The 72,089-nt window shown below is 44.5% G+C and overlaps 1 protein-coding gene and 1 long non-coding RNA gene across 2 annotated transcripts in view; both read right to left on the bottom strand.

Annotated features, from left to right (window-relative positions):
* Positions 1-20,099: 20,099 nt before the first annotated feature.
* On the bottom strand, positions 20,100-50,105 carry LOC109285942 (uncharacterized). Its single transcript, XM_059724071.1, has 3 exons — positions 50,012-50,105; positions 28,415-28,555; positions 20,100-20,804 (listed from the first exon to the last, which is right to left on the bottom strand). The coding sequence occupies exons 1-3, from the start codon at positions 50,054-50,056 to the stop codon at positions 20,100-20,102; spliced, it is 891 nt and encodes a 296-aa protein (XP_059580054.1). The 5' UTR covers positions 50,057-50,105.
* Positions 50,106-69,560: 19,455 nt separating this feature from the next.
* The window catches only part of LOC132249315 (uncharacterized), a 15,947-nt gene continuing 13,418 nt past the window's right edge, over positions 69,561-72,089 (bottom strand). Inside the window, exon 3 of the long non-coding RNA XR_009460728.1 lies at positions 69,561-72,089. This exon is cut by the window's right edge and continues 3,058 nt beyond it. This is a non-coding gene — a long non-coding RNA (uncharacterized LOC132249315).

Here is a 72,089-nt window from a genome sequence, read left to right as displayed (position 1 = left end):
ACAGGGCTTTGGGTGCAAGGGTGAAGGGGACAGGGGCTCTTTCATCCTTCTGATCAGGAGCAGGTGCATCCTGCAGATCAATGCCTGGCTGAGCAGGTGATGTCACCAGCAGGGCTTTGGCTTCTTTGACCATGGGATGAAGTTCCAAGAAGAAGGATTAATAGGAAGAGATGGGATCCACTTGATGAAGAGAGGGAAAAGCATCTTCACAGACAGGATCAGTAAACTAGTGAGGAGGGCTTTAAACAAAGCTCACAGGAGGATGGAGACCAAAGCCCTGAGGTAAGTGGGGAAGTGGGTGACCTAGAGGAAGAGCAAGCAGGAGGAGGAGGGGGAAAGAGGAGAGGTGTTCTTGTTCTTCCTGAAAAATCAGGGCAATCAACTAGTTTCTTCAGGTGCCTTTACATGAATGCACGAAGCCTGGGAAACAAGCAGGAAGAATTAGATGTCCACAGAACTATGACATGATTGGAATAACAGAGACTTGATGGGATAGCTCACATGACTGGAGCACTGTCATGGGTGGGTGCAAACCATTCAGGAAGGACAGGCAGGGGAGAAGAGGAGGAGATGCACTTTATGTAAAAGAGCCATATAATTGCTCAGAGCTCCAGTATGAAACTGAAGGTAGGTCTGCGGAAAGTCTCTGGGTTAGGGTCAGAGGAGAGAGCAACAAGGGTGATGTTGTGGTGGGGGTCTACTATAGACCCCTAGACCAGGAGGAAGTGGTGGATGAGGTTTTCTTCAAACAGCTAGTGGAAGTTTCCTGATCACAGGCCCTGGTTCTCACCCTGACATCTGCAGGGGGGCAATACAGCGGTGCGTAGGCAATCCAGCACATTTTTCGAGAGTGCTGGGGACAACTTCCTAGTGCAAGTGCACAGCAACCAACTAGAGGCCACACTCTTCTTGACCTGCTGCTCACAAACAGGGAAGAATTGGTGGGGAATGTAGTAGTGGATGGCAAGTTGGGCAGCAGTGACCACGAGATGATTGAGTTCAAGATCCTTAGGAAAAGAAGGGTGGAAAGCAGCAGAGTAAGGCCCCTAGACTTCAGAAAAGCAGACTTTGACTCACTCAGGGAACTCATGGGCAGAATCCCGTGGGAAGCCAATCTAAGGGAGAGAGGAGTCCAGGAGAGCTGGCTGTACTTTAAAGAAGCCTTACTGAGTGTGTGGGAACAAACCACCCTGGTGTGCAGGAAGACTAGCAAGTATGGCAGAAGACCACCTTGGCTTAGGAGGGAACTCTTCAGTTAACTAAATCACAAAAAGAAAGCTTATAAGAAGTGGAAACTTGGACAAACAACTAAGAGGAGTATAAGAATATTGCTCAGGCATGCAGGGATGAAGTCAGGAAGGCCAAAGTGCAACTGGAGTTGCAGCTAGCAAAAGATGTGAAGGGTAACAAGAAGGGTATCTACAAGTATATTAGTAACAAAAAGAAGATCAGGGAAAGTGTGGGTCCTTTACCAAATGGGGGAGGCAACCTAATGACAGAGGATGCAGAAAAGGCTGGAGTGCTCAATGCCTTTTTTGCCTCAGTCTTCACAGGTAAGGTCAATTCCAAGGCTACTGCACCATGCAGCACTGTTTGGGGAGGAGGTGAGCAGCCAACAGTGGTGAAAGAACAGGCTAGGGACTATTTAGAAAAGCTGGGCATATACAAGTCAATGGAACCAGATGGGATGCACCCAAGGGTGCTGAGGGAGTTGGCTGATGTGATTGCAGAGCCACTAGCAATCATCTTTGAAAACTCATGGTGATCAGGAGAGGTCCTGGATGATTGAAAGAGTGCAAACATAGTGACTATATTTAAGAAAGGGAAGAACGAGGATCCAGGGAACTACAGGCCAGTCAGCCTCACCTCAGTCCCCAGAAAAATCATAGAGCAGATTCTCAAGGAATCCATTTCTAAGCACTTGGGAGAGAAGGTGATTAGGACAGCCAGCATGGATTCACCCAGGGCAAGTCATGCCTGACCAACCTGATTGCCTTCTATGATCAGATGACTATCTCTGTGGATGTGGGGAGACCAGTGGATATAGTGTGCCTTGATTTTACCAAGGCTTTTGAAACTGTCTCCAAAAACATTCTTGCATATGCTAACAGCACACAGGGCTGAATTGGTAGGTATGTTGTCAGTATGTCAAAGGAAGTGATTATTCCCTTCTATTCAGCACTGGGGAGGCCACATCTGGAGTACTGTGTTCAGTTTTGGGCCCCCCACTACAGAAAGGATGTGGACAAATTGGTGAGAGTCCAGCAGAGAGCAATGAAAATGGTGAGGGGGCAGGGGCCCATGACTTCTGAAAAGAGGCTGAGGGAACTGGACTCATTTAGTGTAAAGAAGAGAAGACTGAAGGGGGATTTAATAGCAGCCTTCAACTACCTCAATGGAGGTTTGAAAGAGGATGGAGCTAGACTGTTCTCAGTGGTGGCAAATGACAGAACAAGGAGCAATGGTCTCATGTTGCAGCAAGGAAAGTTTAGGTTAGTTATTAGGAAGAATTTTCTCACTAAGAGGCTAGTAAAACATTGGAACAGGTTACCTAGAGAAGTGGTGGACTCTCCATCCTTGGAGGTTTTGAAGACTCGGCTAGGCAAAGCCTTGGCTGGGATGGTCTTGCTTTGAACAGGGGGTTGGACTAGGTGACTTCCACTAACCCTAATCCTAACCCTAACCCCCTTCCAACCCTAATGTTCTATGATTCTAAAACCAGATCCTCAAAGGGCTTGGTTATACCATGCACTTGTATGTTCCAGGGGGTAAGTATGTCCTACCCACCTGAATCCACTCATGTGGTTCTGAGTCAGAAGCTTGTTGGTAGGGCTGCTGCTGGCTCTCGCCAGTGTCTGCTCTGGTCTCTGGTGGTTCTGACTGTAGTTGCTGGGGATGAGTTTGGAGAAGTCCAAATACACACCCACTGACATGCTCCAAAGCCAGAAGTTCACCATGCGTGCGTATCCCTGTGCTCCCTGAAATAAGCAGTTTCCAGTGTACCCAAGCAAAAAGTACTTGAATATTGCTTGCAATTTGCTTAGGTGCCTAAATACTTGTAACTTTCCCTGATCTTCCTTTTGTCTGAGTCTAAGTAATTTACCCATGGTCACATAAGAAAGGTGTAGTGAAAGAGAAGACTGAATCGGGGTCTCCAAACTCTGAGGTTAATTGCTAACCATGGACCATACATTCTACACTAGTATAATTTTTCAATTTCCCCCATCCTCCCTGCCAGCCCGAAGAAGGAAAGAATGCTAAGGAATGGACTGTACCTAACTTGAGGAGGTGGCTTGCCAATTTCACAGGCAGATCATGGAGCTGGCCACCATTTTCTTGGGCTTATCATGGTGTGCCCTCCCCCCCCATGCTTCTGACTGAGGGTCCCCAATGGCTCTGCCCCTTGTCACTGATTGGCTGGGAGGGCTATCCATTATTCTTCCCTGCCCTTCACCACTGATTGGTAGAGAGGGGCAGAGCTGCACAACAGGCAGCCCTAGGAGCAAATTAGCAGCAAGGGGTAGGGGTGGCAGCCATCTTGCCTAGTCACCTTCATGCTGGCTCCCTTTTGTGCTGGGCTGGGTGGTCGGGAGGACTGCGGGTTTCCCGGGGGGGGGGAGGGGGGCAGCATTTTATTTTTAGTAAGGTTTTTTTGGTTTTGGTTTTTTTCTGTGGATTTGGGATTTCCACAAAATCATGATTTGAATAGGTTCTAGTCATAACCCAATATAAGCAGGGGGAATTTGCATCAGATAAAAAGGGTCTGTATACTCCTCTTATTATGACTTCCTGACTAATCTGTGTTAAAAGAAGGATATTTTGTGATAGACTGCTTTCTCGCTAATCTTATTTTAAGGAGTGTAACATAATGGGGATGTATTTTGGTCTATTCGCATATTTTTCTTAAAACCAGACAAAAAGGAAATCTGTTGTTTGTTTTTCATTTTATAGTTAGCACTTTGTCTGTCAGCTTGACACGGGAACAGACATGGTACAGCTCATTCATTTTTACACAAATACCATTTTTAAAGGATCACAAAACAATGATTCTCCAATTATGAAGCACAACTTGATTGGCTGACTTATAATATATGGCTAAAATGGTTTTGAATAATTATGTATAGACAATAGTTTCTGCATGCCTGCTTTGGAAGACTTACTCATAGGATTGGAGGCATCATCTAGATCATCCCCCAAAATACACAGCAATTAATGTTATTAATTTTTTATGATTGTTATTACACCTTTGAAAACTCCAAGCTATTTAGGCTAGCCAAGAATGATGAACTGGAGCAGGAGTAAAACAGAATTTGCCTGCCTGCAAGGCATTAGAGGACACTACTGGTCACAGAAAAATAATGTTAGTTTTGATTATTTATATGCTGTATCTCTGAAGCAGGCTAGCAGAATAGCACACATTTCTGAAGAGAGTGAAATTTGCTAGTTTTATCAGTTGATTGTTAGCAAAGCCGAAGGGTGTTGTGAGATGTTACTTTTCCCATCTGTTATATGCTCTTAAGATGGAAATGTCCGTGCTTTAAGGTAGGAAAAAAGAAGTGAAGTGCCCCGTGAGTGTCTCCAAAGTTGTACCTCTTTGGGCAAGGATAATCTCCATCTGCTGTTAGGTAGCTCATGTTGCAATGACATCAGTCTGCTCCATGGTTCCAATACCAGAAATTTGCAGTCTTCCAGTATCCCAGGATGCACCACTACCAGTTACCCCTCTTCCCCAAATGTGGATGATCTGTCATCCAGAACACTATTGCTCTGGACTGACAGAAAGCTGGGGAGAGCCAGGCAGCCTTGGGAGAGTGGGGAGTTGGGAGTGGAGCAGGAAGAGGGCTGGTGAGTTGGGCGCTGCCAGGGAGCCATGGTGGGGAGGGGCAGCAGGTGAGCAGGGAGCCGCTGGAGAGCCAGGCTTGGTGACAAACTTGGCAGCTCCTGCCCATAACTCTGGTTGCCAGTCCTCTAGGAGCAAGTCAGAGCTATATGCATGTTAGAAAGGGTATTAAACTTTCATGTGTGACTGCTCACAGCATGTGCTAACTTTAATGCTGCCCAATATTCCTTAGAGTTAGCACGTGCAAAGTGTAACATGTAATAACACCCCAAGAGTTAGACTTGTAATATGCTGAACACTTTTGTCTTGGATCCATCAGACCATTCAAGCACACTCAAGTAAATGAACAGCTTTACTGAAATCAAGGAGGCTATTCAAGTACTTAGTTAAGCGCATGCTTAAGTGCTTTGATGAAACAGCCACAATATTCAGCACATTATAAGACTGAGTCCTGCAACATAACTGCCACACTCTCCTATCATTCCACTCAAACTCTCAGCCTGATCTGCAAAATGCAACAAAAGAAAATAGGCATAAATTCATACACATTGGTAAGGTCAAGGGGAATTCTGCAATGTCACACCATTCATTAAAAAGCAACCCTGACATTTGAAAAATGAATAAAGTTCAGTGATTATATTTTTTGCTGTTTTATCTGTGAGATCTCTTGAGTTGGTTTTTTTGTGAGCTTGAAATGTCAAAAACATTAGGCAGGTTTCCCAATAACCAAGAGCAAAAAATTAACCTGTGAAGTTCACAGTTCGCTGTTTATTGCTTCCATGTGTGCAGTCTTTCACAGAAGCAGGGAAGTTTCTTTGGTTTTGATTTGAATGATGTCTGCTTAGACTTCTCATACTTAAACCCCATACTTAAACATAGATTTAAAAAAATTAAGAAGTGTGTGTGTGTAAAAGAGGGGGAAAGACTGTAAAAGGGGAAGGATTTGAATAGTTGCAAGAGCATGGAGTGTGAAATATACTCCTCTGTAATATTTCATTAAGACAAATAGATGAACTGTTGCTGAAAATGAGTCACTTCAGTATGTACATTCATCACAGCGTATGATTTATAGCTTACCAGGGCAATGCACTTTTTAAAATGCAGTTCTGTAAACTTTTTAATGTCATCCTTTATACAGACTTGCATTCTTCCCCAGAGAGCCATGTCTCTCCCACAGTCACTCCTCTAGAACATGGTGGGATTTGCTTATCTCCTTCAGGGCCACAGTATGATGCTTAGCAGTAGGGTTGTGTGAAGCTTCAGGTGGTAATTCAATTTGGAGGAGATTTGGCCTGAGTCGGTGGTCAAATTTCTGAATCCAAATCAAATCAGGGGACCAATTAAAAGGTCCAAATCAATTCAAAGCTCTCTGAAACTTCAGAAAAGATTCGGAGACCTTTGATTCAGGCAGTCCCTGGTGGCTGCAGCAGGGATCTACAGCCGACTTTGAGCTGGTAAGTATTAGGGGCAGGGGGAGAGGGGGCTGGGGGAGGGGATCATGGGGGGATCCCTGCCAGTCCCAACCCCTGCCTGCTCTCCCAGCCCCTCCACAGGTGCCCCGCCCACTCCAGGTCCCAGCATTTAAAAAAAAAGCCCCAGTGCTCACCAGGTGCTGCCAGCAATCTCTGCTGCCCCTCACTGACCTACGCTGCTGGGGAGGGGGCTCTGCATGATCCCCCTGACCCCCCCTCACTCCCCCAGTCCCCCCATGGGTGTCCTGCCCGAGCCAGCTCTGGCCCTTTAAGAAAAAAACCCCGAGAAAAGCCCTAGGACTCACCACTCCTGCAGTGGCCTCAGGGCTTTGGGGGGCTTCTGCAGAGCCTCCCACGTGGTGTAGGGCAGTGGGGATCTGCCCCCCACTGACAGGAACTGGTGAGTCTGGAAGTTTTTTTGTTGTTGTTTTTGCTTAAAGGGCCAGAGCCGCAGCAGGTAGGGCAGCCATGGAGCAGGGGTGGACTGTGGCAGCAGGGGAGAGTCAAGGGGTTATGCAAAGCCCCCCCATGCAGCATGGGGCAGTGCAGGGGCAGCAGGGATTGCCCCCCTACCCAGCAGAACCCGCTAAGCTGGGGGTTTTTTTTAACAAGTGCCAGGAGCTGGGGTGGGAGGGACAGCCATTGCTGGGCTGGGGAGGATGGGTCTGCCTGATTCGGAGTTTTGGAGATTCGGGAGGAGACGAATCTCTGAAACAGATTCAGCAGAATCGATTCAGGACAGTAATTCGAATCACCGAATCGAATTTCTGTCCCCCGAATCAGCCGAATCCAAAGTGAATACTAGCCGCTTCGCACAGGCCTACTTAGCAGTAAACTGTTGTTGACTCAGCCTGCAGCCATATCTATGTGAGTAGATCCTTATGCCCACATCAAGCTCTGCTGAAGTCTATATTTTGTGCAGGTGCATGGGTCTACCTGTACAGTTTCAATTAAAAGATCAGGCTATAATTCCTGGAGTAGTAGAAAGTGTCTGTCCTAATCATAGAGCCTGATCCAAAGCTCACTGAAGTTAGTGGGAGCCTTTGCATTCAGTCTCCTAGGATTTGGATTAGAGAATTAAAGGCCTCAATCCTGAAGTGAATTTTCTGGGGACTACATGGAACCGATGGCTTCAGTAGGGCTACTCACACTCATGCTTGATACTAGCATTAGTTTCTTATGTAGCAGATGGAGTTTTTTATTTTCAGATGTAATAGAAAGAGATGCCATGGATACAAACAAAACATCAGATTCAAATACCCACAAACATGTGATAAACTTTGTTCTGGGTCCAAGCTTTGTAGCTTGCTCAGGCCCACCTACAGCAAAAATAGATGGTAGTACTTAATATCTGAGATGGGGGAAATGAGTCATGTTAACTGCCTCCGTTGTAGGTGAAATGTTTGAAGGATTAATCAAAAATTTCTGAATAAGTTTTATTTTTATAACCTGACCTCCTGTGAAGTTTTGTGCATTGTGTAAAAGTAAAAAATAATTCATTTCAGTGTGTCAGGAGACTGCATGAAGGAAATTTCACTACTGCTATGTAATGTTTGGTAGTTAGACTGATGAGTTCCACACAATAGATCTATGAATATTGCAAACTGAGGGCTCTTTCCCACTTTCATTTGGTGGGTAGAATCTCTTCAGGTGCCAAAACAGCTGAGAATAAGTTGGGGAAGAGATAATTATCTAAGTCTAGCTATCAATACTGGGGCCCTGATCTGGCTAGTACTCACATACAGGCACACTCCATATCCACGTATTTCTCAGTTCAGGATCAGAGTCTATCGTGTCCAGTCGTGTACCTAGGGGTGCCAGCTCCAGGCATCAATTTAGAAGGTGCACAAGAATGGTAGCCACTAACCAATGTCACAGCTGCCACTGCCATACATGATGCAGAAATTGATTGTTACACCTCTAGCCATTTACTCATATTTTTGATCATCACATGAGAGATTCTTCACTTCCTTTCCTAATCTGTATGTAGTGTTTTTGAGAACTTTTAAACAGTTGCTATGATTTACCACACAAGCAACTGCATTTCATAAATGAATAACATCATTAAATTGCTCCTAAATTGGTGTAAATTCTGGAGATAGAATTGAACTAATGTATGACAGTGTGAGCATCTAATCCATAGTTTATAAGGTGTATTCTTGTAATATCAGATGGAAAGGGAAAGTGTCTATCCTAATCATAGAGCCTGAATGGAGATATATAACCATTCATTATCATTCTGTTGCTATGCTCCCAGTTGATTACAGCTTATTTATATGAATCTAAAAACACTTTAGAGAGTGTGAACTGTTTTCTGTTTCTCAAAAAGCAGTGTCACAGCTGGAGCAAACTAAAAAACTCACATCACATGTTGTTATGTTGGCCTATGAATTTTGCCTAAATTGATGGCTACTTTCATTTTGTTCTAGCTTTATAATATCCATACATCTTACAAGTGCATCAAATATATATTTTTTACTGTGAAAGCTAATCATCTCAGCAGTTATCCAAAACTAGCAATTAGGTATTTGACTTAAATGACATGGCATGTGATGACCTGATAAGCCTCTTGCACAGACTTCAGAAGGGCAGTGCACTGAGGACTATTACTACTAATGTTTTTCTGTTTATATGCCATTTAACATTTCTTGAGATATCACACATCTAAAATACACCCCCTGTGAGACTCACTAGCTCTTAGCTTTTACTTGTTTCTTGACAAGGAAAAAATAGAGCAGTTTTACTACTGCAAAGAAGGAAGAGAGACCACAACAGGTCAGAATGTTTCTGATGCTATGGATTCCTTTTTGAAATTTCTGGGCTTATCTTTTGAGCCACGTGTAGATATTTAGATGCTTAATTGTGCTGATATTGCACAGCACCTTTGTGACACCCTGGATGAGAATCGGTGATCTAAAGTGTACAGATAAATTTAGGCATATGTATTGAATTAAAAAATGTTTATGCCATAGGGTACCAAATTTACATTTCTAATAGATGCAAACTTCCAGCAGGTGCCCTCTCTTTAAAACTAAACGAAAATAGTCATTGCAAGACATGGTCTAGTGAAAACATGGATCTGAGTTTCCCGAAACTGTAGTGAAATTAATATCCAAATCCAAGCTCTGTCCCTCCCAAGCTCTAATTCCAAATGTTTAGGTCAGGCCCATCTCTGATTTTCAGTGATCCTGAATAAACAAACCACGTCTGGTCAATTACATACCTAAGTATATGTTCAATTTTAAGCTCATACTTAAGTCTATTTTTAGAGTATGTTTAGAGCTTTGCTGAATAGGGATCAATATGAACTAGCTAATAATTTCAAATTAGGCTTAGTAAGGCAAAAGGGGAAAGAAGAGAAGAGCAACCTTGTCCTTTCTGGTTGCTCCATTCCTCCTTGTTTTTGTCTCTTTCTTTTAGCTATAATAAGCTATAAAAATCCTATTTACTGTTCCCAAGCATCCATCTGAACCAGCTATAAGTTCCTAGTGAGTTTTTGGTAATATAATGGTGGCTGGTTGACACAACATCAGAGGATACTAGAAATTGAAGAATATTGTCCATGAATTTCTGTGCCAGTTTAGGGCCATCTAAAATGTATTTAGAAAGAAGCTGGATTTGTCATTATTTTATTTGCAGGTCACCTTGTTAAATAGTAGCTCCTTCATTCTAAAATCAGAAATATGTCTGAAAGGGACCTCAAGAGATTATCTAGTCCAACCCTGTGCGTTGAGGCAAGATCAATTATCAGTGCTTTGAAAGTACTGTGAGTTAAAGTCTAGATTTCAGAGACAAGTAAAATGCAAAGAAAGTAAATTAATTAAACCATTGTGGCTTCAAAAGCTCTTTAGTCTATAATGTAGTGGTTTGCGAAGATCTGCATAACACACATAAAATAAGTTCCTAACTGACTATCAGGCTATAGCCCTAGAAAAGCCCACATCATTAACAAACTGAAAGAACTTGGCTAGTTTATCTATATTAATTGACTATCCAGATAAAATACCAGCTCTAGTGTGAAAATGCAGCAGAAGACTAGGAATCTATCTATGTTTTATTTTTAAAAAGATTTGGAATGCAAATAAATCTTGCATTTATTCATGGAAAAAGATCTAAATCTTGAGTTTCATGCCATATCCATGACTGACAAAATTTAGGACAAGGAATTCCAGGTAAAATTTCCCCTTTATTTATCAGTGCAGATTTTTATTTCTTGCACAAATTAGCTCTGCTCAGAAATAATGGAAAGTAGGGACTCATCCCGAGACACCCAGCCCTGGTATAAGTTGTGATTGCGAAGGAGCAACTTTCATGCCACTGGCATGTCATCCTTGAGAAACTTTATGCACATATAAAATTGGGAGTAGCAGAGCTCCACTCCACCAAGCTCTCTTCCCTCCCTGTACCAAATGTTTCTGCCCTCAAATGAACTCTGACACGTTCTCTTAGTCCAATTACATCAGGGAGGTGAGTGGGTTAGCTGACAGAGAAGGTGACATGCTTCTGTAAGCTACCTGTTATCTGAAAGTATGCTTGTACAAAGAGAATTCTCCATTGGCCATGTACAGTCAGCTCCACCCTTTGAGCTTCCTGTTTGAAGCAGAATTGGACTAGTTCGGCCTTAAGAACTTCTGCCCATAAGTTGTACACGTGTTCTGCTCTGCTGCTTGGATTTTGCTTTAGTTTTTACTCCTGACCTTTTATTGCTTATATATATGGAAAGAGGTTTTTCTTTTTCGTCACTGTATGATAAATTGTAAATTGTACATTTTCTTGCATTAGATGTGAGGTGGGAGGCAATTTTGCTGTCTACATGCCGGTGCATAATTTGACACAGTTAAAGCACTAACTATTCCTTGCCATTAGTGGTAAGGTATGCTATCAGTATGACATAGAATGAAAATGTGAGTGTGCATATTATACAAGCTGAAAACAAAAGGTTAGTGTGGGCCTGATATAGAAATGGAGGGAATATTTAATAGGCCTGATTTATTAATTATATTCTGGCCCTAAGGCCAGTGTCTTCTGCCAATTTAGAGCCATTCTAGTGCAAGAAGACACTTTTTTAGCAAACATCCAAGATGGGAACCCTTGTACAGCTTCTGTTGGCAGCTTTGTAAGAAGGAAGCATAGTCTTAAGCAGCAGGCACAGCCTGGACTGCCCCAGAACTGCATCAGTCCTCTGCATTTTTGTCACCCATTGACCATTTTCATCCACCAGCCTGAGGCAGTCCCAGCGGGGTTCTAAATTCTACACATGCATCTGGATAATGGAAACCACCACCAAAGTGTGATACCTAATATTCCTGTCCCACAGTGTGTACAGATTATGATTCCGTTCAATTACATTGCTCCTGATATCATACCCTTTTTGTTCTGGAAAGCATGTGTAAAATGACTAAAGTAAACCCAGGTGACCTTTTTTCAGCAAATGGGGGAAAAGAATCACTAAAAATGCAGTTTTGGGGGTGTGAAACTATTTGTGAATTTGGGGAAAATTCACCTAATAGGTTTGCTTGAAAAAATGTGGAAAAACATGTCTAAGGGTACATAGTTTCATAGTAGGTAGGGTCGGAAGGGTCCTGAGCAGATCATCAAGTCCGACCCCCTGCCATGGCAGGAAAGAGTACTGGGGTCAAATGACCCCGTCAAGGTGTTCATCCAGCCTCCTTTTAAAGACCCCCAGGGTAGGAGCCAGCACCACTTCTCTTGGAAGTTGGCTCCAGTACGCACCATGTAATTTGCCCTTTCATGTACTGCAACTGCATGTCTGGTTGCATGAGTGGGATTTCCCAATGTTTTAAAAATCTTTTCGGTGCATTAAAGTAAAATTGCTTGGACATAGTTTAGTTTGGTTCGCCTCAAATTAAAGTGCTGCCGATGTCTATGGGTTCATCGTGTGCAAACACGAAAGCACTCAGATGTGTAATTACCCTCTTTTTCCACCAGGTGACACTGCACTATTTTTATATTTCAGGCCTTTGTCCACTAGATGCCACATCACATTGCTGGTGCTATTATTACTTTTATTTTTTTGACCCCTCCTCATCCCGCTGTCCTGCACTGCTGCCAGGCTTCCCTGCTCCCACAGCTATGTGCAGACAGGGCATGGGTTGGGGGTCCCCGGTGGGGTGGGAGGGGAAACTCATCCCGCTGTCCTGCACCACTACCTGGCTCCCCTGCTCCCACAGCTGTGTGTTAGCAGGGCACAGTGTAGGGGTGCTCAGTCCACCCACTCCCACCCCAATCTGCCATGCTGTTGCTGCTCAACTTGGGCATTCCCTGAGGTTCAAACTTCTCTGCTGTTTCACATGAGGATACAAAAGACAGAAGGCAGATCATTCATTCTCTTTTATAGAATTAACCTTTTAATGTTTTATTCACCTGTTTTTCATTAGTAAACACATGAGTAACACAGTTACATTTGTAGAAATCCAAGCGTTCACAAAATAGCACGTGCAAATAACTAACATTTCTTTAAAGCCACATATTGTTCTACATTGATATTTACATAATAGCTTAGTCCTGACTAGCATGGAATAGTTATAAGATTTTAACTTCAGCAACAAAGACTTATTTTTGTAATTGAAAATTTAAAATGTATGGTGGTCAAGTGCTAAATGTTTAGGATCTTTGATAGTCAGTTTTTTTACTTCTGAGAGTCACCTATATTTTTATAAAGTGTTGCGTTGTATTTTTCTGTTTGTTTGTGGTTTTGTTTTTGTGGGATTTGTGTTTTTGCATTTGTTTCATACGTTGTGATCAAGCACTAGTTGGTTTTTTCAACAGCACCTTCACATTGCAAGTATTTCGCCTTGCATTTTTTTTATTTGTGTCTTTGGGTTTGTGTTTTTTGTGTTTCTGTGTCTGCGTTTTGTGTGTTTGTTTTCTGGATTTCTTTGTTTGTGTTTGTGTGTTTGCATGATTTGTTTGCTTGTGTTTGCGTTCTTGTATGCTTTGTGAATGCTTATTTATAGCAATAGTTGCTTGGTCAGAATGTAGGAAAAGGTGCTGTACATTGACTTGTGGCAACGCACGTTGCTTGTGGCATGCACCCAAGGAAGGAAGGAAAGAGGGCACTCCCCACTCCCCCTGCCTCAGGTGCTGACACTCAGCAGGCAGTAGGAAAGAGGGCAGTTGCCCACCACCTGGATCGCTGACACTCACTACCCTGAGCGCTGACCATAGCAGGCAGTAGGAAAGACAACAGTCGCCCACCACCCTCATCAAAATGTATAAAATGAGAGTTTTCACTTTTCATTTCAGAAAGGCATTTTTCATTTACAAAATCGACCTCACCTTAAAAAAAAAAAAAAATGGAACTTTTTTTTTTTTTTTTGCTCAAAGAAAAAGTTTCAGGTTGACCCAAAATAAAGTTTTTCAGTTTACTAAACTGTAAACCCCCTTATCTGCCTAGCTGCAAACTCCAGTGGAAGGGACAAGCCAGCCAGCAGAGAATATCGGTATTTACTGATCAGGCCTTTTCAGTTAAGAAATCCCTGTGCAATGCTGTATTTCAGGATACAGTCTGCTAATCTCCTGCTTTCAGGCTGCAAATATGTAACCAATAAATTATACAACAGAAGTCAGAGGAATTTCATTCTGTGGGCAAAATTGGAAACAAAATGACTACAACTGCTTTCCTCTTACTGGGTAATAAATGAACTGGTGGTTTATTTTATTTTCAGCTAATATGACTGCTTTCATTATTGAGTACATCTTGAAATAATCATTTTCCAGAACCTCTCTAGTAATAGCTAGTAGATGATTCATTTTCAGTGTAAGTCACTAATTTTTGTCCTGTTAAGACATATGGTTAGATAATTCACATATAACGCTGAATTCTTCTTCATATAACAATGAAGGCCATGTCAACTAAGAATGACAAGAGAATGTTTAAAATGTATTCCATTTTACATTATTATGTCTAAGTGAAATTTTTCCTGAGTTGACATTAGACTATCCAAAGGTATGAATTTCATCTCTTTACAGCTAAAAAAATTAAATTGATCAAATGATTATATCAACAGGTGATAACTGAACATCCGTTTTTATACTGAACTGAAGCAAACATGAGATTATAAGACATTAAAAATCATATAATCCAAAACACTACATATGCACTTTATATTCTTTAAAAAATATTAATAATAAAAATTAAAGTACAAAAATCAGCATTTGGAAGTCAGGAAAAGGTATATCAAGACTGGAAGTTCACTCCAAATTCTTCAACCTTTTGTTTAGCTTTGCTGTGTGGTCTCTCTGTACACTGTCATAAGTTTTACTTTGATTATTTTGTCTATTATTTATGATACGATATGTCATGTAGCCATATATATATATATATATATATATATATATATATATATATATAGCATAGTACATAATGTTACTGCAAAGACATCAATAGCAGAAGATACTGGGGTATTAAAGCTGAAAGTATGTTGTGTTATTAGAATAGAACTGTTCACTTACAGGTAGTTAATTTACTATTCTTCAAAGCAAGATATGATAACAATATTCCAAGACAGATTGCTTACAAAAGAAAGAAAAAATGGGAGAGAGAAATCTTTACAATTGTAATTCCCTTTGCTATTAAGCAATCAAATGTTTTTATGTCTATTTGGTTTATTTCATTTGCATAAATACATTTCATAGTGTGAAACATGGCAATGGCAAATATCTTGATATGGGTCTGTTAGGAAGTGCCTTGGATGTCTTCTGTTCTTATTTAAATTGCCTGAAGTATAAACCACTGAAATGTTCTTTGTTTCACTGGTTTGATGGGGTTTTTTTTTTTCATGAGTATCCATTTTGAAGGTTTTGTTCCTTCTTTTAAAGTTTTTTTTTTTTTTTTATACTTATCCTCTTCTGAGCCGTCTCCTTTGACTGGATAGTTTTTATCAATTTATGCTGATGGCGCACAACATTATTTTAGCCTGTGACATCTTTGATCAGGAAGCGTCTTCTTTTGTAGTTATCTAAGTCAGGCCCCACAAAGAACATGTTCACAGTTCAAACTAGAAGCACTGTTCCTGAAGGAAGAATGAGTTATTAAATGGAGCATCATTGAGTAAATTGATATGAATGTCTGCCATCCATTCACGCTCTGAGGGGAAAAAGAAAGAATCTAGGTGATTATTTCTGAGCATGAACTTGCTTTACAATCACAGATGCAGTTCAAACAATTTCTAAAATTACTGTCATCATGGTATACTGCAGCTTTTACTCTGCTTTTGGTCTTAGATGAAATTCATAATTTCATTTATTTTTCACCCAGAAGTCAAGCTGCAAAAGATATAAATATTAAAATATTCCAATTAACCTAATCTGTACAAAAAAGTTTGATCATCTTTCACCCAACTCTTAAAAAATGCTCTCCCATTCTGGAAAAATGGATTTTTAAAATTGTTCTTCTCTCCTTGATTGTATAGTACCTTAGTAATGCCCCATCATATTTGGCTGAGTTAAGCTTTGATTGTTGTCCAGCTCATTCGCTTTGAACTGCCAACACAGGTTTTTTGTCTTTTTGAGCATTTAGTCTCTGTTCTGCTGATGCCAGAGTTCAGGTTACTTTGCCCCACATTGTAAAATCATTTTCTTCAGATGCTGTAAGTCATTGATTCTTGTGGACACTTAAGGTCAAAAGTGTTTCTTTCTTTCTAACAATATAGTCTTCTTGCCTGTCTATTGTAAATCATATTGAAACACACTCAATAAAAATGTGATATTCACTTATTTCTTAGTGACTATAGGGTGTCTTTCACTAAAGAAGTGGTGTTTGATTAAATAACATATTATGCCTGGAAATCCAAAGCCTTGGTGCTATATAGAGTGAGGGTGTTAAATATTGCCCATGGAGGGGATCTGCCCTGCTGGGGTCATTTTGGCCCTCAGGGGGTGTGTCTATATGAGGCGCTTTACTGCAAAGTAGCGTAGTTTACTGAGCAGGAAGCATGTGCATCTACACATGCACCTGCTTACTGCACAGTAAACCTCGCCAATCGTAAATTTGCTACCTGCAAATGCAAACAGCAAATTTTCTTGTGATTAGCAATGGCACAGTAGCGCTTGTGTAGATGCAAAACTGCTCCCAGTCAGCCAGCCACCAAGGAGTGGGAGATTGCTCCCTGCCTCTGGGAACTGCCTGCTGCCAGGGTGGTCTCCACCACCAGAGCCTGGGTGGGGACTATGTCCCCCTGCCCCAGAAGCAGGAAGCTCCAAGCCTCCCACTCCAAGATTGCGATCCAGGAGTTGGGGTGGGGACATCCTTATCTCCTAGCCCCCACTTCACCATTGCAACCAGGGAGTGGGGGGATGGGAGACCGTTATCTTCCAGCAAGCGCCAGATACATGGTTGCAGAGCCAGTGCTGTGAGATTATCTCCCAGCACCAGCTACATGGTCATGGGACCAGCACTGAGAGACCCTTGTCTCCCAGTGCTAGCTCCGCGATCCTGGGGCCAGCAGTGGGAGACCCAAGCCTGCTCCCTGCCCAGCTCCACATCCATGGAGATGAGTGCATAACAAGTTCCCCAGACTGCTCCCCGCCCAGCTGCATGCTTACAGAGCTGAGTGGGAAACAGGGTCCCCAGCCTTCACCCCATGTTCACAGAGTGGGGGCTGGAAATGGTCCCAGTATGGGACAGGTCCCAGCCCTGTGTCCCAATTGGGTGATTGAGGCATGAGGCTTTGATAGGTTCCAAACTCCTGCCTGATCTGCTGGTGGGGCAGTTAGCAGTGAGCTGGGACCTGCCCCTCCCCTGCAGCTCTTTCCAAGTCCCCTGCCCCTCTTCAGGCAGCCAGGGCCAGGAGCTCCTTGCTGCTGGGGCAGGGGGACACTGTCTCTGGGCAGTAGGCAGCCCCTCGGCGGCAGGGGGCAGTGTCTCCTGACCTGGTGCTCACTGCCAGCCCCTGAGCTAGCATCCAAGGGAAGCCTAGAGCTCCCCTTGGTGATGGCAGGGGCCCTTGCAAGGCCCTAGGAAATGGGAACAGTTTGCTGCCATTAGCAGAAAATCTCCCCCATCCCTGCATGTGTAGACACATGCCTGGGAGCCTTTACTCATGAGTAGTTTACTCGCAAGTAAACTGATCCTGGATTAAATCTGTATGTAGACATGCCCAGGGATTCTTATGGCCTGGGCTACCCAACTTTGCAGGCCAGATATAGCCCACAAGGGCTCGTTGCCACTGCCACTGCAGCCATCTGGCAGCTGTGTTTAATCCTGGCAGCTGCTAGAGCTGCTGTTTCACTGGCACCAGATCCCAAGGAGTTAACGGCTTGCCTCCCTTGCTCTCTCCTCCTCCCCACCACTACCCCTTGCACTGAAATCGGGTTTTTAGTCACCCTGTATGACAAAGATCAACAGAGTGTGTGTGTGTGTGTGGGGGGGGGGGGGGGGGGGGGGGGAGAAAGGGAAGGGAAATGGCAAGCATGCCATGCTGAAGCAGTGACGCCGGCAGCTGCAGGGATTAATGGCACAGCTTGAGAATTGTCCAGCCTGTGGGAAGCCTCACAGTTTGCATCTAGCCCTTTGGATCACTCATGGTTTGTATTTGGCTCATGGGGACAAACAAATTTGACAGTCTTGCTATGGAGACTTACACCTAGGCTTAACTTCCCACATTGGAAATAAGCCTACTGAATTTAAGAGCCTGATTAAGTGCATATGATCTGTGCATGAATAAACTTCCACAGATGTACTGCCAGAAAACCATTAGGTATGATATCTGCTTATTCTACAAGGGTTTGCATATGCTGCAGAATTTAGGTTGAAGCTTCCCCACGAGAAGCCTAGTTGTGAGTAAACGACATTTCTTTTAATCTTTTACATGCCACTTTTCATATCAGGGTAGTTGTTTGTTTTCTGGGAAGTCTGAGGAAGGAGTAAATAGGGGATTTTAATTTTTTTTGTATGGTTGGTGTTTTTGAAAATGTTTTTCAGCTCATCAAAAATCCAAGATAAATTGACCTGCACACTCCAGATTTTGTTTGGTGGCCTTGCTGGGGAAGACACTTGTTTTCTTTTATATGTATATATTTGTGATAAGAAAAGGTTGATTAATGAACTAATTGCAAAGATAAACTATAAAGAGTTTTGGCTGAGTCATACATTGCCTACAGTACTGTCAAACTTCATTCCTACAGGCCAGATCTGGCCCATGGAGCCATGTCATGTGGCCTAATAGACAGGTAGAGCACGTCTACACATGCAAGCATGTGCACTTGCAGCAGCTCAAATAGAAGCGGTGCAAATTTGAGCTGGGGCTTTTTGCTCCACTTCATTGTGGAGCAAATCGTGCCACTTGGCGCCAAATAACCCTGCCTGGCTCCTCCCAGATCTACAGCCAGGGGGAGCTACAGCCTGGGGCCAGCACCTGTGCCGTCCCCAGCAGTATAAAAAGCTGCCCTGTCCTGGCCGCATCAGTACAAAATGCTGCCCTGGGAAGTAGCTTCAGGGCTAATCACTCTCAGGAGCTTCTGGGGCCCAGCCAATTGGTACCTGGAAACACTACCCCTTGTGCCAGCTGGACTGCTGCAGCAGCCCGGAGAGTTCCCTGCACGCTACCCACTGCAGCAGTCTGGCAGTGGGGGCTGCTGCCTGGCTGTAACCTGCTGTGCACCTGCCAGACCCGGATGAGGCATCTGCCCCTCTGGGCCAGCTGCTGGTGCGCTGTGGCTGCAGAGTTGGCCTTTGTGCAGCACTACTGCCATGTGTGCCCCCTGCCCAGCCATCTGAGCAGCTATTGCCTGGAAGATGTTCTGGGTGTGGTGGCCTGCTTTGAACTGTCAAAGCATGTCCTCCTGGCCCCAATTGGCCAGGAGGTCAGCCACAGCCAGCTGGGTCCACGGTGCTAGCTCTGAGCAGTCAGGGTCCTGTCACTGGCCTCCCTAGCAGGAATTCTGGTGTTCCCTATTGGAGAATTGAAAAATCCTTGCTAAAAAAGATCCCAAAGTCACACTGTAAAATACCTGCAAACCCATGTTCCTCCACAATTAAAACAAAAGACCACGAGAAAGAGAGAGAGTGACACAGAGAGACAGCAATCAGTTGGGAAATGTTTTATTGATATATCTACACTGTTAAAGCAATTGGGAATACTACTAGTGTCTCTATCATAATAATAAAGTGAACTCTAAATATGTCTCATGAATACATAAATATATATTTTGCTGCCTCCCACAGGGGTATGACCCCCCCAACAGGGGCTACGCCTCCCCTGAAGGACTATGCCCCCCCCAACAGGGGCTACAGCCCCCCACAAGGGATACAGCCACCCCACAGAGGCACAGGGCCCAACAGGGGCTACAGCCCCACCATAGGGTCTATGGCTCCCCAACAGGGGCTACAGTCCCCCATGGGGCTACAGCTGCCCCTAAGGGGATATAGCCCCCCAAGAGGAGCTATGACCCCCCCTACAGGGGCTACCCACCCATGCAGGGCCGACATGCCCCACCCCACCCCTGCTTGCTCCCCCAGCTCCCTGAATTGCTGCCCTGCCTGGCCCCATCCCCCACTGGCTCCTGCAGCCCCCCCAATGGTTGCCCACCCAGCCCCAGCCCCAACTTGTACCCCCAGGGGGGCTCAGGGTGATGGGCCTGGGTGGGGAAGGGATTGGGGGGATGGGGGAGATGGGGCCAGGCAGGGAAGGGATCGAGGGTCTCAGGGGGATGGGACCAGGTGGGGAAGGGATTGGGGGGCTGAGGGAGTGGGCAGGGCTGAGTAGGTCCCCCCTGGTGGGTCCCCCCCATGGTCCCCTCCCCCCTCCTCCAGCCCCCCTAACTTTTTACTTACTGGCAGTGGAGCCTGGGTCCAGCTCCTTGCTGCTGGCACGCTGCCAGGCGGTGTACTTCAGCGCTAGAGCAAAGGTTAACTGTACAGATGCTCTGGCAGCCAGGGGTTTAATTTTGCCCCTGTGCTGAAAACTTGAACATTTTCCCATTCCTGCATGTGCCTCGTGCAGCATCTCAAAGGGGTTTGAGATACTGCAAGAGGCAGGTATGGGGTCATCTGGACACACCCGTAGAGTGGTGGGGAATTCAGGGGTGGAGAAAGCAAGTAGAAGTCCATCAACTAAATCCATGGCACAGGGCCCCAGTGAGCATGTGTATTTTAGGGGGGGTGGGTAAACAACATCTTCCTTAACACCCACCACTGCCACATTCACATCCAGTCCATGAGAAGCCCTGCAGTCTGGATTCAGTGCTGGGAGAGGGGAAACATCTCTGGCCTTCATCAAAAGGATCTGGAGGCACAGGTGAGGGAGCTCCGGGAGGAGGTTAGCAGGCTGAGGGGTATCAGGGAGGCGGAGGATGAAATTGATGGCTATTTCCTTTCCATGCAGGACCAGGCACCTAAGGAAGAAGCAGCCCGGGGAGCGCCCTCCACAGCAGAGTGGCAGACAGTCGCATCCAGGACCGGAGCTGTTCGCAGCAAACAGGTACCAGTTCCTCCAGTCCAACTGGAGAACAGGTACGAGGCCCTGGCGACCCTGCAGGAGATGGAAGGGGAGGAGGAAACACTTGGGCAGGAAGAAACACCACATTCTTCACACTCCAAACAGATCAAGAGATCCAAGTGGACCCAGAGGAGGAGGCGACGAGTGCTCATCATAGGCGACTGTATCCTGAGAGGTACGGAAGGGCCCATCTGTCGCCAGGACCCCTCAACACGAGAGGTATACTGCCTGCCCGGAGCAAAGATTCGGGATGTGAAGGAGGTAATCCAGGCCAGGATCAAGCCCACCGATTACTACCCCATGGTCCTAGTCCATGTGGGTACTAATGATGCGGCCAGGAGAACCCCTGATCACCTGTTGGCAGACTACACTGCTCTGGGCTGCGTGCTGAGGGAGTTTGGTGCACAGGTGGTTTTCTCTTCCATCCTACCAGTGAACAGACGCGGAAGACGGCATGAGAACTGCATCTGAGAGACCAACTGGCGGCTTCGGCAGTGGTGTCTCGAGGCAGGCTTCGGCTTCCTGGACAATGACCCGCACATCATGATGAGGGACATGCTCAGTTGGGATGGGCTTCAGCTGTCCCTCAAAGGTAAGCATGTGTTTTCTTCTAGGTTGTCGGATCTCCTCCGGCGGGCTTTAAACTAGGCTCGCCGGGGGGAGGGGAAGATGAGGGCGGGGGAAGCTGTGGACCACCAAACCATGTGGCACCCACAAGGACAGCCCAGCCTAAAGAAGAACACTGGGAACCTGCAAGACGCGGGGTGGCCAGCACTAAGGCACAGGTAAGAAACGAGAAGGTAAGAAATAAGGGGCCCCTTGGGACTTGGAGCGGGGGGGCAGCAAAGGCACCTGTCGCAGGGCTCAAGTGCCTATATACTAATGCTAGGAGCATGGGAAACAAGCAGGATGAACTAGCGCTCCTGCTTGCACAAAACACCTATGACTTAGTAGAGCTAACGGAAACCTGGTGGGATTCGTCCCACGACTGGGTAGTACATATTGAGGGTTATAGATTGTACAGAAAGGACAGGGTGGGGAAAAAAGGGGGAGGGGTTGCACTCTATGTCAATGAGCAATATACGTCAACCCTCATCAAGATGGAATCCAAGGATGAGGAAGTAGAAGGATTGTGGGTTAGGCTACATGAGGGGCAAGGAGAAAGGGATTTGGTGGTAGGGGTCTGCTACAGACCCCCACATCAAGGGGAAGAAATAGATGCAGGGCTCCTGAGGCAGCTCTCAGAGACCATAAAAGCTAAAGAGGCGGTAGTCATGGGGGACCTAAACTACCCAGACATCTGCTGGGAGACACAGACGGCAAAGTCCCACCGCTCACGCAGGTTTCTAACCTGTGTACAGGACCTCCACCTGACACAGGAGGTACACGGTCCCACTAGGGGGAATGCCATACTGGATCTGGTATTGGCAATGGGGGATGACATGGTAGGGGACCTCCAGATTGGTAGCCATCTGGGGGACAGTGATCACCTAATAATAGAATTCACCGTAAGACGTCGAGTGGGTAAGGTAACTAGTAGGGTGAAAGTACTAGACTTTAGGAAAACTGATTTAAATGAACTCAGGCGATTAGTCAAGGACGCACTGCAGAGTAGGAGTTTTGAAATGATGGGAGCCCAAGAAGGGTGGCTGTGCCTTAAGGAAACGATCCTTCGGGCACATAGCGAGACAATCCCCATGCGGGGTAAAAGAGGGAAAGGGGCCAGGAGGCTTCCCTGGCTGACCGCAGAAATCCAGGGCAGCCTAAGGGCCAAAGGGGGAGCACACAAAAAGTGGAAACAAGGTGAGATCACCAAAGATGAATATACCTCCTCTGCTCGTGCTTGTAGGGAGGCAGTTAGACAGGCCAAAGCTACCACGGAGCTGAGGATGGCATCCCAAGTAAAGGACAACAAGAAATTGTTTTTTAGATATATAGGGAGTAAAAGGAAGGCCCAGGGAGGAATAGGACCCCTGCTAAATGGGCAGAAACAATTGGTGACGGACAGGGGGGACAAGGCTGAACTCCTCAATGAGTTCTTTGCCTCAGTGTTCCTAAGTAGGGGCAGGACAAGTCTCTCACTGGGGTTGTAGAGAGGCAGCAGCAAGGTGCCAGACTGCCATGCGTAGACCCTGAGATGGTGCAGAGTCACTTGGAAGAACTGGATGCCTTTAAGTCGGCAGGCCCGGATGAGCTCCATCCGAGGGTGCTGAAGGCACTGGCCGACATCATTGCAGAGCCACTGGCGGGAATATTCGAACGCTCGTGATGCACGGGCCAAGTCCCAGAGGACTGGAAAAGGGCCAATGTGGTCCCCATTTTCAAGAAGGGGAGGAAACAGGACCCAGGCAACTATAGGCCAGTCAGTCTCACCTCCATCCTTGGCAAAGTCTTTGAAAAAATTATCAAGGCTCACATATGTGAGAGCCCGGCAGGACAAATTATGCTGAGGGGAAACCAGCACAGGTTCGTGGCAGGCAGAACGTGCCTGACCAATCTAGTCTCTTTTTATGACCAGGTTACGAAATGCCTGGACACAGGAGGAGGGGTGGATGTCGTATACTTAGACTTCAGGAAGGCCTTAGATATGGTATCCCACCCCATACTGGTGAACAAGTTAAGAGGCTGTGACTTGGATGACTACCCAGTCCGGTGGGTGGCGAATTGGCTGGAGGGTCGCACCCAGAGAGTCGTGGTGGATGGGTCGGCTTCGACCTGGAAGGGTGTGGGCAGTGGGGTCCCACAGGACTTGGTCCTCAGACTGATACTCTTTAATGTCTTCATCAGCGACTTGGACAAGGGAGAGAAATGTACTCTGTCCAAGTTTGCAGATGACACAAAGCTATGGGGAGAAGTGGACACGCCGGAGGGCAGGGAACAGCTGCAAGCAGATGTGGACAGGTTGGACAAGTGGGCAGAAAACAACAGAACGCTGTTCAACAAGGAGAAATGCAAAGTGCTGCACCTAGGGAGGAAAAATGTCCAGTACACCTACAGCCTAGGGAATGACCTGCTGGGCGGCACAGAGGTGGAAAGGGATCTTGGAGTCCTCGTGGACTCTAAGATGAACATGAGTCGGCAGTGTGACGAAGCCATCAGAAAAGCCAATGGCACTTTATCGTGCATCAGCAGATGCATGACGAATAGGTCCAAGGAGGTGATACTTCCCCTCTATCGGGCACTGGTCAGACTGCAGTTGGAGTACTGCGTGCAATTCTGGGCGCCACAATTCAAAAGGGATGCGGATAACCTGGAGAGGGTCCAGAGAAGGGCCACTCGTATGGTTAAGGGCCTGCAGACCAAGCCCTAAGAGGAGAGACTAGAGAACCTGGACCTTTTCAGCCTCTGCTAGAGAAGGTTGAGAGGCGACCTTGTGGCTGCCTATAAGTTCATCATGGGGGCACAGAAGGGAATTGGTGAGTATTTATTCACCAAGGCACCCCCGGGGGTTACAAGAAATAATGGCCACAAGCTAGCAGAGAGCAGATTTAGATTGGACATTAGGAGGAACTTCTTCACAGTTCGAGTGGCCAAGGTCTGGAACGGGCTCCCAAGGGAGGTGGTGCTCTCCCCTACCCTGGGGGTCTTCAAGAGGAGGTTAGATAACCATCTAGCTGAGGTCATCTAGACCCAGCACTCTTTCCTGCCTATGCAGGGGATCGGACTTGATGATCTATTGAGGTCCCTTCCGACCCTAACATCTATGAATCTATGAAAGCCGGAAACAAATTAAGTCAGTGGTCATGTGCTTAAATCCCATTAATGTCCCCTCAAGTGAGGGAAGAGGCACAGCCCCAAGAAAACAACTGATTTTGTGACAGTACAAATGAGATCCAAGCATGGTTCCACTGCTCTATGGAGTCCAAGAAGTCTAGCAAACATGACCCGGAATGCCTGTAAGTATAAAGGTGACAAGGGAACAGAACTAGGCCTTGCTATTGTGGAGCACACCTGTGTGTGCCTCCTGAGCTGAGCTTCCATCTCTTGGTCAGATTAGTGACATTTCAAACAATATTAGGACATGGTTGATGAGAAGGTCATGAGAATTGTTTCTAGCCATGGATTGGGTGAACAAACAGGAATATATAGGTATGATGAAAATGAAGAGTTTCTGGAAGAACTAAAACCAGGGCTGCAACTTGATGCACTCTAAATGGATGTGGACAAGGGTTCTTACTGAAGAACGGGTAAATATTAGGGGACCCAGTGAACTGTATCTACCAGGCAGCCATATTTGTGCCTCTGAGGATTCACCAACTGATACCTGGCAGAACAAGGTACTAGAGTGGAGTATTGCCTGACCCACTGGGCCAGGTACAGACGAGCATAGTTGGGAGGTATGTTGTGCCACAGGCATGTCTGCAGCACCACATACTGCACGTTCAGTTGTTCTCTGCACTGCAAGGGAGCACCACAGAGTTTTTTTGACCCCTGACTATCTAGGGGTCAAAAAACCCATGGGGGAAAAAAAGCAGTGTGGCAAATGCAGGGGCAGTGGGAGCAGCTCAAACCTGGAGCTACACTGCAGCTGCCAGCCAGGCTCCATGCAGCAGAATCACTGCTGCTGCAGCCCCAGGACCCCAGGTAGGCTGCTGGGGTCAGACCAGTGCTGGCCACAGCCTCCCCTACTGCCCCTGGGCCAACTTGCTACATGCCAGAGCGCACATAGCATAGTTGTTCCCTGGGGACAAATACTTGTCCCACAAGACCCAAATGTCCACGTCATGTGTGGATGTAACTCCAGAGTCCTTACCTTGCAGAGGAAGTACAAGGATCCATATTTTATTATCAGGGTAGAACATGAGAGTAAGGAAGTTCTTGGGTTTTGGGGGGGAGGGGGGGACTTAAGGGCGGGGGGGCAGTTGGCAACTGTTAATCCTTCTGGAACATGGTGTATGCATGAGAGGTCATCCAGACCTTCAACACTAGGCAGGAGTTTTTGGAGCAGTGGAGGCTGCCCAGAGTTTCTATCCTCCTTTAGGGCATGGAGACAGAATCCTAAGGCCAAGATTAGGTCTAGATGTTTGGTGCCTCCATGGCTGTAGTTGTATAAGCATCCAGGAATTGAACCCTGGTCTCCTGTGTGGCAGGCAAGAATTCTACCACTGAACCACAAGGGACTCTAGCAGAGGAAATGCTAGAGATGTAACAGGGTATAGCATTTGGGAGGGTTCCTTCAACACTTCACCCTCTGCCAATTTTCCCTGTTATGTTATACATGTACCCAACTGCTTTTACAGATGAGTAGCAACCAGCAGTGTGGTCACTGTCTGTGATTAGGATTTCTGGACACTAGGAGCCAAGTATTATTATTAATAATAATAACAAATATAGATTTATATCCTGACCTGTTTCTGGCTTCAAAGATGAACTGAACAGAGGCATGGATTTAGGAGAGGTGGTGGACTGGCATGCAGAAGAGCCACACAAAAGGGTTTTTTTAATTATTATTTGTAGTAACATACAAATGTACATGAATGCTATAGTGCACAGAGAAGTGTACAAGGACTTCAGGCAAGGATTATCTCCCTTTATGTTTGTATAGCACCTAGCACAATGCAGTTCTGGTTCGTGAGTAGGGTAATAGGGCTCCTGCAGTTCCAATAATAATGGAGATACAATTAAGCAGATCCTAATGTGGTCCTGACTGAAGTGTTCTGTAGTTCATAATTAGCCACTAGGAGGAGCTAGGAGGATGTTTATTGCAAGGCAGATCATTCAGAGATTTCAGGCTGCATAATTAATTTAGGAGGGTAGTGCGGGTGAGAGCCCTCTCAGGCTAATTCTCCATGTCTAGCTTCGGGAGGCTTGTGCTGGAATTCTATATGAGCTGCTGTTAGGAATAACTTGGTCCCTATCTCCTAACAGTGATTATGTTTAGAAGTGCCTTACTCTGTCACTTAAAAGGGCCTTATACAGAGATAGATGCATATGCCTGACATGATTACTGAAAAAAAAATTGTGAAAAAAATATTGCACTGTTTCTTTTTCAGAGTTGTAAATGATTTAGAGCCAAATTCTCTGCTGGTGTAACTTGCTACAGCCCCTCCGATTTCAATCTAATTTGGTCCTTTGAAAAAAAAAATTCTTGGGTATATGCTAACAAGTCTGGAAGATTTTACTCCTGCCCTTTTCTAGGCTTCCGTTGCATGTCAGTTTTGCTGCTATTGCATGTCAGTTTTGAATTTAACCAGAGGAAAACTAGCATCTTGTTTTACCTCTAGAGATTTGGTCATTTCAAAGTAAAATGTTTGTAATAGAAGAAGCTAGTTGAAATGGCAGCCTACGATGCTCAGCTCTGACCACATGTGCACCAAGCCTGTTTTTTTAACAGGTTATAGGGTGTTTTAATATGCATATTAGTTTTTGCTTAGAAATCCTGAACAGTAGATAATGTTGAGATTCAGTATTGATTAGCAATGCTGGAAGCCATTTATGCTTTTCCTAGTCTGGCAACAAGTATTTTTACCAAAGGCCTTCACAAAAAAAAAATTAAGTTAGAAAGAGGAAAGCAAGGTAGAAGTATATGTTATATAGACTAAGTGAAAGTCCAGGGGCTGGATTCTTCTGGAACTCTTTATCAACTAGGATTCAGTTCACTGAAATTACTATAAAAACCAGCGGGAACTGAGAATTAGGCCCAGAGATTTTTCTGCTGTCATGTACTAGACTTGGCCAGCCTGAAAGGCTCACCCATGAACATGTCTAGTCATGTCTGATGCTGTATGCCGAGTTCATAACCAGTACTTACAAATATGATGTGTATATATATGTATGGTTCTTTTTAGTCACAAGTTTGATGGACTTTATATATAATGAGAAATTAAGCAGTTTAGGCCTTAAGCTGATTAGGCCTTAATCCTCATTGTTAGATGCTGCTACTGCCTCTTATATGAGGAGGCCATTTAACTCTTTCAACTGAGCTTTGTACCCAGAAAGGTAAGACAACAGGAGACCAATATGCTTGCACAAAACTTCAATAAATCCAGCAAGCTTGGGTCTCAGAATTGCAAAGCAAAGATGCATTCAGCCAGGTCTGTCAGTTCTTTTTTATTTAATGTTACTGGTACATAGCCAAGCTATTTCTGTGCAACAAGGTCAGAACAGTGGGACCTCCTACAGCAGTCCTCATGTTTATATTTGGGAGTTTCATACTAGCGTATACTGGGTTCACAAAAATATTTATCTCCTGAAATCCAGGTCTCTGCCTCTAAAGGGAGCAGTATATAAATGCTGAATGAGCCATAAAAGTACAAAATCTGCAGCATGCAATGTTTGTAGGATCAATTATGAATCATTTGTAAATACTCTATTTTCAATCATACAGTGATTTTGCTTTCTCTAGGTCTGAATCACTGTGAGGAAAAAGAAAAATTATGTTGCAAATTCATTGCTGAAAAGAAAGGCATGTCAGGGAATAAAATCTTAGACCTGCTACTGAAAGAAGAGATAGATAATACCAGCAAAATGAATAAAAACCTTAATCTGGATTGCAATATTCAGTTACTTTTAGCCAGCAAAACAGCTGGGAATATGTCTGCCAGACCAGCAAAAGAAGACATGTGAAGCTCCAAACCTTCCTTCCAGGGTAGCTAGTCTAGTGTCAATGGCACCTATTCAACCTCCCACCATATGCAGCTTACCATCCATGTTGGTAAAGTCTGAGCAAGCTGGAGAATTGAGACAGATGCATCCAGCTGTCCTGGGAGGATCTCCAGCCAGAAGAGGACAAAGTAGGGGATGAGAAGGATGGGTGCAGTGAAAAAGAAACCCCATTTGCTGTTCTAGAAAAGTTGATAAAAGAAAATCAAATGCTAAGGTAAGAAAATGCACATTTGAAACATTTGATGTTTCTAGCAGCCTAGAATTCAGGTAAGCATGTTCCTACCCTACGATTCCCAGCAAGGATTGAAACCACATGATTTCAGATAATTAATGTTTTTATCACTTTTCAAGTAATTATTTTATATTCCTGAATAATCTGTTTAGCTAGAAAAAAAAAATTAGGCAAGTCAGAGCCCTATATTAATTTTTTTATTATTCATTGTTCATTTTTTGTTTCTCTGTGCTGGGAGGTGGCATTTTGGAAATAGGTATGTCTGTCAGGCCACCAATATGTCTAGGGAGGGATACCCCTGAGCAAACCCTGTCCCATTCATGTGTACCAGACCTGGCAATGTGATGGTGAAACTGCTCTAGGAAGCAGCTTCACCATTGCATTTCTAGTTTTGGCCCAGATGGGCAAAAGGAAGTGAGCAAGGTATGCCTGAAAGCAGATCAACCTGGACACAGCAGTAAAACAGTATAGACTAATGGTGGCTCACCTTTTTAACTTAAGTCCTAAGTATGATAGTGCCACCCTAATGATCAGCCCCCACTGTTGCCCAATGCTGGTGAATCCTGTCACCACCTGAACATGGCAATATTGAATTCTGCAGCAGCTACCCCACAGCTTCCACAAGGTCAAAACCTTAAGCCAGCACCAACTTCCATTCCCTCTCTGATCTACCATGTCCCAAACATGCCAGCTGCCTATGCCACTTGTCACAGGTTAGCCACCACTGGTGTGCTATATCCTCAGGGCCCCAGGACCACAGGGAGTACTCAGTATTATTCAGGTTTATCCTTGTGAACAGGCATTGAGACAGGCTGCCTATGCAACTCTGACAGTACATTTCAGTGTTGGCCTATAGCAACCTCCTACAGACATTCCAGCATGGAGTTCTTATGAAAAAAACTGCCAGCTGTTGTCAGACTGTGGCAAGACTCATATGGACAAGCATGTAAGGAAAACCAAACTGACTCCTCCACATTCATTCTGTGTATCCTTAACTAGAGTGGAAACCAGGTAAAAAACAAAACAGTATATTAGTGGCCATTAGTTCATTGTTCCTTTCTCCCTTTAACCCTCCCAGAAGTCTTCTAGGGAAGTTTGCAGAATAGATATTTAAGCATTCTTATATGTGTTTAAAAGCACTGCAGTAGTTAAAAAACAAGACCCGATGTTTTGTTGTTTTGCTCTATTTCACTTACGTAGGTATTTGTCCTTGGAAACTGGTTTATGAACATTGAGCAACTGAATAGATATTCACAGAAATTAACAAAATTGTAATGCCTGTGTTTTGAATGAATGGCATATAAAGAATTATATAATGCTTGGAGATTAATATATAGAGACAGTTACCTGTACATTGGGAATATAGGGGTGTGTTTGTGTAAATATGTACACCGATAAGTAGGCTGGAGTTTGGGCCAATATTTTAAAATGTTGTGAGTACCTGTTCAAAAGCAGTTGCACTGCTTTTGCTCAGAAAAGGGTTCTAAAGTTTCTTGCCATTTATGAACTTTGCATATTATTGATGAACTAAAATGTGAAATTAGTATGGAGTATGGAGTCATCGCTTAGGGACCATTAACAATGTCTCAGTCTAATATCAGTTTAGCAACCATAAGGGAAAAAAGTCATAAATGTAATGAGAGAGAGAGAACTTATTACCTTGCTGAATTTTCAGGATACGAGGCTGAAGAAAACAAATTCAGCTCCCCTTTAAATGCTGGCTTAAACTTTTTTTTTGTAAAAATGATCCCTAACAGCATAATTTTTCTTTCTTATTTTCATTTGGGGTCTGATGAAAGGCCCCATCATGGAGACAGTGGCTGAATAAAGACAGTCAAAAAACCTGAGCCTGAATCAATTCAGTCTTTGCAAGTTAGTCAAAACTGCGTAGATTGAACCAAGAAGCAAGTGAATAGACAGGGTCGGCCAATCCTATCCTGTGAAACCTGTGGCCACAGGGGCACACAGCCCACAGCCAAGGGGCCCCCTGCATCCAGCTACTTGCTGCCCCACCCCACCATGCCACCGATGCTGGCTTCATGTCTGCCTGCTCACTCCCACTGCTAATGCCACTGCTGCCAGCTTCAGCCTCTTGCTAGCCCCCGTCGCCAATGCTGTGGTTGACTTCTTTGCATCAGGAGGCCCCCCAAAAATGTGGACCATCCCTGTGAATAGACATTCACTTCTGATTCTGGAAATGCAGTCAAAAACCTGCAGTGGCTCATGCTAGGATCTGGGGGGGGGGGGGGGGGGGGGGGGGGCTAGAGAATGCCCTCCCTTCCCTTTGGCAGTGGCTGGAAGACTGGAGGGAAGCTGAGCTGAGCTGAGCTGAGCTGAGCTGAGTGGGGGGGGGTGCATGGCCAGGCCCCAGCAGGCCAGTTGGGGAGGGGTTTAAACCCCCAACCTGGCCTGCACACTCCCTAGTCAGGGTGCGCTTGGAGGGAGAAGCAGGAAGCAGCCCCTGCCAGGGATTTCCAACCTCCTCCAGCTGCTTGAGTGACAGGGGGTGTGGCCAGCCCTGGTGGCAGCCTGAAGCAAAGGGGAGAAGGGAGGGGGGGTCCTTCTCTCCCTTCAACTCCCACCAGCATGGGCTGGGGTCTGAGCAGTGAATGGGGGGAAATGCCTGATGGGCTGCTAAGCCCCTGTCTGGCAGACTCCAGCTGGTGTCCCATGCTGGTAGGAAAGGGGAAGGAGGGGAAGATTAAAATCCTTTGCCTCAGGCTGCTGCCAGAGCTGGCCACACCCCCACCATTCCAGCGGGGAGTAGGGGGAAATGCTTGACGGGGCTGCTGCACCTTTGCCTGGCAGACTTTGGCTGGGGTCCTGTGCCAGTGGAAGAGGAGAGGGAGGGGGGGATTAAACCTCCCTCCTGCCATTCACTTCAGGCTGCCACAAGGGCTTGCCATGCCCCTTGCTACTCGAGCAGTGAGTTGGGGGGAAGGAGGCAGGAAATGCCTGACAGGGGCTGCTCCACCCCCACCAGGCAAACCTGACTGTGTTCCCATCTGGGTTTCCCACCCCCACTCCCTCTCCAGCTAGACAGCAGAGGGGTGGTGCCAACCCTGCTCTGCTCAAGCAGATAGTACAGCCCAGCCCTGGGCTGCAAAGCATCCTCGGATACTGGGGGACTGTGATTTAACTTGAACCGGGAAGGGGTCTGGGACAGAAGTTCCATAAACCAGATTGACCTAAATCAGTTAAATCTGATACTACATTCAGTCAGGTTTATCTTAAGCCAGTTTCGGCTATTTTGAAACTGGTTTATGTGCACTGAACTTCTGTTCTGTTACAAGTTTAAACCAGCTTCTGATCACTTAAACCAGTTTGTGTGCAACTTCTGTCCCTAGCCAATGGGAATTGAGTGATCTGTTGAAAGGCCCCTTGTTGCTCTGAACACATCTGTTGGTGGGAGCAAGAACAGCAAGCTGTGTCAATCTTTAGCTTCTGGCACACGTTCATTTAGTAGTGTGCTACAATTGGATACCCAATCCCAGCAATTGCACCTCCTGTCATGCCACATGTGCATGGCAGGAAATACAGTTTTGGGAATGGGGATCAGGTCCTAACTGTGCACTGTCAGTACAGGAGAAGCCCAGGATCATAATCCCAGGCCTCCCTTGCACCAGCAAGTTGAAAGCCAGGTGTCTGCAGCCCAACGTGAACTGGTACAATCCTGGGACTGACAATTTAGGTGGTGGTTGGCCTTAGCCTTAGGACCACACTGATGCTGACCCCAGAGCCCTGTGCACAGGAATATCAGGAAGTCTTGTGTACAGCCCAGCTACCCACATTTTTTTTTAAGGTCCCAGCACACCAGGGCCCCAGGTTCCAGGAGAAGTTCCCTGATTCCAGGGTCCCCATTCACTGAGGATATCAAAAAACTGTGGGTGCAGCCAGGCTGAGCACACAGTTTTTAGGGCCTGAAATGCTGGGGACCTTGGGATCAGGGAACCTCTTCCTGATCCCAGGGTCCCCATGGCTGGGATGTGTCAAGTACCTTGCTCCACAGCTCCCTGGGAACTTCAGGACAAGGGAGTCAAGCTACTGGGTTGCAGGGAGCCTCATGGCTTCCCACAATCTGGTACCAGAACACGCATTGGTCTTCAGTCCTCAGCAGAACTGCAGGGCAAGTTAAGCACCACACTGGCCTACAGAGAGTTCTGTGGCTCCCCATGACCCAGCACCCTCACCCAGCTGATGAGCTCTCGTAGGTTCGGCACCCTGAAAACAGAAGGGTGCGACAGGGGCAGGGGGAGGTGCCAACTGAGCCCCACCATGCAGCTGGCATCAGGTTGCAATGCAGGGCTACATCGCTACATGTTCAATTTAAAATGCAATGAAAACCAGTCACAAAAATATATATATACTGTGAAATATTTTTGTGAATGGTATCATGTTCTGTTCCACCATTAATTGCCTGAACTTGTGGCTGGGTTACTATTTATGACACAATTGACAAGTTAATCATGTCTTAAGTGTAATGCCTGCTAGGAGTCTTTGAGACTTACAAGTTCTGTTGTCCTAACCCCTGAATAGTTACATATGGTGCCCTCAGTCCATGCACACAGCTGTCACTGACAACAGTGGGAGTTGTGTATGTGGATCAAGGGTGCAGTATATCATTCTTGACAGCATTTCTGAAACTGCTTCAGCCTAATCTGGCAGCTTCTATATGTGAACAACATTTGGGGGAAACACTTTTCTGTAGTAAATTGACTGACACAACATGGGGAGATTGTCTTACGTTACATAGAGGCACCAAGATTACCAAAGGTGATTGGACAGTATTCTCTAGTGCAGGAGTGACCTACCTGTGGCATGGGTAGTCTCTGTGTGTGGCATACAGTGGATCAGCAAGGGAACAGAGAACACAGCAACAGATAGGGCAATGAGCAAAAACCAAAGTAACTGGGCAAGGAGCTGGGGAAGAGTATCAGAGTGGCACTCAAGGAGGTATGGGGCTTAGCTTGTGAGGCATCTGCCAAAAAGGTTGTCCACACTATGCTAATGCATAGAGGTCTAAACCTAGACTATCATCATCATCCTTGTACTTTGATCACATGCAGAGGGAGGTTTTAAATGATGAACCTAAATAAATAGGCAAACAATTTTTGTTTATAAACATCCTTCTCTCATTTCATTTTGCTTAGCATTAACAGAGAGAAAAGGGCCAGGTTCTCCTACTTCCTAGACTGCTTTCCTGGGCAAAGGGCCAAGCTACTTGTCAATGTGGCGGAGTTCCAGCCCTTTAAGCCCAGTGATTCAGTGTTTGCTAACCTACCCCTCAGTGTGCCTGGCTCTTACAGGGAGAAACACTTCTTGCAGTCTCTCCCCTTGCAACATGTACTCTTGCAGTGTTGGGTACAATCTGACTTATTATCAATCATTGGAGCCCACAGACTGCAGTCACAGTCTCCCTAGTTTGAAAGAATGTAAATATTTAAAATTTTAAAAAATGTATCTATAAATGGGAATCTCCACTCCAATTTTTAAGCAAATTTCTAGTTCTTTTCCCTGAGACTGAAAACTGAAAGTGATGGGGATAACTGATTAGCATTATCACAAAGTCTTCCTTCCAAGGAGCTATCTATAGGTCTCACTTCATTACTGAGCAGTCAGTGTGATGTCTGGCTATGAAGAGGGGCATCCCACTAGCTTGAGAGGTTACTTGGTTTATTAAATAACCCTGGACGCATTTACACATGCAAGTAATTGAAGCAATAAACACCAGCATTTATTGCACCTGTTTGTTGCTCCCAAACACACTGTTTGAAGATGTCCAGAATATGCCAGGGGTCAGCCTGCCAGCCTGGGGCTGCTCCAACCTGGCTCACTGCGCTGTGGAGGGGCCAGCTGGGTCACAGGGGTGCTCCAGTGTGAGGCCAGCAGGCAGTTCGTGCACTGAAGCACCTTCATGCCCCAGCTAGCTGTCTACATGTGTGCTGCTGTGCAGTAAAAAACTCTGCAGCAGGATGGTGCTTGTATTTACAAGTACTACCCTGTTGCAGAGTAAATTAGTTTCCTGTGGCCTAATAAAGCCACATGTGTAAACGTGAGATGTTTACTGAAAAGCGAATTAGTCTGCTCCTCAGTAAACATCCCATGTAATGCACCCATTGAAAGGTTTTTTAATCCCACAGCACTGATATCCATGCTGTCCTTCATTAGATTTAATAGTTTCTCTGGTAGTGTTTTCCCTCTCCAAAACTTTATGTGAAGAGCGCCAACTATATTTGGATGCTAATTCACTCACACCAAAATCTTTAAACTAGCTCAATCTGCACTGATGTGATCCTGGTGAACAGAAGTTCATTAGGTGTGGAAGGACAGTGAAAAAAGTATTGGCCTACCTGCCTTTACATGCAAAGGGACAGATGATTCTGAGTCTTACTGAAAAGAAAGCAGAACTGAGACCTATTTTTATTTCCACCCCCATTTCTCCTTATGGGAAATATAATCCCTGCCCTACCTTATCTTTTAACTGTATAATGCCCTTCTTCCTCCTCCCCCGACCCCCAAGCTCCTCAGGATTTAAAGCTAAACTTCACTAAAACATTCAACTTATAGACTTTATACACTAAAACATGGAGTAGAGAAATGCACTAAAGCTAATGGAAAAAAAATATCTTTTTTTGGCCTTCAACGTAGTGTCTGGAAAACTATTTGACACCAGGGGTTACACAGCTGCTGGGAAATGTGCTCTTGTGCCAAAAGCAATGTTCCCAAACTGCTGCAGGCCCTTTTTAAATCCTAATGTATTTCTAACTCTGAGTATAGTGAATATTTGGTGACAAGTGTTGACTATAGCTTTTTAGTTGTTATAGCCTTAGAGGGAACAATATCTTAGCAAATGCAGAATCCATAGGCTGGATATGTCTTGACTGGTAACTGGAAGCAAACAAAAAATGAGTCAAAAGGCCTCAAGGAACTGCAGGGCAGCAGACCGTTATTTCTTTCAAGCCTTCAGGTGCTCTGTCTGAACCAGACATTATGATTTCCCATTGTTCCTTGAGAACATTATGATTTCTCAGTTATTTTTTTAACATTACATTAATAAGGGTGACTCCAGGTTTTGCTTGTGTGCAATATATATCCTGTTAGATATTTTAGGCCATGGGTGGCCAACTTGTGGGATGAGTACTACAAGTGGCCAGTTAGCCTTTGTATGTGACATGTGGCAGTTCAGCGAGGGGTCAGGCAGTACAGTGACATACGGGGCAGAAAGAAAAGCAGGAGATTGGGCAGGGCGTACACGCAGTAGGAACCAGAAAGCTGAGCATCAGATCAGGCAGAGGATGGGGATCAGTGACACTCAGGGAGGGTGCAAGGCGAATTTGTGGCACGCCTGCCAAAAATGTTGCCCCTCACTGGTTTAGGCTTCTCTGCTGTTGGAATTACGTACTAACACTTCCTTTTAGATGTTTTTCTTTAGGTAAAATGAATAGTTTCTTACTGGCTGGTATTTGGACCATTCAGAATAGAACTGCAATCTTACCAAGACTGAGATTCTGAAGAAATCCCATAAAAGCTTCAGTTCTTTTCTACTATGGAATAAAAAATTGAACCTAAAAGATTAATAAGGGGCCCCAACTTCAAATTAGTGTCTTTTACTTTGGCCACATTTAACTGTATGCTGTTGAGAAAAAGATTTCACATAGTTATACTCTCTAACACATTCACTCAGTCAGAGAAATACTTTTTGCTGTACTTTATCAAACATGTGATATATACTGAAATCTACTGCCAAGATTGCTTGGCCTCTGTAACTGTGCATGTATACACACACAAATCACGCAGTGTGTGACTGATTACAATATCATAAACCCACAAAATAGACTGCTTCATACACTTATGCTCCAGTTTCCAAGGAAACAGTGAACTGCATTTCAACAAATGCATACAATTTGTTACTCATTTCTATTACCATGACAGTGTTTAAACCACTTTCCCTAAGATTATATGCATTTTCTAATACCAAGTCCAACCTAAATAAAGTACTCGTTCTACAGGAAAGCTCTTTTCTGGGGTCAGCATGGTCACATGATGAGAGTGGATTGCAGCCTCATGCCTTCTAGGGACTGTCTTAGAATAGTTAAAAAGTAACCTTTAGAGCAGTGTTTCCTGGATTAACAATGAGGTGATGCTAGACTGGAATTTTAAAGTATTTTAAGCACCTAAAGATCTGATATGCACTCAGTGGGATTTTTCAAACAGTGCCTACCTCCCATTGAAATCTGTTTGTTTCTTTATCCACTGTCTACCAACTTAGTGACAAACCCTCTCCCATGCCAAGTGAAATGGATATAGGAAAATAATTCCTCTGATCTGTCCTTACCTATTTAAGAGGATTTATACTCTGAGAAAGTGAATGACTAAGTGGCAATTAAGCCACTCCACTCAAACACTCCCCACTGTTTCTAGCCCTGGTAAATATGCAGTGTTAGATTAATGAGGGGAAGTGGGGGGGGGGGGGGGTCTCCTAAATTTAATTAGATGAAACTTTATAGCAAAATGTTTCTGGTGCCATTTTCCTGCATGGTTGCCCCAACCCAAATTAATCACTTTTTTCTCAAAGTCACATAAGAATCTCTGCTAGTGATAGAAGAGTAGAAAAATTGTGGCTTTTGCCTGAATTTTATACTAAGATAGCTATTACAGGTGCAAATTGATACTTTTCACCTTTGAATTCAGAACATTTTCTTTAGAGGATTAAGATAAATACAATGTAAACCATCTCTGGTAATCCTTGCACCATGTCTAGGTTTCAGCTATTTCAACTGTTATATCTGCAGCATCACTGTTAATGACGTGCCCATCCAACATTCTTCCATTTATAATCTGTAATTTCCTTATTAATTCATATAGTAGTTGTTGGCACAGGAAATTATAACTATTCCATACCCCAAGCTGCCTAACAGAGTGTAATCATGCTGTATCCCACTAAAACAGTGAAGATATGAGTCAAAATAAAATGGAAAGGTAGCATAAGCCTCCCTAAAAATATATGTTGAATATTTTTGCTTGGTGTATGGGCAGGGAGGGGAGATCAGGGATGCTATAGTTTGCCATTTTCACTATAGGTTTGTTTGCACAAGGAAATTAAGAGAGATTGTGAATCTAAACTGGAATAGCTCTTCCTGATTAACTCACTGATTGCAGTGTTTAATGATGAGTAGACAAGGGACCATTGGCTAAATCTTCAGGCATGTCCAAAATGCAAATACTGAACTCAGAATTATACATTGCAGTAATTTCTTTGCATTGCCAGGTGCTGCTCTGCCTTTGCCATTCTCACTGCTTATATTGACTTAAAAGAGCCACAAGAGGTATCAAAAAAAGAAGTCCAGGATCAGCATGATACAGAGTCTTTTTTTTTTTTTTCCATGCTGCACCCTGCTTCCCCCACTGGCCTGGCACTAAGGAGGATGTGTAGCATACAAATCTTTGTCAGCTCGGTGTCAGTAAAGGAATCCTTACCACTAAGATAAATACTGCAAGTCCAATGCACAGGACTGGACACTCCACACTCAGGCATGTGATCCTAATTTCTGCTCTTAGAGAACAGCTGCCGCATGGACATTCTAAAATCTACAATATGGTGAAATACAAAAGCTCTTTACATTCAGTGTACCTATAGGCACTTCCAGATGCTCAGATAAAGGCATGATAGGATCTGATGTGTGGTTCACACAATTACACCTCCTGCCATGCCACATGTGCGTGTCAGGAGTATTGATAATGGGATCAACATCAGATCCTATCATGTCTTGCTGCTGGTGCAGGGAGAGCCCAGGATCACTATCCCGGGTCCGCTGCACCAATTTCTGCTGCTGTGAGCTGATGGGCTTCACAGTGGAGCCAGCACATGGAACCCTGGCCCCACTGCAGACCTCATCAACTGTGGGACTGGCAGTGGGTAGTGCACCCCTGTGGCTGGGAGTCCCATCAGTTGATGAGACTCCCAGCCACAGCGGAATGCCTGGCCATATTAATGGTGACATAAGAACAAGCCATGTTTATTATACTTTTTTTTTTTTGGTGGAATAAGTTTGTGACATACTGCTTGTTTTATCATTCCATTAATTGATTGAATGTGTAGCTGAGTCACAACTTAGTTTGTTTAACAAGTTAATCACTCCTTATGTGTAATGTGTAGAGGGAGCCTATAAGTATTACTTGAAGACAGCAGAGACTGTAATATATGCTTTTACTCTACTCTAAAAGTCATTTTGAATTTTATATATCTTATGTTCTATGAACTAATGCTTCGTGACAGTGGCCGCATCTACATGAGATGCTGACTGCACAATAACCTGTGACTACTGCACAGTAGCATCGGGTGGCAGGAAGCTACTGCACAGTGTCATGAAAAAATCATACCATGATGCTACTGCACAGTAACTCTAGTTTCTAGCAGTTATTTAGTACTTGTTTAAACAAGTCCTGGGGCGTAATGACTGTACAATCAGTGTCTTGTGTAGACATGGCCAGTGAGACTTATTTTTGTGTTCAGTCGCAGTACAGAATCTTCTCCTGTCAATCACGCTACCATATATTTCTGAAATGTACTAAAATAGTGGCTGGAAGCAGTTAGTTAATAGGTATTGCATCCTTGCTGGAGCCAGGTTAAGCTTTTGGACTTCACTAGGGTCAGATAAAAGTAGAATGTGTGTTTGTAAACTCTAGGATGAGCACTATAGGATATTTTTTTACTCAAGAGAGCTCAACAGCAAAGAACCAAACCTACATTTGAACAACTGCAAATTTAGGATATGGAATGTTATAGGGGTGTCTTTGTATGTGGTTGGGTGCATGAAAGATCAAAGGGACAAGAGGAGGGTTGAAAAAGTGGGATTTATTTTTGGATTAGATTTGGGTTGGAATATAGCTTTAAGGTTGAAGGTCAAACCCTGGTTAAGATGCAGGATGAAACTTTGTATTAATATCGCTAAAGTCTTACAGGTGGTCCTCATAAGAGTTCAAATCACAATGGCAGAAATAGCACCAGTTCTGTTGTTCAGTTCTGTTGTTTTCCACTGTTCTGTACAAGTCTAAAAAAAATGAGAGTTTGCATGACATTCCAGCCATGATCAAAATAGAAGCAGGAAAGAAGGCTCTTTCCATGTTTGGAACCTACATAAACTTACACTTTGGGGGAAGGACAGGCTTTGGAAATCCAGCTTCTTCCTGCCCAAAATGATAGTAATGGGGTGTGTGTAGACGAAGACACCACTTCAATTTAGGGCTGTTTAAACCCCATGTCATGCACACACCCCTCTGACTTACCAGCCTCACTGGTAGAGAGGGGGAGGCAAGCTGCTGGCAGGCAGAATGCTCCCTGGGCTGCAGGGGGGAGGGAAGAGGGACTGGCGCTTCCCTCCATGGCATCTGTGGCCCCCCACCAGGTAGCACCTGCCCACGGGCAACCTGCTTGGGCAGTCCCAGGAGGCATTGTGGCCACAGAGGGAAGCACCAGGCCCCCACACAGTTCAAGCAGGCAGGCAGGCTTCAAGGGTAGGGGTAAGAAATCAGGCTTACCACTTTTCTTGGGCGGACCCTGCTTTCCCGGGCTGCTGTCAAGCTGCCTGCAGGGCTTTCTACAGAACCGAGGAGCTGCACGGAGCCCGGTGCTTTGCTCTGTGGCTGTAGGGGCAGCAAACTAAAACTCCTCAAAAGAGTTTTAGTTTGCTGCACCCCAAGTCATTTAAGGTGTGTTATGCCACCAAATTTCCTACAGCGGCTGGAATTGATGTGCAATATGCCACCGAGGCATGCACTAACACCATTAGAGTGGTGCAAAAGCATTTAGCCTACTTTAAAGTGTTGTGCACATATGCCTCTTGTTTCGTCTACACACGGCCCATGGAGACTCTGGTCCCATCTACACAAGACATTACTGCACATTTATTTAGTGCTTGTACAGACAAGTACTAAATAAATGTGCAGTAACCCAAGTTACTGCACAGTAGCACTGGCAAATGCCTTTTTGTGGTGCTACTGTGCAGTAGCATTATGTCACATCACAGTTTTGCCCATACAACGCTACTGCACAGTAGTACTGGGCTACTGTGTAGTCAGTGTCTCATGTAGGCATGGCCTCTAGGTCCCAAATTAGGCTTATTTCCAGTTACAGAGGGCTTCTAGTGGTAAACGGGCAACACATAGGGGGTGCACATGCACCCCCTCCAAAAAGGTGCCACCAACACTGTCAATGGCACCTGCAGGCAATCGCCGCTGACCACCCCACTGCCAGTCCATGATTGCCCCTAGCTGCCGCTGTTGGTAGCGCCTACAGGTGGTTGCTGATCTGTGGTTGGTGCTTGCTCCTCCTCCCTCAACAGTGTTGGTGGCATCTGCGGGAGCTCCCTACTCACCACCACTGGGCTCCCACCGCCACTGGCACAGTCATGCCTCCTCAGCCACCAGGGGCATGCACCATTCATGGTGGTAAAACTTTAACAGTGAAATCAGTCTCTGAATAACTCTCTTTTCTTTAAGAATCATTCAGGTTTTTCTCCAGGGAGACATGCGACTCAGCCATATACTACCTGTGGTTAATTCTAGCCAGTTTAGAACAGTTACAGTGGTTTCTTTTCCTTCACCCCAACTGGTTGGAAACCAAAGTTCTACCACAATAGTCCATAAGGTATGTCAGTCTGTGCTATGACAAAGTGGTTTTGGAAGGTGCAAATATTAAAGCACAGCCCTTATTAAATGTTATCACTGTGACTTTATTTTCAGTTCAGTAAGATCTGTTGCTTCTTAACATTCAGAATCTGATAAATCATACATATAACTTATATTTCTGCTTCATATTTATTAAGTTTAGTATAATGTGTGCCTGTCTAGAGGAAGACAAATACATATACTCAGAGCATGTGATCAATTCTGTGAAGACTTAACCACAGTATGATGGTAATGTTATTGGGGTGAAAAGGGCATGCTTTTCCTGTGGTATAACTACATTTTAGGGTACAGAGCTAAAATAATTGAGTGATGGAATATTGTCTTTTGTTCATATTATGTGCTAACAAAATTGGATACCAGGAAAAAATACTTTTTCACTGTTAGAACCTTAAAACAGTGAAATGGACTGTGTGACAGGGGTCCATCCTGAGGCCACCCTCTGCGTTGGCCTACCCACCTGGCTTGGACAGTCCACCCACCTATCTCACCTGCCATGCTTTGTTAGTAAATAATTAAGTAGTTTATTAGGTAGGAGGCTGCCTTTCATGCACTGAACTATACCAAACTGTATATACATACTGTGACCTTCCCTACACATGCCCCATGCCTCACAGGTGTTATTACCACCATCAACTCTATACACCCCTGGCATTAATCCCTCTGGCTCTTGTCTCTCTGCAACATGCAGCCACTGGGGCCTCTGGTGTCTGGCTTTCTGTATCTCTCTCAGATACCTGGCTCAGTGCCTCTCTCCCGTGCACCTGGCTCTGCACCCCTTTAGTTGCCCCTCTGGCGCTATGCTCACTGTGCCTGACATCAGGCTCTACCAAATCATATGCCCCGTCTCTCTCCAGGCACTAATAAGGCATCCAAGCCTCCCCTTCTAGCCTCATCCCAATCCTCCAGGGTAAACATGAACACAAACACAAGCCCCTAGGCTATAACTTAAATACTAACAGTAACAACGGTGCTATGCCTCTTTAAGGGTACAGACTTCCACTCAGAGTAACATGGCCCTATTCTAGGTACCTGGGAGACTCACTGTAGTCATGTAGCACTTAGATAGCAGAGCAGGAAGTACTGGGAGAGCTAGGCAGGCAGCACCAAGTCTAAAGTAGCTTCAGCAGGCAGGAGCTCCTTCCTTGTCAGTTACTGGAAAGAACACGACTGCTATCTACAGCGTGGGCTTATATATCCCAGAACCCCACCTCCTGCCGGTCAGGTGATGTCAGCAGGTATGGCCAGTTGCTTCCTTAGGCTGTTACTTTGACAACCTGCAGCTGGGGAGCCTGCCAGCCTCCCTGGCCAGGCTTCTTCAGCCTTAAGGAGCAGGCACATCTTAGTGCCCTGCTGCAGACTGCCTGTGGATTCTCCATCACTGGAAGAAGAGGTTGGGCAGCCACTGGTTGGGGATGATCTAGGAATAGCTATGACTATGTTCTAACTACAGGTTATTTCCCATGTTTTTGGGTTTTGCTGTTTGCCCTGTGGGGCTGGGAGGGCATCCCCCCACCACATTCCCCCACTGCTGTCAGGATTTTTTTAGCCTTCCTCAGAAGCACTGGGTGTTGACTACAGCCAAAACTGATAATTTTGACTGGGGTGCGCTAGTGCTCCTTCCAGAGCTTCAGCCTGGAGCTTCTTGCCTAGAGGGTCTTTACCTTTCACTCGAGGTCAAACTGGTCACCATATTTGGAGTCAGGAAAAATTTTTATCTCATGGTCAGATTGGACTGTGGGAGGTTTTGCCTACCCCCGTAGCAGGGAGCATGGGCCCCTACCTGAAATCTCTTGATTGTATATTAACAACCTTTTACAGAAGCAGGACATTGGCTTCCATGGTCTCCCTGCTTAACCTATGGCAGGTTAAGCTATTAGGTCTTGTTTTGTCAGGGCTGACTGTAGTTTTACTAAGAGGTTAGATTATGGCTTTTTATGAGATGGTTTGGATAAGATGATTCAGCCTCAGGCAGGGGGTTGGACTAGATGACCTATAGATATCCCTTCCAGCCCTATTTCTGTCTAAGTTGTTAAATAATAACGTGATTATGTGTTTCCTAGTTACTACTTATTAGAATATGTTGCATGTAGATCAATTAAGACCATTATAATTTTGCAATGTCTTTGTGTCTGTTTGCTTTCACTATTACATGTGTCTGAGGAGGTAATTGTAAACCTAGAGGCTGCCTATAATACACATGGTTGGAGTGGAGGGGGGGGGCATTTTAATTAGAGCATTTTCTGGACAGCCACTAATTAAAACAGTTAACTGTCATGTATATTAAACCCCGCTGCATTTCAAAATGGCCATGGCAGTGCTTTAACTAAAGCTTATTTGATGATCTTTAGTTAAAAGTACTCTTGTAGCCATTTTGAAATGGGGGAGGGGATGTTAATACACATAACTCTGAGGTGACACTGGAGCATTCTAATTAGAACACTAATGAACACATCTATAGGCACCCAGAGTGCCCAGCAGGCTGGAATTGTGAGCAAACGTGTGCTTAATTAAATCCCTGATAGTCTAGGGCAGTGATTCTCAACCAGGGAGTTGGGGCACCCTGGGGTGTTGCCAGATCCTTTGAAGGATGCCATGAGATGTGAAGAGATAAGCAGGTAAACTAATCTGATAAATCAGGCTCAGGCTTGTCCTTGCCATGCCTAATGTCCAGCCCCTGTGTAAGTAGATAAGCACTGTAATATATAAATTATTTTTTGACATTTGGTGCCATTCAGTTCACAAAAGCTATGGAGGCGTGCTCTAAGTCCACTGAGGGATGCCTTGAGTCCAAAAAAAGTTTGTGAACCACAGGCCTAAGGTCAGTATTGTTCTTAGACATGTAGCAATTATGGGTTATGAGGATATATTCTCTTTTTTAAGGGATATGAGATAAGAAAGTTTATGGCAGCCTATTTAGATCAAGGAGAGCTAAAATGCACATGTCCCTGTGTTGGGACCCAAATATAGTGGTCTCTATCAGGCCGTACACAGTGTAACAGGAAAACATTGCTCTCTTTCTGGGTTGGATGTCTTGTTTTGTTTTGTTGGGGGGGGGGGGGGGTGTTCATCTTTCCCTGTTTTGAAGATAGGGAAATAACATTGAAATGCTTGTAGAGTCCTGAAGCAAGGATTTTCACATGATATTTATAAGCAGTCCCCTACCAGGTTAAATCACTTATAGTATCTCTAATGGAGGATGATATTTCTTCTGAGAAAATTTATGACCAATCATGTTTTGGATAAGCCTAACCAGCAAACTAAACTTTGCATTCAGTCTCATGAACTGCTGTGGCATGTCAGTACAAGTTTATTTCTTTAAGGGAAAATAAGGGACATTATTAAAATTCTGCGTGCACTGGGCCTTATCAAAATTATAAAAATCTATCAAGTCATACTCCATTAATAATCACAACAGGCCCCATCTTAGACTTCTGTTTAATTTCAGATAATAGTACCATCTCTATTACATGAATGTGAGAGATGGGTAAAAATGTGGCACACTTAGGCTTACACTGATGATGTATGTTTGCATTTCAATAATGTGTACATACGACTTGGTAGAATGCACAAACAAGTATTATGTATGGGCAGCCATATTTGTTTTCAAATTCAGTTAAATAGAATAAATCACTGCAAGAAAGGCAGTTTAGTTTAAACACTGCTTTGTCTTTATAGACAAGAACAAAATTTAACAGTATCCTCACACGTCTTGTGTATAACTTTCAGTTGCACTTGAACTATTAAACCCAATGGGTTTTGTTGGGGTTTTTTTAATGATAACATGTTAAGTAGACCTTGGTGTATCTTTCCTCATCCTCAGCCCCCTTTGCTGTGTGGCACACGCACCTTCTTCAGGCCCTTCATTCCTCCAGCCTTCCTTGCAAGGTTTCTCAAAGAGGAGGAATAAGAGACTACTCCTTTGTCTATACAGGAGTGAAGGTGATCAACAGCATCTGGCCTTCTTGGGGTTCTGGCACTACCCTTGGGAGGGTGAATGTACTGGGCCTGTGAGTTTCTATGAATTTAAGGAACCAGCCTGTATAAGGACTGGGCCACCACTAGAGGTTAGTGGTGCCAAAAATCTTCACCTTCCCATTATATTTCAAGTTTTGTGGCTTTGGTTAGAAAGTTTAGCATTTATTTCCATTATCTGGGCAACTTTAGGGGAATCCTCTCCTCCAAGACTCCCAGATGTGCTAGGAATACTAATTCCAGCATTCTGGTTTCGTAGATTCATAGACTGTTAGGGCTGGAAGGGACCTTGCAGATCATCGGGCCCAGCCCCCGCACTCTAGGCAGAAAAACAACTGGGGTCAAGTGACCCCAGCAAGGTGAGTGTCCAGTCTCCTCTTGAAAACCTCCACAATAGATGACTGCACCATCTCTGGAGGGAGTTTATTGCACAGTCTGGACACCATGACTGTGAAGGAGTTTTTCCTGGTATTAAGGCTGAAGTGGCCTTCCAGAATTTATATCCATTGGTCCTGGTATTCCCCAGGGATGCCCTAGTAAACAGTTGTTTACCAAGCTCCTGATGCACTTCTTTGATATAGCGGTAAGCGACTATCAAGTCCCCTCGCAACCTTCTCTTCTTTAGGCTAAAGAGGCCCAGGTCCCTCAGCCTATCCTCATATGGCTTGCCTTGCAAGTCTCTGATCATACTGGTGGCTCTTCTCTGGTCCCTCTCAAGTTTTTCCACATCCTTATTGAAGTGCAGCACCCAGAACTGGACGCAGTACTCCAACTGCAGTCTCACCAGTGCTGAGTACAGCGGGAATATCACTTCCTTAGTTTTACATGAGATGCATCGGTTGATGCATGCATCATGTTGTTTGTCCTGCTGACCACCGCATTGCACTGATGGCTCATATTCATGCTGTAGGCAATCATTACCCGTAGGTCCCTTTCAGCTGTGGTGCAGGTCAGGCTGTCAGCCTGTATGCATGTTGAGGATTATTTGCCCCCAGATGGAGCACCTTACACTAAGAAGTGTTAAACTTTATCTGGTTCCAGTCTTCCCAACTCTCTGCCCTGTCCAAGTCAACCTGTATCATCAACCTATCTTCTAGCATGGCCACACTGCCCCATAACTTGGTGTCATTCACATACTTGGTCAGCGAGCTTTTCACTCCCCCATCCAAATAATTGATAAAGATGTTGAAAAGCACTAGTCCATCTGTTTCTTTCAGTTCTACAGCCCAGACCCTTGCACTAGGGATAGACATTACACATAAACCTGTTTAAGTGATCAGAAACTGGTTTAAACCTGTAACAGAACAGACGTTCAGTGCACATAAATCAGTTTGAAAATGGCTTGAAACTGGTTTGAGATATACTTGGTTTAATGCAGTATCAGACTTAACTGATTTGGGTCAAACCAGTTTATGCAATGTTTGTCTCAGTCCCCTGGCTAATTTAAGTTAAATCAGACTCCCACAGCATCCCATCATGCTCTCTGGGCTGGGCTGGGTTCTCTGCTCCACAGCAGGGCTGACCCCTCCTCTCTGCTCCCTGGCTGCAGCTCCAACAGAGACTGCAGGCATCTGCTGGGCTTCTGGTTCCACCCCCCCCCCCCCCCCCCATGCACACACCTCCAAGCAGGGCTTGCCCCATCCACTCTGCCTTATACAGACACACAGCATTAGCTAGCAAACCACATTCTGGCTACGGTCTGTGTTGTGGCAGACGGGACAAAGGCAGGTAGCTGATAATGTCCCTCTGTTGTTTTCTTAATGGGGTGATAACACTGAGTTAGCGGTGATAAACACTGTTATAAATTTCCTACTGGGCTGGTTGGTGGGGAAGGGAGGAGACCCTCCCTAATTGGAGTGTCCTACCGGGGCCTAGCCTTGCCCTCCTTAGTTCAGCACTATGGAAGGGAGGGAGGGCTGCTCTAGCACCCCCCCAGGTTCTAGCATGAGCCACCACAGACATGTGCCTGCATTTTTTCACAAACTGGTTTAGCCTAGGTAGGTTAGACTAACCTGCAAAGATTGAATCAATTCAGGTTCAGGCTTTTTGAATGTGTGTCCTTAGCCTTAGACAGTTCCAAAGCACCACCTGGTAGTTTCCTTATGGTCCACAGATTGTCCCAGTTGACCTCTCCTATGTTGTTCACCACTGCGGCAAAGTTTAGAATATAATCACATTTTTTTTTGTCAATAAAGCCCATAAAGCTTTTTTTGAACTTCTACTGCTTTTTGTTTATTTTCCATAACATTACAGCTGGGGCTTTGGTTATTCAGTGAAAAAAAAATTATTTTTCCATGAAAAACGGAATAGTACATGTGTCTACGTATGTGTACGTGTGTGTGTGTGTGTGTGTGTAATATATATGGGCACCTATACAAATGTGAGGCTGCTCTGATGTGCTGTAATTACAGCACATTGAAGCAGACTCGGTTAATTGAGTCTGCTGAAACATGGTAATTACCACTCTCCAGCAGACTGCAGTCTCCCATGTATCAGAGTCCCTACACTGAAAAATGGCAGTGCGGCACTTCAACAAAAGTATGTTTCAGTACGGGGATGCTGATACACATAACACTCTGGGTACTTTGATTAGAGCAGCTCTCGGAGCCCCTCTAATTAAAATACCCACCCCCCACTCCTAGAGCATGTCTATAAAACACGCTTTGTGTGTGTGTGTGTGTGTGTGTGTGTTTGTGTGTGTGTGTGTGTGTGTGTGTGTGTGTGTGTATATATATATATATATATATATATATATATATATCCCTTCTGCCAGACACTGGTCAGCAGCAAGAAGGGCCAGGTTCACATTTCGGGGTACCCCATAAATTATACCAGTAGCTCAAGCCCCCACCCAGAAATCTGGGAACACTACATTTGCTGGGGTGTCCCATATAAACAAAACCTCTCCTTGCAAGCAGTGTAAACACAAAACCCCAAATTTATTAGAGAATCAAAACAAAAAAACCAAAAGAAAACACTAAATATAATTTTAAAACACTATTAACTACGAAGTCTGTAGGTGGCACCCTCTTGGGGGGACACTTATAGAATCATAGAAGTAGGGTCGGAAGGGACCTTGTAGATCTTCAAGTCCAACCCCCTGCCTGGGCAGGAGGGGAACTGGGCTCAAGTGACCCCAGCCAGGTAGGTATCGAGCCGCTTCTTAAAGACCCCCAGGGTAGAAGCCAGCACCACTTCCCCTGGAAATTGGTTCCAGATCCTAGCCGCCCTAACTGTGAAGTAGTTCCTACGGATGTCTAATCTAAATCTACTCTCCAACAACTTGTGGCCATTATTCCTTGTTATCCTGGGGGGCGCTAGGGGAAAGAAGGTCTCCCCCAAACCCTTCTGGTCCCCCCTAGTGAGTTTATAGACAGTCACAAGGTCCCCCCTCAGCCTTCTCTTGTGAAGGCTGAACAGGTTCAGGTCCTGTAGCCTCTCATTGTAGGGTCTGCCCTGCTGTCCCCGGATCTCACATACATCACACTTCACCCATACCCAGGCAGTGTGGGACTTGGGGTTCCCCAATGGGTAGTTTCAGGGGCCTGTAGCCCTATACCTGCCCTTCAGCAATGGGCTAGAGAGGGGGGCTCACATTGGAGAGTCCTATGAGCTGCTCCTTGGGTACACTGTGCTGCAGGCAGCTGCTCGAGAGTGTGAGTCCTTCTGTATTGCAAGGGGTCCGTTGCTCCTTAAGGAGGGGTAAAAAGCCTATCTTTGCTCCCATGGAGAGGCTGGGGAAGGGGGAGTGGACACTACAGTTCCAGCCAGCATGCACGCACCCTGCTGAACTGCAAATTGCAGGACAAACTCAAAATGGAGGTTGATTACTGGCTACAGCTGGCCCAGCCACACAGCTTAACTGGAGCAAAGGACTACCAAAAGAAACAGAAGGGAAAAGCCAGGCCTACCCTCTAGGCCTGGGCTGCAGGTGGTTTGGATCATGCAGGTCCACTAAAAGCAGAAAGCTGCAAACCTCAACCCTGGCCCAAAGCTGGTAGGATTAGAAACTCCTAGGTTTCAACCATGTTTAAAACTGTCAGGCCTAATTCCTAGCCAGCCAACCCAAGGAACCAATGCCCTCCTCCCCAGGATTAATCCCTTAAAACTTCAGAAAAGAGGTTAAAAAAAGGAGGAAGGAGTTCCAAGACACTGGGACAATTCTCCCTCTCTTCCTCCTGCACCTGAGTTTTTCCTTTCTCTATCTGCAAATTCCTTCTCCTCTGGAGAATCTTTCATTCTTCAGCAACCCCTAGCAGCAGCATCTTCTCCCCAAAACCAGCCTAGATCACCTTATATCCTTCTGCATGACATCACCATGGCCTTTTCCAGTCAGGGAGTACCACACTCCAGTTTTTCTCTTAACCAATCTGCCTAAAAGGTTTTTACTCACCCTAGCCAATCAGGCCAGAGGATTTTACATATCTTGCCCAAATACAAGGCCCCAGCTTTCCATGTGCAGAGCAAATGGTCAGAACAACAGGGACCATCTTGCCCATATAAAACACACACACACACACACACACACACAGTATACAATCAAAAGCACACACTTTGCCATACACAACCCCAGTGTGTGGGGGTGTTGCACACACACGCACACACACATATATAATATATTGCAAAAGATGTCATATTGTATATAAATACACAGAAAAGCATGTAAAAGGCACGTGTATACATCTACAATGCAGTTTTCAGTAGGTTTCATGGAAAATTTTTGACTGGTCTAACTCAAGCTTACCTTTCCTTGCACTTTCAAGGCATGTCTTGGTCTTAGCAGCCACATAACAAGAACAATTGCTCTACATAGAAAGGAAGAAGAAAGCAAAAAGAGTAGCAGGGGGATACTAAGGGTGCTGTTACAGGTTATCTTTATAATGTTTTAAATCTGTGGAATGTTATGCTGTCATAAAGTTAGAATACTTTCAGAGCAGTCATAGGTTAATGCATAATGTCATTAGGGCTGTGCAAAACTTCATCGGGTGTTTCATTTCAAAACTGTTTTGATGTGTTTCAAGCTCAAAACAGCAAAATCGAAATGTAACAAAAAGCTTTGAAACAGCTTCAAAATGAAACGAAGGCGCTCAGAAAGTTTCAAAAGTTTCAAAATGTTTTGAGTTTCAAAGCCAGGCTTATTTGGCTTCAGCGCTGGTCCCAGGCGGCAGCAGCAGCCTCCTCTTATTCGGTGTGCAGATACAGGGGCTTGCACCCCTGGGAGGAGTCTGGCACAGGCCAGCAGCCCTTCTGGGGGTGTGAGCCCCTGGATCCACACCCTGGATGAGAGGAGGCTGCCTCTGCCACCTGGGACCGGCGCTGGGCATGGGATATGCCCAGCACCAGAGAAAATTGCTGCTGCTGCCTCTCCCAGGCAGCAGTGGCAGCCTCCCTTCATCCAGCACACCAATTTGGAGGCTTGCAGCCCCAGGAGGAGCCCAGCACAGCCTGGCAGCCCTCCCAGGGGTGCGGGACCCCAGATGTGTGTACCACATGAGGGGAGGCTGCTGCTGCTGCCTGAGACAGGCAGCAGCAGCAATTTTGTATGGTTTTGGGTATACCCCGTGTCCGGCACCGACAGCCCTACTGGGGGTGCAAGCCCCTGGATCTGTGTGCTGGATGAGGGGAGGCTGCTGCTGCTGCCTGGAACAGGTGGCAGCAGCAATTTTGTATGGTGCTGGGTGCAGCCCATGCCCAGCACCAGTCCCAGGTAACAGGGCAGCTTCCTCTCATTCAGGGCACAGATCCGGGGGCTCGCACCCCCAGGAGGGCTGCCGGGTTCTGCTGGACTCCTCCCTGGGGTGCAAGCCCCCAGATCAGTGCCCTGGATGAGAGGAGGTGGCAATTACTCCGGTGCTGGGTGCAGCTTGCGCCCAGCACCAGTTCCAGGTGACAGGGCAGCCTCCTCTCATCCAGGACACAAGTCCAGGGGCTCACACCCCCAGGAGGGCTGCCAGGCTCTGCTGGACTCCTCCCCAGGGTGTGGGCCCTTGGATCTGCATACTGGATGAGAGGAGGCTGCTGCTGCCGGCCAGTGTCAGGAGTTGTGTTTTGAAGAATTGGAGGTGCAGTTTCCCAGGCGCCTCTGTACCTATCTCCTTGAAACTTGGCAGGCTTCATGCCCTCAGAAGGATCTACCAGCCCTGCAATTTTCATCCAAATCAGGCAAGAAATGACAATGTTTTAGGCATTTTCATGATTCCTCATTATAGCCTATGGGTGGAATGCGTTGAAACAGCGAAAGAGTTTCGATGAAACGACACAGGATAGTGCTTTGAAATGAAATGAAACAATGACACAAAACACTGTCCCTTCAAAACGGTGAAATGGACATCGAAATGAAGCAGTGGTGTTTCACACAGCCCTAAATGTCATCTCAGACCTGTACAACTGTGATTGGCTACTAGAGGGATGGTGAGCAGAGGTGTGGACAAGAGCCAGGGCTCTATTGCTCCTCTGGGGTGAGAATGGGGGTAGGAGCAGGATGGGGGTTGGGGATATATAGCTCGGGGGCAAAAAAGAAGGAGGTGAAGGGAGCCGAGTGACTCAGCAAGGAGAAGGCTTTTTCTGTGGTTGATTTGGTGCTGGTTAAAGCAGCTTTAGTTTATCCATATAGTAGGTATAGCATAGGCATAAATAGGGCAAAACTCTACCCGCATGTCTCAGCTGTGGCCTGGAGGAAATGGAAGAAATCTCCATACCATCATCCTATCCTTGATAGTGTTCATATGGTAACAGGGAAGAAACAATGTATTCTAGTTCATTTTCTGATCTGTCAGTCAGGAGAGCTGAGTTCTCACCCTGGTTCTGCTGCTAGCTGGCCATATGATTTTGGGAAGCCTCTCTGCCCATTTCCCAATGTGAGAGATGATTTTGAGCTTCCTTTGCAAAAAACTTTGAAATATATGGCTGACAAGTCCCACAAAAGCACTAAGAATGGCTTTGGTAGGGGCTTGGTGTATATCTGGGCAGTACCTGGGCAGTATCTTGTGAATCACGTTTATAAAATTAAGTTAACCCTTAGTGGCTCCACTTTCAGTGCAGAGCATCTGCTTCCATTTTGGCAAGACCAGAGAGCTCAGGAAAGCATTTCCCAGGCTCTGTGCTTTCACCAAGCTGTGGCTTTATGCTGACAGCTGTGCCACCAGGGCTCAATTTCTGGCACCTCCACTTTTGGCACAGAACTGCCATGGCTCAGTGAGACCTGAGTCCTGGGAAACGTGCTTCTCTGAGCTTTCTGGTATTGCTGAAATTGATACAGCAGCCCTTTGCTACATGAGGCTGAGCCACCATGTTGACTGAGGGAGGCAGCCAGGGGAACTAAGCTTCCCCCAGCTGCACGATTTCCATTGAATTGAGCCCCAGCAGCTCCGTCCTGAGCATAGAGCCGCCAGGCAGTGAAACCATGCAGCTTCCCCCAGCTCCATGGTCTCTCTGCAGTTAAGCCACTCAGAATAGCTGCTCTCAGTGTGAAGGGGGGCTGGGACCATTAGAGTTTTGGATAGTGGAAACAGGTAGGGAAGCTAGGAGCTGTGTACCCTGGGATGCCAGAGGAATGGAAGTAAAGTGTTTTTTTACCTCCCCTTGCTATTCAAACAATACCCTGCCAGTAAACTCAGATGCCAGCTGCTGCCATGGTGAACTGCTTATTTGTGACTCACAGGAGAGAGGAGGATATAAAAATCTAGAAATGATGCTGTGGGTTGCTGTTCAGAGGGCTGGATGGCTGAGGGTGATAAACTGAAATTAGTATGAATAGAGAAGATTTTTGAAAAGCAGTAACAATGAAGATGCTAATAGAAAGCTGTGGGGAAATTCAGTCTATCCTGTCTATATACTGTTATGGCTCACATCAGAATAGCATTTTAGTGTGTGCTTATATAAATTATGGAACACTTGGTGGTATAGAAAATGGGCACAATATATTGTACTGTGTTCATTAAGTGCCTTTTTGTTTGATTCTGTGAGTATCAAGTGATTGTGTTACATCAGCTCTTACACTGAAAACTCTTCCAGTTAGAAACTATCTTTTTACATGCATCTAAAAGGGCCATTCACAATTTTGTATTCTTCAATACTTCCATTGCTGTTGGTGTCATCATCATCAGTCAATATTCTGGCTCTCCATAAATTCCAATAGATTTTTGTTCTTCTCCAATTTATTACATATAGTTACAATAGTAGTTTTTTAATTAGACCTGGGAGATTTTTTAGTGGTAGGGCTTGGGAGAATAATTTATTCATGGGAAACTGCAGTTTTGGTTAAAAAAAAATTCAAAATTAGATTCACAAAAACAACATGGGGGCTGATGGCTTGGCCTCTTGTTTTTCCCCATTGTGTAGGGGTTAGAGTGCTGGCCTAGGGTATGGAATATCCAGGTTCAGTTCTCTTCTTTTTGGAGAAGATCTGATCTCATTCTATATATTATTTAGAAGAGTGGTTCTCAACCAGGATGCCATGGCAGTCTGGGATGCCAAAGGTCCCCCTCAGGGCCCTTTCTGCTATGGAAATGGCCAAGTAAAATTGCCCTGCCTACCCACCTTGCATTAGGGCTCTTTGATCAGCTTAAAGCAGGCAACAAAGCTATCTCATGCCATGCAGCTGTCTGGTCCACTCCACACATCCTTCTCCACACACGTCCCATAACCAGGCACAGTTGAACTTCCTGTCTGCTTCTGTTTCTGGGAGAAGTGTTGGGGGTTACCAAGCCAGAAAGAGCTGCACAGCACAAGGTAGCTCCTGCATGCTTTAGGCTGATCAGAGCCCACATGGAAGAGGAGCATGCACACATGACAGCCCTCCTCAGGCTGGCTATGCAGCATGGGGCAGTTTCATCACAGTTTCACAGCCCTTCCTGGCAGCAGAAACTGACTGAGATGCAGTCAGGTAAGCTGAGGCAGCACCAACAGTTGTTCTTTGCCAGGGGTGCCTCCACATTTGATGGGGTGCCCTAACCCTGAAAAGGTTGAGGACCACTGGTGTAGAAGGTCACTTTGAGCATAATTGAGTAGGATAGTGTTGGGTGGGGTATGCCTCTGTCTCTCCTGTTGAAGTCATTCCATTTTGTATAAAATACACAAATGTTCAAAGGAGGAGGGACTGCAATCCAGGTCTCCCACCTTTCCCATTAATACCCTAACCAGCTGGCTATAGAGAGCCAGTCTCACACTCTTCCCTCCACTGTCTGGCAGATGGTACCTAAGCCTACCCTTTCATTTCCATTCCTGTGCTTCCCTTAAAGATGCCCACCATAGAATCAAAATATATTTTTGCCTAAAATGGGGGAAAAAATATCACTGGCATAGAGAGAAAACAAGGAAACAAAAAATCATTTTAGGTCAGGTAGAATCTTTTTCTTTTTGGTTCAGACACTAAACATTAACTGTTTCTCTTGGCCTCTGTTTAAAGCTCCCAATTTTAGAAATAAGTCTTATCTATATTTCTACCCTTCTTTCAAACACCCTTCTGAAATAGGAATGCACAAAGGTGGAAGGGGGTGATGCATGGTTTCTTTCACAGGATCAGGACAAAGAAAAATGGAAAGACTTTTGTGAACTTTAGGCCTCCTCTACACATTACAGGTATTGTGCAATTAACTGGGGCAGGGCCCTGGGGCTGGAGGTTTCCCACACCCCTGGGATGGAGAGATCACTGTAGCAGTGATCCTCCAGCCTTGGGGCTGTGTGGGATGCACCTGCAGCTGGAAGCCCCATAGCTAGGATCCATTGGGTTTCCAGCTATGGGAGCTTCCCTTTTATTACCTATCAGCAATAAGGCGCCATGGGATTTAATACAGAATGCCACAATCATGCCTCCTGCTATGCATGTGTGGCATCATTGGTGATGCATAGGGGGTACACGTGTACCCCCTGAGATTGGCAGTACACCCCCTGAGAGAAGCACCACCAATGCTGCCAGCAACGCCTGTGGGCAATCAGTGCTCACCACCTCCCCCCACCCCCACTGCGGACACCATCAGTGGTATCTGCAGGCAGTCACCAATTGCCACTGGCCACCACCACTGCTGTGGGAAGTGTCTGCAGGTGGTCGCTGTACCCCACTAGCCTCCAGGGGCACACACTGTTCATGTGTGTCATGTATGTGAATCAAGCATTAAATCCTATTGCATTTTTACCTGCATGTGTAGAGGGTCTTTATGTACCATTGCACCAATCCTGCAGTTTCTTTTGATCAGGAAAGATTACATCTTATTACTCCAGATTGGCCTTTTTTTTTTTTTTTTTTACAAGAGTATTACTTCTTGGTTTCTTGCGGGCTAAGATCAAGTTTAGCTCCAGGGATTCAGCTGAGCAAGATGAAGTGGGGATAGAGTAGAGGAAGAGTGCTTCAGTGTCCAAGCTGTGTCCTGTGTGCTTCAACACATCGATCTTCTAACATATTATATGCAAGAACTGGGTACTGCAGTTCCCTAGCCCTTTTTTTCTTGCTTTTAACTTAGAGCATATTTGTGCTGCTCTTAAGGTGGGGATGGAAAATATTGTTTCAGAAAAAACCTGCTTCCACTTCTATTATCTACCAGCTGTCAGCTCCTTGTCAAAGCAGCTTAGAAGCATGTTCCTTCAAAAGGGTTTTGAGACAAATGTGAGTAATTTAGGAAGATTATTTGTCTTAATGGAATTTATGGCATTGGTACCATCTTCAGGAGTTCCTAGTTTTGCCTACACAGACTGATGGCTACAAGCTCTGAAGAGTTCTTATGTGCATACATCTCGTGTATAAACACCTCATCAATATTATGACATTTCTACAAGAAGCAGCTCACCCAGTAGCAGCAACTAGGCGAGTGATGCAAGATAAAATATCTGCCCGACATCCCTGAGTAGAGACTCAAGCCACCAAGCTGATGGATTTTCCAAACTACAAAGAGATACATAGGTTGAGGTTTGAAGATGTAGACAGCCTTTTTCTGCTGGGCTAGACAGGAGGATGAGGAGTGACTAGACCTGACTAGTACATGACAGTGAACTGCTTGTCCAGGATAGACTGCATAGGTCTAGAGTCATCTAGACATGTACACTGAATTCTAGAGAGGAAGAGCTTGAGGAGATGAAGCACCTCAAAGCAGAGTCTCAAGAAGAGTCCCAAGAATCCTGTATGCATATCAAGTCCAATTGCCACCCTTGCCTTACAGGACTACCGTACATAAATGGAGCTACAAAGGTTTGAACCCTACAGTACTCTGCTTCATCCTAAGTGATAACCTTTCTGTCCTACAAAGGGGAACATCATACCCTGGTAGTGAGGTAAAACCCATTGACCAGCTGCAGTTGCACGTATGCTCAGTTTGTGGGCCTGTAGTTACATGAGAGTGAAAGTTGGATAGATTATGGGGCATTATTCTTTTGCTTACTTGTTAAGGGCTTGACTTCTGTGTCATTTCTTTCTATCCCGGGTTCCTTTCTGTATGGGTCTTTTAATTCTGCCCTTTTTCCTTAATAAAAGTATAATTTCCTTTCTATTGCCAGTTAGTCTTAGATTCTTAAGATAGTACCTGTATAGGTATTAATTCACGTAAACACTAGATGGAGACATTGCACCTTAACTATATGGTTCACAAAGGTTAAGCTAAGGGTTGAAAACACAAAGCTTGTGTCATACACTGCATGCGTCTACTTATGCATTCAATCACTCTTAATCGTGTTTTAACATGATATCAATTCTTAAAGAAAAACAAATTAGACTTTTGTCCCTTTGAGTAATTGTGATTCAGTTATTTCATGACTGAACCCTTCTTTGATGCCCTAAAGACACCTCTATTACATTAATGAAAAATTGGACATCCTCATTATAAGTCAGAGTTTTGACACAAGAAGTGACTGTAATAAAGTGGTAAGGGAATAATTAAAGGCCACATTCACTAATGTCCTATATGAGTATGAGGAAATGTTAATTAACCTTTAGCTGCTGTTTTTGTTGTTACTGTACTCATTCATTTGTTCTGCCAACTAATGTTAAAGTTCATTCCACTTAAAATGAAATATTGCTGTCACGCCACTAAAAACTTATGCATCTACAATATTATCTTTCTAAAAATTATATCAGCTGCAGAAAATGCTTAGCATATCCCCTCTCATACATCTACACACATGCTATTGTATATGTGCTCTCTTACTCACTTTCTCCCTCTCTCTTACCTGCACTTGTAACCCCATAAATCAACATGAGTAGCCCTGGTAATTTGTCATATGTTCAGCATAGAGCTCTGGATACATCTTTGTGAGTTTATTATTTGTAATCGTGCTCTCTACAGAAAGGAAAGGTCAGGGTTTAAGCCACAAGCACTTGTCGCAGCCATGTGCTGTACTTTTTTCTTTATTTACTTATCCAATTTTTCTTGGCTATAACCCCAGACTTGAAGACTCACTGTTGCCCTTGTCAGCCTGACCCAGTATACTTTCCAGTATATGGAATTCATAGCACAACCAGTAAGCTGTTAATCTGTCTTATTAGCATGGATCTTTCATTCAGCTCTACTGCTTTCTCCTATTTTCAAATACCTCCTCAGTCCTTTTTTTCAGCAGTTCAATCAGGGAATATGCTCAGCAGTCCATGACGGTATTAGCCTTAATTTTTACTTTCCTTGATCTTGTTGGTTGGGTTTTTTTGTTGTTGTTTTGTTTTGTTTTTTGTTTCCTAGTTTTAGATGTAGAGCATTTTTTACATATGCTACATTTCTCTGGGGCATAGTTTCATGTCTCTGTTTATGTTTAACTCAGTTTAACATTAATGAAATATATGAACATCTCAATGGCAGAATAAATTTTAGAAAAGGCAGGCAGACTGGAATAGCTGGTTTTATCCTCTACATACATTATCTTACGTTTTTATAGGATCACTTCCTCACTGGCGAAAATGATCATGATATGACTTCCCTTAAAGAATCTACTTAGGTGTCTGATCTGATGCCTATTTTACTAAATGGATATTGGTTAAGGCCATAAATGTCCCACCTCTTAAACTGATTAACCAGTGGAACTCAGTACTAGACTCACATTCAGATAGCTAGTTCTAGTTGATTTTTTTTAACATAAGACAAGCAGGAAAGAGCTTTTTCTTTCTATTCGTTCTCTTTTCCCACAAACATAACTGGGGTGAAAGCTATCTGGTCCCACTGAAGTCCATGACAAAATCTCCCAATGACTCTGTTCTACAAGTGTTTTACTTGTAGTGTCAATAAGAGTTTGCCACATGAAATGATGGACACATTTGAAGGTATCTCTTTAGAGCATATTTTTAGAACTTTCACCAGCAGTGTGTGGAGTCTTTGAAGAAATGGTAGTTGGCTGAGGCAAAAAAAGTTATAAGTTGACAGGGAAATGTCTTTATATGAGTATATTCTTGATTTGGGCACTAGGCAGGTAGAACAGATGATTGCAAACTGAAGGTTTCTCCTGTTTTTTTTCAGTGTATGTCTTAGCTGGTGATGGACACAAATGGGAAGATAGAGTGGTTGCCACAATGGCCACATGTCCCTGACTGCACAGCTGGTACTGCATAGTCATTTAGTACTTGCTTTAGTACCTATCGGTGACATAGCATCTCATGTAGATGCATGAAGTAAGAATGAACATGTTATGCTGCTTGCCATAGCTATTCACTCTTTTAGCAAGCTTTGGCACCTCAAAAATGTCACTACCCTGGAATGGGCAAGAATCAAAGCCTTGTACCTAAACTGTGCAGAATATTTTACACACATGGACCCAAACTTTTATTCTACAGTGCATTGCTAACTGCAAGCAGAAATCACTGTAGCAGAGCTCAGAATTGTGCATTTGATCTAGGCAGTGTTTCATTAGATGTGATATTGGATGTTAAGCAGCATTACTGTAAAAGCAAGTGGAGATATAGACAAGATTAAGCTACTATAGCATTGTTAATGCCACATGCAGCACTGCATTTTAAAGTTGTGTTAGATATTGATATCAATGTGCACTTAAACATCAACTGGAATCTTTAAATCAAGACTAGATGTCTTTCTATGGAGATATTCTAGTTCAGCTAGACTGAGAACCTTCAATCTGTTATGTAGGCAGTCAAATTAGATGCTCCTGGTGGTCCTTTTTTACTTTAAAATCTATGAATCTATGAACTGTCACTGGCTTTCTATGAATATTATTACAATATCTTTCATTTTTAATGGAGTATTGAAAAGATTTTCTGAAGCAGGATGATCAGTGAGAGAGAGGAAACAAAGGAATCCTATACCTAGGGTAGATAGTAGTGAACATTGAGAATTAGTACAATGTTATGGAAATGCAGTAGTATATTGATAAATATAAGCATGATTTTTCAATATTTAATGCTAAATTGATCATTAAAAAGAAAATGAAAGTGAAAAGAAGACAAGCTTATCATTATACCTAATATATCTACAAAACTAGAGGTTGCTACTGCTATATGATGCTGAAGGGTCCTTCCTCCCATACAAGAAAACAGAAAAGAATACTTAAATTGGACCATCAAAAGCCTGTCTTCTCTGGGTCACAAAAGAAGGTGCTAGCCAGTGAGTTTCCAGCACATTAGTTAATTTTCCCAGACGTAAAAATCTTTTACTGGGTCACACTAGTTAGAAGTAGAGTACCCTAGGCCAGGTCTATGTACAAAATCCTCTTGGCATAGCTTGGGGAGTGACTTTTTTTTTCACAGATAGCTAACATAGCTGTACCAAGAAACCCCCTAGTGTAGACACAGCCAACAAAAGTGGCCTTTTGTTGGCTTAGAGTATCTTGTTCAGAGAAGTAGTGTAGCCACCCTAGTAGACCAAGTCCGGAGGTTTGTATATGCTGCTTTTCAGGTAAAGGGCTGTCTTGACTTCGGGTGCATAAAAACATTCACTACACCAAGTCTATGATCGCACAGCTGCTTTAAGCTGTATGATCATAGCGTGGAGTGCTGGTGCTGGGAGCTGGACAGAGAACTTGGTGTAAGTAACTTGGGGCGAGGGGAGGAATGGGTAGGATGCGGGGGAGGCTAGCAAATCTGGTGGAGGTTGGTGGGATGGGGGGCGCTGGTCTGCAAGGCAGGTTGGTAGGACTGGGAAGGGTTGCCCATCTGGCAGTGGGGGGCTCAGGAGGCTAAAAATAACCCAGTCAAGCTTGGAGGAGTAGGAAGAGCACAGCCTCAGGGTTGGAGCACGTGGTTGGGCTTTCTTAGCTTCAGGGCAACACTCTGAACCCATGAAGACATTCACTGCCTCTGGTTAACCCATTCCTGAACTAAATTAGTTCATCTACTGAAGTGAACTAACGTAGATTGGACCCACCATTTTATGGCTTGGTTTATATCTCTTCCCCCTCCCCCAGTGTCTTCACAGATGGGCATTTGGATCAACCTATCCCTAGTTAGGTTCATCTAAGTGTACCATCTGTATGAACCCATAGGCTAAGATAGGTAGAACCCATAGAGAGTTTCCTAGTGTAGGCAAGCCCAGAACTTCTACCTACAGTGGACCAGGGCCTTCATTCAAAGTCCCGTGATCAAGCAGATTTCTTTGGAATTCTTTGCAATGTTAAAAGCTAGTAAAGAAACAGAGGGCCAACTTATTTGTTGATTTAACAATTGACTGATGCCCTGCTCACAGGTTGTCCTACTAAAAATGAATTGTGTATGTGTGCATTTATAAAATATAATGTATATTAACATATATGTTAATGATAAAGATCTTGAGCTGAGGCACATTTTCCTGATGTTTGTCATTATATTTGCTCTTTACATGACACACATCATTTGAAAGAACTCCAGCCAGATTCTGTGGTGACATCCAAATACTGTACTGTGTTTACTGAACAGGAAGAGCACACAAGGTTTAGCTACATCTGGTCTGTCTGAGCCTGGCAGCTTTGAAATCATAGAATGTGGTGAGCTTCCATACAGAGGTCAAAGAGATGCATCTCTATTCCTAGGCACCACAGAGTCAATGAGAGTTTTGTCTTTGTAAGGCATACTGGATCAGGCTCACTGTTTATTATATAACAGTATTTTATATTATTTGTTTCTGATGCATTATGATTGGGATGGCTTAATCAGGGATGATCCTGCCCTGAGTAGGGGACTAGATGAGATGACCTCATGAGGTCCCCTCCAGCCCTATTTTCCAATGATCCTTGATCTTTTATGGTTGCCTGCTTTTCTGCATTAACTCTGATTTTCCCCTTACTTTTGCATATTAATACCCTCCTTTGTCTTAGTCCTTTCTTTTCCATTTTCATTTGTTTTATGCTTGTTTCCTTTCCCTTGTTTCTATCACCTTTTATTCCTCCTTTTGTATGTTTTTCTTTCATTTTTTTACATACATTTATCTTTTAATTAAATCACCAGGAGGAACAGTGGGATGCCGCAGGGCTTACTTTGAACTATGAAATGGAAAAGGCTCACTCCCTGCCATAAACAAAAGGTTAATTTGAATTAATTGAAGGAAATATTTTCCCTTTGATAGACATGTTTCTTAATAATTAATCATTTCAGCCAAAGTTGTAAACACTGCAGGCCCAGATTTTCCTCTTAGATGCACTAATATCATTCTAGAGTAACCTTCTTGATATTAATGAAATTACCAGCTTCATGCTGGTTTAGTTGACAGCAGAACCTAGTCCCATTGTTTCCTGAGACAAGAAGTAAACAAAATCCTGTAACTTTTATAATATTTGAAAATGGTGCAGTGATTTAAGTGGTCTCCATGTTAAAGATAGTTCCTTTAATTAGTGTTCATAATAGTAGCGTTGTGCAAAATTTCACTGGCTGTTTTATTTCAACACTGTTTCGACTCATTTTGAGGTCAAAACAGCAAAATCAAACTGAAACAAAGGGCTGTGAAACAGCCTCAAAACAAAATGAGGCTAGTAGAAACTTTTTGAAAGTTGAAATGTTTTGACCATAGCACTGCGGAAACTTCAAAACAGCCTTTCTGTATGAGACCGAACGTACAGCATGGAGGTCCGGCAGGGCTGCAGCTGCAGCCCGGAAAGGAAAGAAAATACCCACCCAATTTCCAGAGCAGCATCTCACTCAAGATTGGCGGAGAGAGGCCACTCAAAGATATTTCCAGCCCCAGAGAGGGGCAGAGGTGGGTCAGTTCCCTTCAGGCCGCAGGGAGACAGGAGTGGCTGAGCATTTCAGCAGGCAGAAACTGCAGAGTGTGCCTGAAGAACGCTGTGGGAGTGACCCTGAGGCAGGTGGAAGCCTGCAAACAAGCGGCTAGTGGAGCGGAGCCACAGCTGAGGATCCGGAGCAAGGGAGTTCACAAGGCCAGAGTGAATCTCCAGACTGGAGTTTTTTCAGCAGAGGATCCGGAGGAGGGTCCAAAAGGAAAAAATCTACAGTCACAGGTAGAGCCTTCCTGCACGGTGTGGGGGAGACCCCGAAAGACTGTGAACGTTCATAGGGGTGCAGGGCAGGCTTGCACAGCAGAGAATGGACTAAAGGATTTGTTCTGGGGACATTGCTAGAGCCCAACCAAAAGGCTGAGAAGCAGCCAGGGTTTTTTTTCTGTGATTTCTTTTGCTGTCTATTTTTTTTTTTTTTTTGGTTTTGTTTGAGCACAGGCCAAGACCAGCCCGTGCAAGGGTGTACCCAAAAGAGGCACTAGGACACCCTGGGGTGCAGAGAAGGTTACAACAGGCAGCACTGCAACCTGGCTGCAAAAGAACATCGTAAAACACCATCTGGAGGGGTTAGGCTGGGGTAAAGGGGAGGTTTGGAACACCACCGAAGGCACAGGGATCAAGACCAGGCAGGATCACCATGGGCGTTGCCTCCCGGGAATATAAAGGTCATCAAACTCATGGCAGGTGAGAAAAACATAAGATCCACTTCCTAGCAGAACTGGTGATCCAGAGCCAAGGTCTACCCTGTCGCCACCGCAGGACAGTACTAGCAAGCCCTACAATACCTACAGATGTCATAGGAATGCTGTTCTGTTGAACCATCAAAACAAGGCAAAATGAAACGGTGCCATTTTGCACAGCCCTACATAATAGCACTGGACCTAGTACATTACATGCCTAAAGAGTACATCAGTATTCTAGTCTCTCTTCCCTTGAAGATGTTAAAGACAGGATACAACAGCTTCTGCAATAATGTTCCTTTCCTGCCATATCGTGAAGGGGGCACTTTATTGGTACCTCCATCTGTGTGAAAGAAGGGAAAAGTCTGGCTTGAAATAGAGGAGACTATTTCAAGCTTTCTCTCAACAGTTCAAAAAGCAATGGTGGTGTTTACCTTCTTCCTCAACACTCTGCAGTCTAAGACATCTGTCAGTTTTATTACCATTCTTTTTGGAGAATTGAACCCTTAACTGAAGTGATCAATTTGTATTTTATGGCATGTCTTAAAGTGTAGATTTTTAATAAATGTAATTCGTCACTGTGATATTCAAACACTTTCCAAGACTATTTTCTTAATTTTGATGAATAATATGTAACTTCTGTTCTATATCTGCTGTCCTGTCATATTGACTGACAGCCAGAAGATGAATTAAATAATAAATAAGTGGTTTCTTATTATAATGCAAATATGCAAGCAAAGTCAGAGGGAAACCAAAGACCTAATTATTGGGTATTACATGTGGCAGATGGAAATATATATAAGCTTATCTGTCCATCTCTCTATGTATAATATGTTATGCAGAACACAAAAAGTTGCCCTCTTTTTTCCTAAATACATTTTTTTTTGTTCCCAATGAAAAGGACAGATACATAGAGTCAGTACCTTTCTGAATTTACTATGATACAGAATAACTAGTGTCTGATGGTCTTAAGTATTATCTAAATTTACTGATGCAAACCTCTTGGATTTTATCAACTACCACTTTGCATTTACAGTTTTATATAGGCAAGCTTTATTAGCTGACTTTTAAAGAACTGAAGAGATTTTCATAATCCTATGTATTCCCTTTCTAGTTGTGATTACAAAATAATGAGATCTGGAACAACTTCAGATTGAAGACTTTGTCTGAAAATTAGGAAATTGATTAGAAAATCAGGAAGATATAGATTTTTATATATTTGAAGACAGCTATAGCTCTAAGGAGATACTCTTTCTTGCTTTGTTTTACATAACTGTGTTCTCAGATTGTTTTTCCCTTCACTGAATAATGAAAAAGATTAAATTTCTAAAGAGAGAGTATTGTGATGATTGCCCCCATGGTGAAACCAAAGATGTACCAATCAGAAGAAACTGTGCCTATTTCAATTATATTAAATGCTGATTTATTTAAATGTGGATACTGAGCCAATGGAACTATATGCATTTACACCAGGTGACAAATTGGTCCAATATATTTTTGGCAGAAATTTAGAAGCCTGCATAATTGGATGAACATTTATTTTCCATTTATTCATCAGCTTTTCTTTAGTTTTCATGTTAAAATAAAATAAAATACTATTTCCAGGGGGGAAAAAAGAATATCCATTCTATCCCTTTTTCAAACATTTGTTGAAATGTCTTGAATTACAACCTCAACCTCAATCCTGTTCCTATATTCTCATTATTCCACTAGGATAAATACATGAAACCTGTGATCATTGAACCTGATAAACCAGAGAGGTACTTGCAAATTTTGGTGGACCCCAACAAGTTATACAATATGGTAAAAAAGGCATGAGAACATAAGTCTCACCAAGAAGTCAGCCTTTTGAATAAGCTTATAGATCTTGTGTTCAGCAATCGAGCTAGTGATAGCTCATGGGCTAAGGCTGAAAGGGAAAGATAAAAAAGAAAAATCCCTGGGCGGGGTAAAAGTATCTGCTTATGATGGGAATATTAAAAAAAAAAAGATTGGTTTGGTGTCATATAATGACTCTTAAACAAAGCCATGGTCTGATTCTCCTGCTTAAGAGAGACACTGGGGACTGAGAGCTTCAATGAGATGGGAGTCCAAGATGGGTGGTTGCTCCTTAAGAAAACGATCCTTCGGGCACAATGCAAGACGATCCCCGAGCGAGGCAAAAGAGGGAAAGGGGCCAGGAGGCTTCCCTGGCTGACCAGAGAAATCCAGAGCACTCTAAGGGACAAAAGGGGAGCACATAAAAAGTGGAAACAGGGAGAGATCGCCAAAGATGAATATACCTCCTCTGCTCGTGCTTATAGGGAAGCAGTTAGACGGGCCAAAGCTACCATAGAGCTGAGGATGGCAACCCAAGTAAAAGACAACAAGAAATTGTTTTTTAGAAATATAGGGAGTAAAAGGAAGGCCCAGGGAGGAATAGGACCCCTGCTAAATGGGCAGAAACAATTGGTGACAGACAGGGGGGACAAGGCTGAACTCCTCAACGAGTTCTTTGCCTCAGTGTTCCTAAGTGAGGGGCACGACAAGTCTCTCACTGGGGTTGTAGAGAGGCAGCAGCAAGGTGCCAGACTTCCATGCGTAGACCCTGAAATGGTGCAGAGTCATTTGGAAGAACTGGATGCCTTTAAGTCGGCAGGCCCGGATGAGCTCCATCCGAGGGTGCTGAAGGCACTGGCCGACATCATTGCAGAGCCACTGGCGGGAATATTTGAAAGCTCGTGGCGCACGGGCCAAGTCCCAGAGGACTGGAAAAGGGCCAACGTGGTCCCCATTTTCAAAAACGGGAGGAAGGAGGACCCAGGCAACTATAGACCTGTCAGTCTCACCTCCATCCTTGGCAAAGTCTTTGAAAAAATTATCAAGGCTCACATTTGTGAGAGCCCGGCAGGACAAATTATGCTGAGGGGAAATCAGCACGGGTTCGTGGCAGGCAGATCATGCCTGACCAATCTAGTTTCTTTTTATGACCAGGTTACGAAACGCCTGGACATAGGAGGAGGGGTGGATGTCGTATACTTAGACTTCAGGAAGGCCTTCGATACGGTATCCCACCCCATACTGGTGAACAAGTTAAGAGGCTGTGACTTGGATAACTACACAGTCCGGTGGGTGGCGAATTGACTGGAGGGTCGCACCCAGAAAGTCGTGGTGGATGGGTTGGTTTCGACCTGGAAGGGTGTGGGCAGTGGGGTCCCGCAGGGCTCGGTCCTTGGACCAATACTCTTTAATGTCTTCATCAGTGACTTGGACAAGGGAGTCAAATGTACTCTGTCCAAGTTTGCAGATGACACAAAGCTATGGGGAGATGTGGACACGCCGGAGGGCAGGGAACAGCTGCAAGCAGACCTGGACAAGTTGGACAAGTGGGCAGAAAACAACAGAATGCAGTTCAACAAGGAGAAATGCAAAGTGCTGCACCTACGGAGGAAGAATGTCCAGTACACCTACAGCCTAGGAAATGACCTGCTGGGTAGCACTGAAGTGGAAAGGGATCTTGGAGTCTTAGTGGACTCTAAGATGAACATGAGTCGGCAGTGTGAGGAAGCCATCAAAAAAGCCAATGGCACTTTATCGTGCATCAGCAGATGCATGACAAATAGGTCCAAGGAGGTGATACTTCCCCTCTATCGGGCGCTGGTCAGACCGCAGTTGGAGTACTGCGTGCAATTCTGGGCGCCACAATTCAAGAGGGATGCGGATAACCTGGAGAGAGTCCAGAGAAGGGCCACTCGTATGGTTAAGGGCCTACAGACCAAGCCCTACGAGGAGAGACTAGAGAAACTGGATCTTTTCAGCCTCTGCAAGAGAAGGTTGAGAGGCGACCTTGTGGCTGCCTATAAGTTCATCATGGGGGCACAGAAGGGAATTGGTGAGTATTTATTCACCAAGGCACCCCCGGGGGTTACAAGATATAATGGCCACAAGCTAGCAGAGAGCAGATTTAGATTGGACATTAGGAAGAACTTCTTCACAGTTCGAGTGGCCAGGGTCTGGAACAGGCTCCCAAGGGAGGTGGTGCTCTCCCCTACCCTGGGGGTCTTCAAGAGGAGGTTAGATGAGCATCTAGCTGGGGTCATCTAGACCCAGCACTCTTTCCTGCTTATGCAGGGGGTCGGACTCGATGATCTGTTGAGGTCCCTTCCGACCCTAACATCTATGAATCTATGAATCCTCCAAGCTCAGAGGGAGTCAGTCCCAATGCGAACCAAAGGGGGCAAGAGTGCTAAAAAGCCCCCTTGGCTCAGTAAAAGCATCCAGGAGGGCCTGAGGGCAAAAAAAGGTGGCATAGAATCAGTGTAAGCAAGGGGCAATCACCAAGGAGGATTATACCTCTGTTGCTCGTGATTGCAGAGAGGCAGTTAGGAAGGCCAAGGCAGAGATGAAACTAGGGCTGGTGACCAGAATTAAGGATAACAAAAAGTATTTTTTCAAATACACAGGGAGTATGAATAAGGCATCAGGTAACATGGGGCCCCTACAGGACAGGCTTGGCAATCTAGTGATTGCAGCAAAGGAAAAAGCTAATCTTTTCAATGAGTTCTTTGCCTCCATATTTCGGAGCAGGGACAACTCCCCCACTAGGATTATGGACAGGCTCAGGGGACATGATGCCATACCTAGGGTCAGTGATGATCTAGTTAGGGAACTCTTGGAGGCGTTGGACGTGTATAAATCAGCAGGTCCAGATGCTCTTCATCCACGGGTACTGAGGGAATTGGCAGAGGTTATAGCAGGGCCCCTAGCACAGCTGTATGAGCTCTTGTGGTGTTCTGGCAAGGTCCCAGAGGATTGGAAAAGGGCCAATGTGGTCCCCATTTACAAGAAAGGGAGAAAGGAGGCCCCGGGTACCTATAGGCCAGTTAGTCTCACCTGAGTCCTCAGAAAGACCTTTGAGAAAATTATCAAGGAATACATCTGCGGGTGCCCAGCATGGGAGGTAATGCTCAGGGGCAACCAACACGGGTTCGTTTCGGGCAGGTCCTGCCTGACTAACCTTGTTTCCTTTTACAACCAGGTCACCAAGTCCTTGGATGCGGGTGTTGAGGTAGATGTCGTCTACCTGGACTTCAAGAAGGCCTTTGACACTGTTTCTCACCACATTCTCATTAAAAAAAAAACTAGGTGACTGCGGCATTGATGCCTACACAATCAGATAGGTGGCAAATTGGCTCAATGGTCGCACCCAGAGAGTGGCAGTGGATGGGTCGTTTTCGACGGGGAGGGATGTGGGCAGTGGAGTTCCCCAGGGCTCAGTCCTTGGGCCTGTGCTATTTAACATCTTTATCAGAGACTCGGAGGTGGGCGTGGAAAGCATGTTGTTCAAATTCGCCGATGACACAAAGATGTGGGGAGAATGGGGACACTGGAGGAGAGGGACAGAATCCAACTAGATCTAGACAGGTTACAGAGGTGGGTGGATGAGACTCAGATGGAATTCAACACAGACAAGTGCAATGTGCTGCATCGAGGGAGAAGGAACCTGCAAGATACCTATAGGCTGGGAACACCCTTCTCAACATCACAGTGTCTAAAAGGGATCTTGGAATCTTTGCTGACTCCAGGGTGGACCTGAGCCGCCAATACGAGGAAGCAGTCAGTAAGGCTAACCACACCTTGTTGTGCATCTACAGATGCATCACTAGCAGGTCCAGGGAGGTGATCCTTCCCCTCTATGCGGCGCTGGTCAGGCCACAGTTGGAGTACTGTGTCCAATTCTGGGCTCCGTACTTCAAGAGGGATGTGGCTAATCTTGAAAGGGTCCAGAGGAGGGCCACTCGCATGGTCAGGGGGAAGCAGACCAGGCCCTACGAAGATAGACTAAAGGGCCTGAATCTATTCAGCCTCCACAAGAGAAGACTGAGAGGGGATCTGGTGGCCACAGGGGTGACCAGCAGAAAATAAGTGAGGTTCTGTTCCCTTGGCACCACCTGGGATAACAAGGAATAACAGCCACAAATTGATTGAGAGCAGGTTCAGGCTTGATATCAGGAGGCATAACTTTATGGTTAGGCCTGCCAGGCTCTGGAATGGACTCCCAAGGGAGGGGGTGCTCTCCCCTACCTTGGGGGTCTTCAAGAGGAGGTTGGATAGAAATCTGGCTAGGGTACTATGATCTCTGCACTCATTCCTGCCCAGGGCAGGGGGTCAGACTTGATGATCTGTTCAGGTCCCTTCTGGCCCTAGAAATTATGAAACTATGCTTGGGGCATGAGTAACTTTTCTTGTCTTTGGCACCACTTCTGATTTGCACTATGGCAGTGATTCTCAACCAGGGTGCCACAGTGGGGTGCTGTGAGATCCTTTTGAGGGTGTTGTTCAATATTAGCCCTGTTAAGCATGCAGATACTTGCACATGATTCTAAAGATTCATAGGAATTTCAAATAGAAATGCATGGTGTCATACATTCTGACCTGTTATGGCCTTTCTGAGTTCCTTGCAACAGAAGTATTGCTCTATTAATTTTCCGTAGTCAAAAAACAAGTGAAAGGCCAGAGCTGGAGTTTTCCAAGGGGTACCTTGAGTCTACAAATATTGAGAACCACTGCACTAGAGTAATGAGAAGAGAATTGCTCCCTTAACTGTAGTGTTTGATTTGTGTCTTATGGCATGTCTAAAAGACTAAAGATTTCTAATAAATGTAATTTCCTGCATGGATTTTGCTGTGTTGAATTTTCTAGCAATAATTTTCAGCCCTTTCTAGGTTCTAAGTGATCCCTCTCCTCTTTCAGAGAATATTCTCTTATCTTTCACCTCTCTGACCTTCTCAATCTTTCTTTCGGTCTTCATGCCTGCTGTACTTAAATTCTGCTTTTAACTTCCCCCTCCAACTATTTTCAAAGTATGGTCTCTCACTTCCTTTGCTTTCCAGCTCACTACTGTTTGTGCCTTCTGTCTACTCCAGAAAACTCAACCTTTGAGAATGCCACACATTACTTCAACACTTTCCTCCTTCCACACCTTCTCCTCCTGAAATAGATTAACATTTTACATCTTGGAAAGTCCTGCCTAATGGAATAGGAAGAAATGGTTAGGGATTAGGCAGTCTAGTTTCTCTAATCTATTTTAATTAAAAAGTTCAAAACCATATAGGAGTACCGCCACACCCAGATATGGGCTGAACAATTACGTGTATGAATGCAGACGCCAAATGCATCACAAAATATGTTTCCTTTTGATCATTACAGGAATCAGTTATAAAACTGTTTGGTGACACAAAATAGTAGTTCAACACAATCCATTCATTTATACGCTCCTTATGCTGCTATCCATCTTCTGCTGATGCTGCCATAGCATATTCTAGCTTTCTTCTTTACAGTCAGTTTAGTTCCTACTGTTCACCTTCAACAGTAGCACCGTTGTAAGTGCTAGTGTAGATTAAACAGTGTTTGTTAACCACAAGGTCATCTAGTATTGCTCTGTTCTACTTAACATACAGATGAGGGCTTTCAACACATTCTCATCCATGCAGGTGCAGGAGGCAGCTAAACACTACCATCTGCTCTCTGGCATTGAGTTTGTTGAGAGCGCCAGGGAAAAAAACCATGCATTTGGAATAAGATCTTGTAATAACTCATTGCCAAATAATGTTGTAAGAAGGACATGAGTGAATGTAAATCCAAGCAGAAGATAAGAGACGCCTTCCACTTCAGCAAGAGAAAAGGGATAAAACATTCAAGGCTTCTTCTGAAGGACTTTGAACCAATCTTGGTGGCCTGCAAACTAGAAAAAACTGCTTTATAGCAGTTAAAAGACATGCAGACTTTATTACTGCACTACTTCTGAAGCCTCTGTCAGTTTTCATGACCTACCATGCAAATACCACATTTTCAACTCAGACTGAACCTTGGCTAAATCTATGTTGGGTGTTAACTTTTCGTGAAGTGCTCCATCTTTTTGTTGTTGTTGTTGTTCATGAATTTAGGTTCCTGATCTGTTACTGTCAAAACAATTATTTTCATTTCAAATTTTGTCACTTCTTAATGAACTCCATTGCCCTAACTTACGTGGACATAAACATGCCTTAAGCTTGCTGAATATCTCAGTAGGCTTTGAGAAAGTCATGTTGCAAAACAAGAAGTTCCCTTTCAACATTTTCTTTTGGTGTATCAGAAATTAATAATTTTTATTATAGCTGGGCAGGCTGGAAAACATTCATGAAAAAGGGGCTTAATGATTTCTCTTAACTCTATATGTTATAGGTGCTGATTCAGGAAAGCAGATGAGCATAAATAAACCCACCCATATTCAGGGCACTATTTAAGCAGTGCTTTACTTAAGAGTTCAGAAATTATTTCCTGATGAGGGGTCACAGAGTATTATTATTTATACATCTACTTTGGTTTCCTACAGCTCAACTTTGATATTCTAAAATTACCATGAAACAAATAATTTAGTTGCCACATTAAGCTATTTTATAAAGTGCGTTCTGTAAACTGGCTAGGACAATCAGAAATCAGATACTCTTCTTTTTATTTCTGTGATCCTATAATCCCATTTCGCCTTCACATATTTAAATAGATTTTAATTGCAATTCCTTCTTATAGAAAGCAGCTATAAATCTGAGAATGAATGTAACCATAAGCCTAAATTACAGTGTAGAATTATATTTAATACAGCAGGTGATCATGTAGCTCCAAGTAGTAAGTGACTCAGGAAAGAAAGTCAGTAACAGAACAGAGAGTTTATTTGGAAACATTTTCTCTCTGTGTGTTGTCCATTTAGTTTGGAAGAGACTTAATAATACCATAATTTAGGCTTGGTTTCATAAACACAGCTTTGGCTTTCACTCTCCTTCCCTTTTTCCTTACTTCACATTTTCCAGGCATTTCCTGCCAAGCTACATTTACTTTTTCAAAGCAGATTACTGCCAGCTATCTCCTGGTTTCCCTTACACTAAGTCCCTTCAGGCACCATAGCAGTTCTTTTGAGCTACTCTCCTTTGAACTGTGAAGCAGCAAAATAGAAACCCCAGAGTTTTAGGAACTGGGATTTTGGCAGTACCTTGCTCATGTCATAAA

This window comes from Alligator mississippiensis, chromosome 3 (genome assembly GCF_030867095.1).
Source record: "Alligator mississippiensis isolate rAllMis1 chromosome 3, rAllMis1, whole genome shotgun sequence".
Lineage (NCBI taxonomy): Eukaryota > Metazoa > Chordata > Crocodylia > Alligatoridae > Alligator > Alligator mississippiensis.
Note: the sequence above shows the minus strand (reverse complement) of the source record. Positions and strands in the feature narration are given on the sequence as shown.

Coding starts and splice junctions, on each gene's coding strand:
- LOC109285942 (XM_059724071.1), bottom strand. CDS start 50,056: ATGTGGCTGCTAAGACCAAGACATGCCTTGAAAGTGCAAGGAAAG. Junction 28,556..50,011: donor CCTTGAAAGTGCAAGGAAAG/GTAAGCTTGAGT, acceptor CAACTTTTCTAG/AACAGCAAATGGGGTTTCTT. Junction 20,805..28,414: donor AGACTTTACCAACATGGATG/GTAAGCTGCATA, acceptor CATCTCCTGCAG/GGTCGCCAGGGCCTCGTACC.